General features: G+C 34.0%; 2 pseudogenes across 2 annotated transcripts; both read right to left on the reverse strand.

Moving 5' to 3' along the window:
• Window positions 1-12,041: 12,041 nt before the first annotated feature.
• Window positions 12,042-13,884, reverse strand: LOC146916415 (protein DETOXIFICATION 49 pseudogene; annotated as a pseudogene). The gene has a single exon (XR_015015028.1). The product of XR_015015028.1 is annotated as a protein DETOXIFICATION 49 pseudogene (transcript).
• A 1,084-nt stretch (window positions 13,885-14,968) lies between these two features.
• Window positions 14,969-16,654, reverse strand: LOC146916416 (thermospermine synthase ACL5-like; annotated as a pseudogene). The gene is made up of 7 exons (XR_015016639.1): window positions 16,448-16,654; window positions 15,977-16,021; window positions 15,807-15,895; window positions 15,571-15,727; window positions 15,301-15,461; window positions 15,083-15,196; window positions 14,969-15,002 (listed from the first exon to the last, which is right to left on the reverse strand). The product of XR_015016639.1 is annotated as a thermospermine synthase ACL5-like (transcript).
• Window positions 16,655-64,298: the final 47,644 nt, after the last annotated feature.

Below are 64,298 nucleotides of genomic sequence, written 5' to 3' on the forward strand. Positions count from 1 at the left end.
ATTTTCGCAAGTGTACGAAATCGTGCAAGTAGTAAAGCAAAACGGTAAGACCAAGTGTCGAACTCGAGGATCGCGTTATACTATTGAATCGTATTTGAGACTTAATTGAACAAAAAGTTACGAGGTTTGTTTTATGCAATAATGAAAATTAACTTTATAAAGAGAAAAGTGTTGGCGATGAGTTTTACTGGATGACTATTTCATGTTAACAACCTAATTATCGCTATTGAATCGACTCATCTAGTTGCTACCGAATCCTCTATAAAATTCGTGCCCTAATTGCTTAGTGACAGAAACGTTAATTCTAAAATAAACACCTAATTCCTTAGTGAATTTTAAGATTAGAATTAAGCATGAACGAACAAGGATTCTCAAATGGTTCCAAGGGTTTGCAGCTATTCCTAGATTACAAAGGTAAGGATTTCTTATCTCAAGCATTTATAAATTCCACTTCCGTATCACAATATAAACCGTAAATCAATTTAAAGGCGGCCAAGCAATAAAAGCATTAAGAACAGAGATAACAAAAGCAATTCAATGAATTTCATCAATAATTAAAATTAGGTCATATGACAATCATGTTCATCTAGGGTTACTCATCCCCAACAATGGAGGGTTTAGTTACACATAGCAATTAAACAAGAGAAAGGGATAAAAGAAAGATTACAAGAACAATTCATGAATGATTCTTGCTCAAAATCTCCTCCAATGTTGCTCTAGATCTCTCCTTATGTGTTTCTATGCCTTTTGATCTCCAAAAACGTGAACACCTTAATTCTGAAATGCACTTTTCTATATATAGACTGCCCAAAATCGGCCCCCGAAGGCAGAAAAATCGCACCCTGGAACAGCAAAATCGGCGCCCGAACCATGAAGGTCGGGGCCTGATTTTTCCAATACTCAAACTCCCAATTTTGTGCTGTAAAATCGGCGCCCGATGGTAAGCAATCGGTGCCCGATTTTGACTCGTGCTGGCAGCTGAAATCTTCATTTTTGAGTGCTTTTAGCTTCATAATCTTGATGAATTACCCTGAAAATTACATGGAAAATGGAAGGAACATGTATAATTGCTTTGTGTCTTTCTCTTCTCTCTCTCCTTTTACATTATCCGCTGCATAAGACTCTGAACCTTGTTCCAAACTCTGAACTCTACCAGACTCTGAACATTGGATTTAGTTTTAAATAGAAGAAAAAGCTAACACAATTCACCCCTCCTTCTTGTGTTTTTCTCACCTTCAGAGTCCAAATAGACTTCAAAAGACTTTTTACCTTGTTTTAGGGACACTACACCTTGGGCTTGTTAGAGTCATCCATTTTTCTATGGATATGAAAAAAATGGAAGAAGAAAGTGATAGTGGGAGTCATGTACATACTCGCACTAGAATTGGAAAACCTTCACCAAAGCCCAACTCAAAGGATGTAATTGGGAAAAATAAACTCCCAAAAGCCTCAATACAATAATTTTTAAGCCATTCAAGGAAGGGGGAATACTTGTAGCTCCCTGGACAATATATCTTACATTAGGAGGTTGCATCCCTCAAAATTGCTACAAATACTGTTGTCAACGTCCCAGTCACTAGGGGACGACCCAACGTTTGAACAGGTTGTCTCCAACCTATTATAAGCAATAAAAAGGACTTGGTCATCCAAATTTCTTCATCAACCCAACTGTGTTCCCTGGAGTTGGGTGTAAGTTCTAAGGCCACTTGCTTCTTCTTTTGTATTTCCAATTCACTCTCCAAAGAAAGATAATGAGAATTGTAAGTCTAGAACCTCACCTTTTGTCCAACCATGATATAACATTATCTTCACTAAAGGGTCACCTAAAGTGATATTATAAACCTTGGGCTTGCAAGATTAGAAACAACAACAAGATACTTCACCCTAACATCTCCAACGGAAAATCTCGCCCCTACCTGACAATTACCAACCCGGGGAGGTGAAGTCTTGTACAATGAACTAAATTTATCTCCTCAGAACGAAAAATTTGGAAAGAGTAACTGATTAACATGAAGGAAAGTTAACAACAAGGTTTCCCAAATATTTTACAAAGGCCGACAAACTCCCGCTTTATAGTGCCATTTGAAAGAAAATTTAATGGTTAGGATTCGTCAAAATGTGAAAGCGACAATCTAACGTCTCAAATTCCGCATCGATAATCTAACTTTCTTAAGTGGTCTAGACGTGTCGCCCTCCACCTTATATGCACGTTGGACACGTACAGACAATCAAAGCTGAAGATTGTCCTCATATAAAGCCTTTTTGTCTTAAAGACAATAAAAGCTTAGGGGAAGTTGTTCTCGGCTCGGATACAATCTATATCGCTGGCCCAATACATGAAGGTCCATTGATCCATAATCTTTGCACTCCCTTGGTAACAGAGAATACAAAATGTGCGACTCATCCCACCAAGAGCAATCTACATCTAACAGAGGTAGTTACAACTGAGCTCTACTATATAAGCGTGGTTTCATTCCACACTCAAGGTACAATCATATTTTTACCAATTTTCGCACACCTTTCCTTTCTTATTATCTCACTGACTTGAGTTTGAGATTGCTAACCAATTTTGTCAGTTTCTTTCGATCACACCGGAGAACCTATATTGCCACGCCTATGAATAGCTTCCGCCACATCGGAGATCTTCATTCACAAGCACTTTCATCGGTCAATCACCGTTATGGTCTACTTCAGATCATATTTTAATCTCTTAATTTTTTTTTGCTTGATTATTTTTTTATAAAGTGATTTCTGTTGTTTGATTGACAAAGCTCTATTATATCAAAAGAATAATTGACATAAAAAATCAAAGTCATAATAACCGTGCACCATTGGAATATATTCTTGTTCAATTGACCTCTATAATGAATTAATTTGTTCATATAATAATGAAAATTTATAACTACCAAAAGAAATGAGAGAAAAATATATCCAAATTTAATTTCTGTTGGTCTATGATGGTACAGAAAAAAGCGGCGAGGAATCAAACCCAAGTGATCAACATTCAAACACGTCAATTTAATTTATTGAGGGTATACACTTGTTCTTTTGCATAAGCTTTTTATTTAGAAAGAAAAGGAAAGAATATTTCTAAATTGTAGACCAATTTAAATTGATAGAGTTATTTAAAATTGTAGACCAACGTTTAAACAATAAAACATGAGTTATTTAAAAAAAATTGAGAGGGAGTTATTTAAAAAATGTATACCTCTCTTTATAAATAGTCGTAAATTTATTTATTTTTTTGACTAAAAATAAACGGGATTCATTCCTTTAAATCGATAGAGTCCATTGATACAATTTAAATTCGCTAAAAACAAAAATGATGAATCTTCAAACAAACGCACAACATCCATCTTTCTTTTTTTACAATAAAAAAACTTCATTCATTCAAAGACAAAATTAATACAATCGATTGAGAGTTGGGACATTTCCCACACCCACAAATTGAGATCAGACCTAACAATCAAGATAGTAGGATACATCCTAACGATACATATATAAAGTTCGGAAAACAAAAGGGCAACAATGCTCCAAAAACAATACGCATAAAACAGCAAAATACATAACTAAAGTGCATATAAATTAAATCAATTTAACATTACTAATTTTTACTTTTAAAATTAATAAAACGAAACATAAAATCTGCACCTAAAAATCCATTGTATTATAGTCTTTGGAATAGCATGCATTTGGATCTACAATGTTGACGCCGAAGTCATTGATTGAATATGTACTGTATCGAAGCTGATATGACAATGTAAACCGAACAAACATCTGAATAAAACGAGAAAGACAAACAATGCAGCACAAAGACTACAGACAAAATAACATCGCACTAAGAGGACAAAATCATGTAAGAATAAACTAAATCGATGTGAAAATCACTTATTTAAATAAAATAGAAGGAAAAACGATTTAGAGAAGTGATTTGAAGTCAAAAATTGATTCTAAACCATGCCTCTTTGGTAGATAAAGGAAAAGAAACTAGGGTTTTTGATGACGGCTCATAAAAAGAGAGAGACAACGCAATATTTTGTTAAAACAATTGTGAATTCCAATTTGAAATGAGATTAATATTTATGCATCAATACTGTAATTTTTTTATGATGTATATATATTCCATGATGATATTTTATAATAATCATTTTTAAAATGTCTTTACAAATATTTACCTATTGAGGTGTAATTGAGTACATGTGTGTAAGTTTTTTGAACTAAAGTGCATATAAATTAAATCAATTTAACATTACTAATTTTTACTTTTAAAATTAATAAAACGAAACATAAAATCTGCACCTAAAAATCCATTGTATTATAGTCTTTGGAATAGCATGCATTTGGATCTACAACGTTGACGCCGAAGTCATTGATTGAATATGTACTGTATCGAAGCTGATATGACAATGTGAACCGAACAAACATCTGAATAAAACGAGAAAGACAAACAATGCAGCACAAAGACTACAGACAAAATAACATCGCACTAAGTGGACAAAATCATGTAAGAATAAACTAAATCGATGTGAAAATCACTTATTTAAATAAAATAGAAGGAAAAACGATTTAGAGAGGTGATTTGAAGTCAAAAATTGATTCTAAACCATGACTCTTTGGTAGATAAAGGAAAAGAAACTAGAGTTTTTGATGACGGCTCATAAAAAGAGAGAGACAACGCAATATTTTGTTAAAACAATTCTGAATTCCAATTTGAAATGAGATTAATATTTATGCATCAATACTGTAATTTTTTTATGATGTATATATATATTCCATGATGATATTTTATAATAATCATTTTTAAAATGTCTTTACAAATATTTACCTATTGAGGTGTAATTGAGTACATGTGTATAAGTTTTTTAAACTAAAGTGCATATAAATTAAATCAATTTAACATTACTAATTTTTACTTTTAAAATTAAGTGTTAAATATGTTTTTGGTCCCTATAAATATATCAACTATTTATAGGGGCCAAAAACATATTTAACCATAAAATCAATAATCTGAAACATACAATCTGCACCTAAAAATCCATTTTATTATAGTCTATTTAAACTTTTATTGTTTTACAATTTGATTTTTTTTTTATTATTCTAGATATCCCTAAATTAATAAGTAGAACATATATACTTTTGCAATTATTCTTTTAACTTAATTCTCATTCTCATATTAAGAAAATGAGAGACTGTATAAAAGAAAAGGAACTTTGATTCCCAAATTCCTAGATTGTACGTTGATTTCCAACAAAAACAGTGCCATCCTAATTATTTCTGTCAATTAATTATGAAAGCAACAACCATTCCAAAAGATAAAATTGTTATGAAAGCAGGTGGCGTTTAAGGTGGGAAAGGGAAGTATTTTCCCACCATGGGAAAGTTGGATTTTTACCATTAGATTAAAGAGGTGTATTGATCTTATGATAGTCTACCTACACTTTATTTTTTTTCTTTCTCTTTCAAGTTTCTTCATCCTCTAGATCTGGAATTTTACAATTAAATCAGATGCAATGGATCCTGCAACGATCCAAAATTGAACTGTCAACATATGCTTTATGTACATGGTTCCAACAGATGCAATGGGTTTTATTTTCTCTGCCACCAGATCGTCTTTCTTTAGAGGAGACATAGAAAAAGATATGATTTTTATTTTCTGCAAATTGGATTGAAAATTGGTTGGATTTTTTCACAAATTTGTTTAGAGAAGTAGACTTGGAAGAAGCAGATTGTGTTTTCCAGATTTTGATTTCTTTATCTCTAGTTGCTATTGTACTTTAAGGCAAATGGAGATGTAATTATCTTTTTATTACGACTGTGTTATCATGGTTGAACATCATGAATTATCAAAATATAGAACTACTGTCCTTCTAAATTCCTGCTCTCTTGACTTGAACGCAACCATAAAACTGAAAAAATAAAATGATAACACACCAACGGCGGTGGCGGATGGAAAGGCTACGATGGTGGTCGGTTTTTGTTTTCAAAGGGGCAAGAAGGGTGAAGGGAAAGCTGGGTTTTATTTTGCTGAACATTGTTTCACGTTTTTCTTTTCTTTCCAGAAGAACAATGGATCCAATATTTCATTGAAAATGTTTGATTCTGTTCTTGAGGGTGGAGAGAGGAGGTAGAAAGAGAAATTGAAGTGGATTTGATACTGACAGACCATGGTAAATCTGTGTTCTGAGTTAGATCTAATGGTAAAAATTCAACTTTCCCATGGTGGGAAAATACTTCCCTTTCCCACCTTAAACGCCACCATGAAAGCAACAAAGGCAAGCAAAGATAGTGAAGCTTTTGTGCCCCCCTCCCAAAAACAAGTCTTACACCTGACTCCTCTTGAGAATCAGTTTCACCCATTAAATCAATTTGCAACTTGATATGCAACTTGTAACACTCTTTTTTCATTTTGAAAAAAAAATTTCAAGTTTGCATAAATTCCTCTACTTATCTGCACAAAAGTATCTCATCCCATTTTGTGCTTAACTAATGGTTTTTAATTTTTGTTGTGTATATCTTAGAATTATCTTGTTTAACAGTAAAAGAATACATCATGTCCACCAAAAGTTTCGACACTGTGTCAATATACCACGCACATATTCGTTGAAAAGGTACCATAAAAGCAAGATTGGAGTCAAATTCAGGGCATTTAAATAGTAGGCAATGGAAACCCAATTTTACATCTTCAAATGCTCCTTTAGTTGTTGTCCTACCCGTGATTTTGACTTGAATTTCAAATAGTAACAATTTTCACACTCCAAATCACAATCTTAAACCTCTCAAGGTCTAAAAAATATTTATAAAAGTGACACTTGTCATTTTAACGTCAGTTTTATAAAGATGAATTAAATCAAATATAAAAAATCGAAAGAACCAAATCCCACGTCGAATTAGGGCTGTTCACTAAATTTTCGACGTGGTAAGTTTTAAATTATTTGATGTAGAGATAAAATTTAGAGTTTATAAAAAGTGTCACATGACTAAAGTAAAACTCAAAACAACTGAATGACAAAGTCACCTATCAAACTAAACATCAAGTGCAATTGAGTTAGCCCGTTAAATGTACAAAATAGGAATATTTACTTTTTGGACAATATTGGAATATTTACTTGAATTTCAAATTTCAACCAATTTAATTCTACAAATCACCCCATATCCTATTTCTTAAAGCAAGGTGGCTCGAGTTGTTGCTTCAAACTCACCAGCATTATAGAATTTTAGTTGTTATTAGAGATGACAAAACGGATCAACTGACCCATATCAACTTTAAATGAGATACAACGAATTGACTGACGAAAGAAAGTGGTATGAGATCTTCAACGTAACTTGCTTAAGGGTTTGCTAACATGTTGGCATGCCAACAAAAAAAAAAAAAAGAACATTTTGGCCTCAATATTGATGGGTTTGTTTGCCAAAATTACAATAAAAAATAGAAAATAAAGTATTAAATTAATAAAAATTAATATGCAAAATATTCTTTTTGAAATATATAGATGAAGTGGATTGGTTCGCATCTCATCTAATAATATGTAGGTTAAGATATATTTATCTCAACAAAATGGTAAGTTGGATCGTTTGATTGAACGGACCAACCCATTCTACCATCTATATGGAGTTCTAACTAGTGTGTGTTTGTTTTGAAAGATGATGTTCAATGATAACACGACTAAAAATACTACTCCCTCCGTCCCATATTACTTGACCTATTTAGAATATTTGCACTATTCATGTAACATGTTTTGACTCTATTTTTCTACTAATATATAAAAACAAAATATAGCATATAAGATGTTGTTAGATTCGTCTCGGTTAATATTTTCAAAATATCAAATTTTCGTAATTTTTTATACTAGATTATTAAAGAAATTTAAGTTTAAAATTGTGCATTGGCATACGTGACAGAGTCAACTAGGTCAAGTAATATGGGATGGAGGGAGTAACATTTATTTATGGGAGTCCTTGAATTTTGTGTTACCAAAACCAAGTATAAACTTCGTCAATATTGTTGTTGACTTTAAAAATATCTTTCCTCAAAATTTGCTTAGGTATAAAATTATGTTGGACCGACCCTCCATGCTTAAGTAAGACAACCATGTACTTGCCAACTTCACGACAAACTTCCACCACTTGAGCATTAAAACATAGACTTTCATATATCCTTCATTTAATGTTGTCCTAGAACAAATAGAAACTCCACTTATATCAATTGTTCAAACTCTACCCCATGAGAAAGTGACCTTGTGATCTCAATTGTTATTGATTCAACGTTTGTTATGATCCCCTTCTTGTTTTGGGCAAACTAGATTCGATAGTTGAGATCTATCTTGGTACAATACCAACATGGAATGGTGCATTATTTTTTTTAAATCTCTTCTACACCTTGAGAGGGAAATATTGAAGTAACTATGCTAGTTTTTGGTCAATGTGAAGATCTAGAAATTGATAGTTTGATATTGTAATAATTAAAAAACATGTAATCTCTTATCAAAAACTAAAAATTGATTGTCACTTGGAAATTGTTAAAAGGGACTACTTTCAAATTATTACCTAATTAAATTCAGACAATAAGATAGTGTGTCAATTTGGTATATAGCTTGAAAGTGCCGTGGCTATTCAATGATAGGACCAAAGATCTTAGTTTAGTAGCAATATACTTATAACAATAGTGTGAATTGTAAGATATAAACAAAGACAGCTAGTTACTTAGTTTTGATTCATGAGGAAAAGATAATGCATTATTTTAAATCCACTAACATATATAATAAGTGACAACATATTTTTTTCCGTATTATTTAAAAAATAATAAGAAATTCCGTATGAATAAGTGACAACATTCGTATTGGCTGGCTGCCATACTTAAATTGAAGCTCCAAACTCCTAAGTCAAATTCAATACATTAATCAATTCTAAACTTTACACTGAATCTTGTTAAAGTTTATTTGTTTCCGATATTCAAAGCAAACGGTTAGTGTTTATGCTTTAGCAAAGGTTTTTTTTTTTTTTTTTTAAAGGGAAATGATAAATCTAGCGAGAGAATTTGTCCCGAGCACACAACGAAATTTTTTTATTGGTTGGTCAAACATTTGACCCAACCTGTTTTCCATGCCATGCGGATGTTAAACTTTCATGCTATATGTACAAATTGGACATGTGACCTCCTGAAATTTTCGGCAAACTTCCATCGCGATATATAGCATCACTGTTTTTTAAAATCTAATTAGCATATTCTATTTCATCTAACTTCATTCTACTTTAAACCACTATAATCCAAACACATCCATGAAATCTTAGCACGATTCCATTAAGACAAAAAAACAAGGAGTGTTACACTTCAATAAACTCATTTCATTTTAGATATTATCTTTTTTCTACGTGGAACTTGTGTTTTTTCAATAGTCAAATATTTATTATTCTCGTGTTATTTTAAAATATTACTCCCTCCGTCTTAAATTGTATGTCGCTTTAGAAAAATTGTCCCAAATTATATATTTTTTTAAAGGAAAAATTGTCCCAAATTATATGTCGTTTTACACTACCAATGAAACATTTATGTTGTTTTGTCTATTATATCATTGACTATTTATTACTCTCTTTTATTTCAATTCTTTAATTTATCTTTCTTTCTTTATTTTATTTTCTTTTATATTTCTTATAAGGTTTTTCTATCATGTGCAATTTTGCACATGTTAAGAAGTTTGAAATAGAAATTTGTAAACAACTCATAATATCTATTTTTCACATAAATTAATTTTTTCTTTGTAGAAGCTAAATTAGCCCACCCAAATTGACACCGGTGAGAATCGAACCTGAGACCTCGAGGAGGAGAACACTCTCAGGTCCCAAGCCAATGAGTAGCTAATTATATTTCTTAATACGTGTGAAATGTTGTGTGCAAGTTATTAGAGTGTAGTGAATAAACCATAGTTAGTTGATAACTAAACTATGGTTAGTTAGTTAGTTAGAGTGTTTGAGAAGCTTGGAGAGCAAGTTATCTAGATAGCTTGGAGAGCAAGCAAGTTAGTTAGGAGTTAGTTCTATAAATAAGTCCCAACTATTGTACTCTTATTATCTTTTGATCAAATAATTCTCTGTAATCTTTTTCAATTCATAATGAAATTCAGTTACAATTTTTCTTCTTTGTGAAGCTTTTCTTCTCTTAACCATGTCGTTTTCTACTTCTATGACAAGTGTGAGTTATATGCCCCACATCGGATAAAAAAGTGGAGGTTGAGCATTTTATAATTGAGAGGGTCCATAAACCCATTGCCTTTAAGGTTTTGGGTAAGAGTGTGACGTCTCTCTCGCTTGTATGATTGCTCTGGCCTGGATGGATGTGAGCGGTCCCCCTGACTCCCCTCGTGACCCAACATGAAATGCCTAAAACGTCATTCAATTTTAGACCGATGGAGTATTTTATTTGTAGCTTTTATGAATGCCCTTCGTTTGTAGGACTAGGACAAAAGAACAAATGGAAAATAGGCCAAAACGTGATTCAATTAGAGGTGGATAATCAAAGGAACTAAAAAAGTCAGAACAAAGCAGAAATAAGGAAATTATTGTCTTATTGTCTGTGTATAGCTGATAGAAACAGATAAAAGAACAGAGGGTACACACGTTGAAGAAAATACTTATTTCCTTACATAATAATCAATCGGTCTGACCATTTTATATATGTAATTAACAAAAAAATATATAAATAAAATAGATAAAATAAACAATTTTACTACATTATAGATATTATTATAGATATTAGTTATTTTCGTGGTAAATGTGAACTAAAAAAATAATTGAATTGTGTCTCTAAAGCTTAATCCAATTGACAAAGACATTCCATAATATATCTAACGGCCGGGGTTCGAATCACAAACACCACACAATTCACCTTAATGGTGTATTTAGTACTTGAAAAAAATGTTGACTTTGAAATGGTTCACGTAAACTCCCTATGGTCTTTTATATAAGAAAATTTTCAAAAAAATTGTTGGTCCTATCTATAAGAAAGGGTCATGTTAACTTGTGCCCTAAGGGCACAAGTTAAGAAGCTTAAAATAGAAAGTCAAAGCAACTTTTATATTATAAATACAACTTTTAATGCATTGAATGTACAATTTTCAAGATTTTTTTTTTCTACATTTAGCCTTTTTAACTTATGCCCCAAGGGCACAAGTTAACATTTCCCTATAAGAAAATATCACAACTTTTGATGTGTAATTATTACGTAAAAGACTTTCTACCACTTATTTAATATTTGTCTTTTTAATATTAGTGGGTGTATTTAATGTTTCACAATTTTTTACGAGGGTACATTTGTAAAAATATTCAAAAAGTTACACTAATTAATGATGTTTTTTTGGTTTTTCTTCTTATAGTACTAAGGATAGGAGGGAGTATAATTTGAAAATATTGTTTATTAAAAAAATGAAAAAATTTAGTTCATGTCACTTTGAAAATTGAAAACATTTTATTTTAGAATATGATTTTTTTTTTGGTATTTTTAAAGTGAATTATTATGAGAAGAATGAGTAATAATTACCTTTTTTTTAGCAAGAGTAAATTTTACTTGGCACAACTCCAAATCAAAATTATTTAAACACACAATAGAAAAAATCGAAAGAAATAAAATATATGATACTCCCTCCGTCCCGGAATAACTGACCCATTTTTTAAAAAAAAAGTGTCCTAAAATAACTGACCCATTTCAATTTTCAATACAACTTTCATCATTCCCAATACAATACTATAACACTAAATAATACTACTTTTATCATTTCCAATACAATATATTCCACTTTCCCCTTCATTTATACACTTTTCTTAATCTGTGTGAAAAACCAAAGTAGGTCAATTATACCGGGACGGAGGGAGTATCTCTTAATTGTTTCGTAGATAATTTTTTTCATTTATTTGTGTCCAAATAGTTTTTATTTGATTTCACAAGCAATAACACGTTTTTCTACTTTTCTCTGACATTCAATGCATCTGAATTTCACAGAAAAAGTAATCAGAAAATAGCCTTAGAATAGACATGGACCATGTAAAAAAAATTTCCAAACTCACACCTTTTGCAGTCTAAAAATTTCATAACATTTATATACTTATATAAAAATTATCATCTTGTCTCTACCTGCTACTACCCTATACAGTTAAAGACAAATTCCTTAAATGTTATTATTACTATCACTACATTTTTTTTACTAAACCAAACACAAACGTTCTTCTTCATCTTCTTCATCATCTTCATCTGAATCATCACAAAAATCAACAAATGGCAGTGAATTTTCATTGTTTTTCTCTACATCAACTTCTTTGTTCTCATTCTCAGCAACACTGTTTTCTGATCCTGTGAGTTTCCTTGCTCTTAAAGCTTCAAATTTCCAATCAGTTTTGTAAAGAACAATCAACATAGTAAGAGCACATGATCCCTGAGCAGCAAGTAAACCAAGCCAAAGACCTTGAAAATCATAACCACCATAAAATGCTAACCAAACCGAAACCGGCATTCCGACGAGATAAAAACAACCTAAGTTGATATTAGCACCAACTTTAGGCCTTGCTGTTCCTCTAAGAACACCACAGCCTGTTGTTTGAGGACAGTTACCTAGTTCACATAAACCTATGATTGGTAAAACCATTGATGTTAAAGCAATGATTTCTTTGTCCTTTGTGAACATACTAGCCCACATGTTTCTTACACAAAGAGTGAAAATAAATGCAAACACACCACAAATGAAGCTGAAAGAAAGTCCTGAAATTGCCGAAAGTTTTGCTTTTGATGGCTTTTGTGCACCTATCATGTTACCAACTCTTGTTGAAACACTATTGCTTAGTGAGTAAGGAAAAATGTACATCAATGAAGTAATTTGGATTAACACCCCCATTGATGCTACACTTGATCTTGGATTGCTTAAGTAGCCACAAAATATAGTCATGAGTTCATACCACCACCATTCCAAGCAGACAGAAACGCAGCTTGGAATGGCGAGGTTTAGAAGTGGCAACCACTCCTTAAAACTTTCTAAAGAAAATCCGGCCCACGTTTTTTTATGTGTGCCGGAATAATAAATGTAAAAAATCAATGAAGCAACAAGGTTGAAATTTGTCCACACCCCACTTAAAGCAACTCCTTTTATACCTAAATTAAGGTAAATAACAAGAAAATAATTTATTGGTATGTGAAGAAGGATTGAAAAAGTTGCACAAAGAGTAAGAGGAAGAGTAATGGATTGAGCCCTTAGGTAAATTCTCAAAGGGTGAATAAAGGATTGAGCAATAAGATCAGGAATTGAATATAGAATATAAGTTTGAGCCATTGTAGCTATTTCTTCATCTTGGTTAAAAAACAAAAGCATTTTTTTCATGTAAAGCCATGAAAAAGATATTGGTATAGAAACCAAAAGGAGCAAAATAATGGTTCTTTGAAGACAAAGACCAAGAAGAGTAAACTTTTTAGCACCAAAAGCTTGACCACAAATTGGTTCCATACCAACAGCAAGACCAGAAAGAATGGAGTAACCAGTGATGTTGGCAAAACCAATAGCAAGGGACCCACCAGCTAGTGCAAGGTCATTGAGGTGACCAAGAAAAAGCATTGATATCATGGATCTACAATAGAGAAGAAGACAAGTTAGGATCATTGGAAAAGCTATCTTTGAAATGGAATTCATTTCTTTGAAGGTGTGTGTAAGATGGTGATAAAAAGTTTGGTTTTTTTTTGGTTTTGGAATCAAAGGGTTGGTGAGGATCATGTTGGTTTGATAAGGATTTGTTTCAGTCATGGTGTTTGATTTTTGTGTGTGTCTCTCTTTAGGGAGAAAATATGGGTTTGAATAGAGTTGAAACAGAGTGAGAAAACAGAGAGATAGAGAGAGAGAGAGAGAGAGAAAGATAGAGAGAGAGAGAGGTGTGATTGGAAAGGATTGTTGTTGGGGTTTTATAGTGTGATTTTATTGAGGGGACCATAGTCTTTGAAAACTCTGACAAATGCAATTTTTTGGGATTGGTTTTTGAACATTTATGATTTATGCATATATTGAAAGGTGTTATATTAAATTTAGAGTTGAAAATATAGTGTACTTACATCGTTCATGAATCCTATGAGTTTTACTCCTTGGAAAGACTAAAAATATTAGGAAAAAAATTATTCTCTACCCGTCCCTTTTTATAGTAGTTTACAAAAGAAAAAAAAAATTAAAACATAAGTGTTGTATTGAAAAAATAAGTTTTCAATCTTTCACGACAGCACAATTTTCAAAAATAAGTTTCTACATTTGACTTATAAACTTATGCCTTAAGGGCACAAGTTAACATTTCCCTTTATTAAGAGTAATGATATTTTGACATCCATTTGATGACAACTTTGTTGACAACCTTGTTTTTCTCACTTATTATTGGTCAAAAACAATAGAGAGAGAAAAAGGAAGAGAAAGGATAACAATATCATGTGAGTATAAGAGAGAAAATTGTCAAAAAGTGGTTGTCAAAATATCATTTCTCCTTTATTAATACTCCAATTTGTCTTGGTATATGAAAAGTTAACATTAAATATTATATTTAATTAAGGGTAATCTAGTAATAGTCACACACATTTGAAACAACTTTTCTTAATACCCATGATTTTTGTAAACTACTATTAAAAGGGACAGAGGGAGTAAATAAGATTTAAGAAAACATAATCAATTTTCTCTATTTTTAAGTAGATATTATAACTTCATGGTGATTTAATGTCCTAGGAACATAAGATAGCATCATCATAAAAGTTCATTTGATATGCTTAAAGGTAAGTACCATTAGAACAACACAACATAATATAGAAGGGTACATGAAAAACCAATACTAATATTGAATTTTTTTTTTGTCTTATACTATGTTTGGCGGACAAAAGACTATTTTGGTATTTTAAACTTTACTTTAGATTTACTTTAGATAAAATATTGTGTTGTGATTTAGTCAGTGGCGGAGCCAGACAAAAATGTTTGGGGTGGCCGTCATCCCGCCATCAAAATAAACTAAAATATAACATATAAATCATTCAAAATAAACCAAAAACCGATCATTCAAAATTTAAACTACATATCTATAGACGCACTTTACGCTTTCCGACACATGTTTTTCCATCAAGATATCTATTCTCTTCAACAATCCTCTGTCTCATTCTGATATCTAATTCTTCAGCACTAAGGTCCAATGGAGAATCTGAAGCCTGTTATAGGCCAAGGAGAAAAAAAACATAGAATACTTAAACTTGGTCATAAGAACTTGTATTAAAATGAAATTTTATCATCAATAAATAATATATAAACTTACCAGGACCCATCCCCAAATATCAGCATAAGATGGGATATGAGCTGAATAAGGCACCACATCTGCAAACATGAAGAAAACATGTTAATAACAAATACTTGTCTCAAGGTGTTGTAAATACATGAGAAAACTTGTGTGTGGCTAAATATTCCAGCAGGCCCTGCCTGCATAAGAATAATAACAACAATATTACATTTTGAATTCTGTTTCTTTCACCTTATCATGTTTTTAATCATACATATTAGTGACACAAGTATATCTTCCACCACCTACCTGTGTCACAAATATTCCACCTTTCTTCAGTTTTGGCTTGAGAGAGAGTTCATAGAAGTCTTTGGTGTAAAGTTTATAGCAAGGACCTCCTTCTATTGGATCAGCTAAATCACCAACTATTACATCATACCTCTCTTCTTTGCCTTCTAGTTCAGCCCTGTAACATCAAAAGTATAAATTTTAGAAATGATCATAATCATTATAGCTGTAATATCAAATTAATCTTAGTAAGTGACCTCGCATCATTGATGACGACTTCAAGTCTCGAGTCATGAAACGCTTCCTTGTTTACAACTAAGTATGATTTGCAAAACTCAACCACCTCCTGCTTCCATCAAACATTAATACATTAAATTTTAACCACTTGAAATTGAAAGGAAAAAAATAAATATCAAAGTTAACATACCTCATCTGGTTCTGCACTCTGAAGCTTCCCATCAAGTACTAATGCCTGCAAAGGAATTAAACATGTTTTAGATTCATACCCACAATTCCAAGATCTATTTTAACAGAATCTGGAAGGAAAAAATTAACAATTCTTCACAAATTTGAACACCACAACCCAAATTCCAGAGAATGAAATCTGTATTCAAAAACACTTGAACAATAGCTAAAAAGCAAAAATCAGAGAGATAATTGAACTAAAGTAAACCAACACTTGAAAAAACCATAAATTAAACAATCAGAGGTAACTAAAATTGATTAAAACCAACAAAAATTATAGAACAAATTATCACAACTAACAGTTAACTTAAATAACATCAACAAAAAAAAAAACTATACTTTTTCAAACTATTAAGGAAAATAATCAATCAAAAACATGTAATCATCAGAGAATAATCATATTTGAAGGAAAATACATTCAATTTCACATTACCTTACAATTTACAAGAATTAGGGTTTGTGGAGAGAGATGGAGATAGCTCTTTAAACAACACAGAAGATGGAGGAGGATGTGCCGGTGATGGATGGAGAAGGATGTGAGTGGTCGCGGTGGTTGGACCGCGGCGGTGTGGTGTGGTTGTCTGGAAGTGGATCGGCGATGCTTTGTTGGTTGGGAGAAGAAGAAAACACGTTCTCTGTTTCACTTCATGAGAGAGAAAATGGCCAACCAAATGAAATTGAATTGGAAAATATTATTATTAAGCAAGGGTATAATTGTAATTTCACAGATATAATGGGGTGGCGGTGGCTCCCCCTTGCCACCCCCCAGTTCCGCCACTGGATTTAGTGAACGACAAGACTTTCAATTTTTTTATGTCCCTGAAACTGTTTTAAAATCAAACACCATATAAGTGAAGATATTCATTGAAGATATTAACTTGTGTTTGACTTCTAACTTGGTGCGCTGTATTAGATGAATAAATGAATTCTGCAGAACTTATGACACTTCCAAGTTCGGAATCCGAAACCAATACCATAAGATAAAAAAAAAAAAAAATATCATTTAAATGGGTCACTTACTTGCATAAGGGGCTTAGTTTTTTGTCTAATGTAGCATACCATGTTGGATTGTTGGTAATTCTTGATTTTGGTTTTATATTTGTTGATGTTTTAGGTTGAATATGATTTGGAAAGTTACATAATAGTGTCATAATGCATATATAGATTATCTGGTGATTTGTATTGTTTTAGGTTTTAGGTTGAATATGTACTTAGGGTTGCTTATTGGTAGAGCGGATCCGTAATAGATTATCTGGTTGAAAGTGTAAAAAATTATCTTTGAGCGGTCGGTTGATTTTGCTTAAGTCTGTTCTGTCCTTCATTTCGATTTATTTTCTTTCCTTCTTCAAAGCTCCCTCAGGTATTATTTTTTTATTCTATTTTCAGTATTTTTTTTTGGGTGTGGTGAGGATTTTAGGAAATTGTCCTGGATCAAATGAGACACCATTTGTTTACAAAGGGGGAATGGAGGTTTGGGGATGAAGAGGTTGAGGAAGTTTAATATTTCTTTACTTGGGATATGGGTTTGGAAGGTGTTGGAGGAAAAAGAGATTTTGTGGTATAAGATGCTAGGGGCGCGGTATGGGGAGGAGGAAGGTTGCGGTTTGCTGATGGGGGCGGGTCAATTTGGTTGAGTAATTTGAACCAAATTCGATCGGGGGAGGTCCTTATTGATGCTAGGTGGTTGGAGGATAATATTATTAGGAAGGTTGGGAATATGAGGTCCACTTTGTTTTGGGAGTATCCGTGGCTTAATGACATTCTGTTAGCTAGGTCTTTCATCAAGTTGTTTGAGTTAGCGGAAAAAAAGCTAGTCACGGTGGAGCATATGTTTTTGTCAGGGTGGGAAGTTGATGGTGGGGCGTGGAAGTGACGGCGTAGGTTATTTGCGTGGAAGGAAGGGTTGATTGGAGAAAGTGCGGATCGTTTGTCTTATATTATTTTGCAGGTTGGTGTGAATGATAGGTGGGTGTGGAAGCTTCATTCTTCACACAGTTACACGGTTAAATCAATTTATAATTACTTAACTGCAATTGGCATTATCCCTGATGAAGGTTTTAATCATTTGTTGTGGCTCAAGGTGGTTCTGTTGAAGGTAAACAAATTTGTTTGGTGTCTGTTTCTTAATAGATTAGCTACGAAGGACAATCTGTGTATGAGATATGCTACCTAATGCAACTCATTTTGGAAGCCTCATTGGATTTTCCAAGAATTCTAGGACGACATTTACCATTATTTGGATTTCGGTTGTCTTTGTTATATTGAAAGATCGTAACAGAAGGACTTTCCACAATAAGATGGATCAGCTTGTGTTGCTAGCAGATAAGGTTAAGCTCCAAATTTATTGGTGGATGAAAGCATTCTTTATTCTGTTCAATTTCGACTATCTTTCTTGGAGGTTAACCCTGTGTGTTGCTTGCAGGTTGTTGTGTAGTTTATTTTTTCTGTTGTTTTTTTGGCTAGTTTTGTAGCCTAACTACTGTGTAATTAATCACTTTTCAGTCTCCTTCGACACTTCTTTTGCTTGAGTTACTGCTTTGGCGTTTAATATAGTTTTCCTTAGCTTCTTAAAAAAAATATTAAATAGTCCTTAAAAAATTAAGATTTTCAACAATACATGCACCACCACATTAGCAAAAATAAGACCATAACTTACTGATTACAATAGTTTTTTGAAATTTTAAAAGTTGAGGAAGCATGTTTTCAAATTTAATAATTAGGGACCAAAAATCATGAATAAGCAAAAATAGGGTTCTCAAAAGCACATTTCAATTTTTATTGGGTTTAATATGTTTTTAGCAAAAATAGCGCTCTCAAAAGCACATTCAATTTTTATTGGGTTAAATTTGTTTTTCCTTTCTATAAATATGTCAACTTTTCTTTTTTATTTCCCTCTAAAAAATTTCTTCAACTTTTATTCCCTAATTTTTTTTTCATCTTCACTTTTTGTCACTCCTTTAAAGTAATCTCATATGTATAATTCATATTTTTGAATAAAATTTTGCAGAAAAATTCATAATATTATAAGAATCTGTCCCAAAAACATTTAATTTTTTTTTAACAAAACATGAATTTAATATGAATTTTTATATTTTTTACGATTAAAAATTCATATTTAATTTGTGTTTTGTTAAAAAATTCTAATATTTTTTGGTAAATTTTTTATAATATTCTACACATTTCTGCATAATTTCATTAAAAATATAAAAATTGGGAACAAAAGTAGCGATTGCAAATTTTATAAGGACTAAAAGTTGAAGGAAAATTTTAGAGGGACTAAAACGAAAAGTTGGTATATTTATAGGGACCAATCACTACTTTAACCCATTTTTATTTTACTAGCTAAAAGAATGATTTTACTAGAAAATATTTATAATTTGAGGTATCTTTGACTATTGTGTCCTATAAATGCATAACACCCTCCATAATGATGGGTGCTTCACCTATTGAATTTTACTCTTCTCGCTTTTAAAATTGCTCATTCTCATTCGCATTTTCCCTAAATAACCTCAACGGGAGTTAACTTACGCTGGGTACCGAGCGTGAGTTAATTTGCATTGGTACCCAGCGTATGTTAACATGTGTTGGTACCCAGCGTGAGTTAATATGCAGTGATTTTAGACAAGCTAACAAAACAACATTTCTTGACAAAGATGTTTTTTTAAACCCCTAAATGTGTATTTTTCACAATATCCATCATCGGCTACCACTACATTCATTTACCACATTCATTCATTCACAATACCTTATGTTCATTTTTTTAATTTCCAATTATTTACTACATTTTCTAAAAACATTCATTTGCTCAATGGTGAGCATATCTTAGAAAGATCAATTCATTCATTTCCAAAATAAATCCTAAGTAAAAATGTACAAGTACGCAAAATCAATTCCAAAACAATAGAATACGACAAATTTATTTTGTTTTATTTCATCTCCGTTCAAATCAGGCAATAAACGAAGAGTTGCGTTACATTACATTCTTTCTAAGGATGTTGTATCATTATGATGCTGGATTAAAATTATATATATTCATGGTTGTTTGCTCAAAATGTTGGCATTAAAGTGTCTTACTTATTGTAAAAATTTGCAAGTCTCTTTGAAAACTCAAAAGAATGAAGAGAACATATTTTGTATTATATTGAATCAACTATATAGGTTCTCACATCGAATTCCCTCGTATAAGATGAGCAGTGACAAACACCTCATTTGAACTTAATTCTACTGTCATGTTAACTGACAAGTTTCAATTGATAGAGTAACACGATCAAGTTCAAAACAACATCTCAGAAATGCATTTCCGTTTGTCACATTCATCTTATACGAAGGAATTCGATGTGAGAACCTATATAGGTGATTCCTTAGAATAAAACATGTGTTATCTCAATTCTTTCGAGTTCTCAAAGAGACTTGCAAACCTTTATACTAAGTATAATACACTTCAATGCAAATATCTTCAGTAAACTAACAAGAATTAAAATAAAATCTAACTAAATAATGACACAACATAATAATACAACCTAATCTTCATTTGGTCGAATCAAATTCTTGAGAATATATTCAGAAGATCTCAGCAATGTAACATCAGACTTGATCGTCGAGAACATGATGCTGACCAAATATCGAGAACACGCTCATCATGTCGTCGTCGTTCGTGAGCATCATCTAGCTGAACGACAATCTCCCGACTGAGTCAATTGATGGACGTCGATACCTAACACCGTCCACCCTCCTTGTGTCTCTGTGGTTGAGTCGTTGGTTGATTTGATCCAGTTGATTCTTCAGATATACTAACGTGACATCGACCCGAACCCTGAACAGATTGGGATTTCCACGATTGAAGCAGACTGTAGCTAACATCAGTTTTTGGATCTATTGGATAAATGTCCATTGGTTCATATCTACACCATAAGAAATTAAAAGCGATCAATGAAAAACTCATTCAAACATTTCATCTATCACTTGGAGTGCAAAATATACATAAACCCTAAAACCAAAAACAAAAATACAAACATGTAAACATCTAAACATTTAATCAACTTAAATCTTGTCTAACAAAGATTCATAACATTTGCATGTAAACATTTAAGCATTTCCTACCAAAAAAATTAAAATTTACATAAACCCTAAAACTAAAATATTTTTAATATAAGAATAAAAATGTAACATATAAACATAAAATGTCAATGATAATGAATTATGAAAGCTTACTTGTTATTGCACTAGTGGATGATTTGAATTTGAGGAAATTTGGAGTTGGATGATTTGAGAGAGTTTTAGAGATTGAATTTTGTGATATTTGTGAAGTGGAAGAAATGAGTTGTTGTCTCTCCTATATAATAACATAGCAGCAGTTAATTCACGGTAGGTACCGGTGCAAGTTAACCCACGCTGGGTATCGAGCGTGAGTTAACTTTCGGTGAGGTTCTTTAAGGAAAATCGTGGTAGGAATGAGCAAAATTGAAACAGAGAAGAGTAAAATTCTTACCTATTTAGCACTATGCTAAATAGACACATTCATTTTGGAGCAAAGATATATATGTTGCTATTAAAGAAGGGCAGCTATGTAAGCTCTCTATCCCTCTCTTTAATAAGATTGATACAAAAAAGAGAAGGGAGACAAAACCTAAACCCTATCAAAAGGAAGAGAATATAATTCTAAAGAAACATAATTATAGAAAACAAAGGTGTTTAAAGCTAAACAACACATTTATTTCCTTCTCTATATATGTGTGAAACAATGAAATTCCTTGATCCGTTTCTTACTTCCCAAGGCACCAAACATTTGAAAGCATGAAGAACCATCATGGAAGCAGTTTCTAACCAATTCCTCCAATTCTTTTCTCTAGCAATCTCAATAGCTCTCATTGCACCAGACAACTCAACAATGACATAGCTTGAGATGCCTAGACCTTTTGCAAAACAACCAATGAAATGAGCCTAAGGGCAATCGCTATTTTAAACTTGCAAACTGGGCAAGTTGCAGCCTGTCTCTTTTAACTTATCATCAGCAGAAATTTTGTAATGCATTAATCTCCAAACTAGCAATGACTTTGAAGAAGGTATGTCTAGGCACCAAATTAACTAGCAATGGGATTTGAAGATAAACGCATCTTTGAAGGACAAAGTTCCAGAAAAGGTGTGCTTACAAATTAATTCATCTGACTTTTGCTCTTTTGGGATTGTTTCTTGCAACAAAACTTTTGTCAGATTAGGAAAAGCTTGAGCCATTTCATTAGGAAAATAGCAGTTACCATCAAATATGAATTCATTTACTTTGGCTTGTAAGTTCACTCACACTCTAGCTTATCATTGTTCTCATCATATTGACCAACATTATTTACCTCTTCGCTGAACTTCGCATTACCAATGCCTATTTCTCCCGAGAATCGGAGGATTACGATCAGAAAAATAATAATGTAATTGTATAAAATCAAAAGTGCGATGGAATTCCTCCCCTTACGTAAGGAAATTAGTTGCTTGTGTATTTAATGTATGAGTTTTCTGTGTTCATGTGAAAAGTGTAAAATGTAGCATTAAGTGCCTATTTGAAATGAAATAAATTTTCTCATTTCATTGACATTGAGGGTGGTGGCGGTGGTTAGGGTGCCACACTATCAAATTTCATCCATGTTATTTACAAGCAAGAAACATATTATCAATAAAAAAATAGAAAATATTCTGAAAAACCTTGAGCAAGATTCATCAATTTTATCCTTTTCTTTGGAATATTATCTTGTAATTTTTTGTCCTTAAATCTTTAATCTTCTCATGTTGAGAGTTTATCTTTATCGTAATAAAGAGTAGTGCTAGCAACACTCTCTTTTCAATACTCTCTAAAATACTCATTTTATTATTGGTTTAAATTAAGGAGGGTTAAAGTTGTGAGACTTACATTAATTTCATCCAATAAGAGAATTAGTGTTATATACAGTGTTGAAAAAAGAATGTCATTAACATTCCTACTTGAATTGTCAAAAATTTGACTACTAAGGGTGTGTTTGGTAAAAAGAAGCTATAAGCTAACTGATAGCTGATAAGTTATAGCTGAAAAGTTAGCTTATTAAAATAAAAAGTGTTTGGTAAAATTAGTTGTTCAAGTTGTTGGAACAAAATGTGTTTAACAATGAACCTTAAAAAGTTTTGATGATAACAAGGTATTAAAAATTGTAAATTGGACTAGCTAATATTTGTTCAAGTGTACAGGACCACAGTTAAAAAAGTTACATCATTGATTGGTTCTGAATGAGCAAATAAAGAGCAAAAGAAAATGAAGCTTAGATGATTCTGAAGGCAATACGCTCCTGAAAGTAAAAGCGCTCCTGAAGTCAAGCTGCTCCTGAAGAAATAGCGCTCCTGAAGTAAAGCTGCTCCTGAAGAATAGTGCTCCTGAAGACAAGAGGTCCAGAAGCCACATTATCAGAAGCTGCATCATCAGAAGCTGCAAAAGCTGCTTCATAAGAAGCTGCATCATCAGAAGCTACCTCATCAGAAGTCATTTCACCAGAAGCTGAAGATCAACTGGATTTGCAAAAGATTCAAAGATTGAAGAATCTACATTGCAAAAGCTGTCTATTGATTCGAAAACACAGCAAAAAATTAGTGGAACATTGCAACGGTCATTTCAAAGGTGTTTGAAGGCATGTGCTTGCAATTTGGACGAAAGCGTTGACATTGTACTATTGTACGAACTGTACAACCACGTTCTCCACTACTCTGTTTTGTGTCCACGCTACAAGACAAGAAAATAGCTCCAGAATACGGTCTCGCCTGCATATATGTTCCTTTGGATAAGGAATGGATTTCAAATTGGTTCTTCATAGGACAACAACCAAATCAGGCAAAAGATCATTGGTGAAAGATCAAGCTTCAACAACGACTCTTTGGTGTGCTGGCAATTTCACAACGTCTCTTTCACACCTCTATATAAAGGAGTGAAGACTTAGAGTTTTGGCAATGCAAGAACGCTGAACGAAAGACTCACAACATTTTTACAAGTGCCAAACCTCTGCTGAAATTGTTCTGCATTCACTTAGAATTTCTGTGTCTCAAAGTCATATCTTAGAAATTCTTAAGTCCATTGAGTCTGTATCTGATTTGTATTGTGAGCACCTCTGATTGTATATCAAGTGTTCAACCTTAAACAATTTTCTGTGTAATTTTGTTTAGTTAGGAAGTCTCTTGCAGTTGTGCTTGAGCAGGAAGTCTCTTGATTGTGTTCTTGAGCAAAGGAAGTCTCTAGCTTGTGTGCTTGAGCAAAGGAAGTCTCTTGCTTGTGTGCTTGAGCAATTGTAATCAGATATTACTCTTAGTGAAATCTCCTTGGAAGTGCAAGGGGGACTGGACTACTTCCGGATTGTGGAAGGAACCAGTATAATTGCTTTGTGTTGTTCTTCTTCTCTCTCTCTGTTTTATTCCGCTGCATTTAGATTCTGATCATCACTTCAGAAGCTGTCTCACTTAGCTTCTGATCAGTGTGTTCAGTTTTTAGGAGAAACGAAGAATTTTTCAAAACACAATTCAACCCCCCTTCTTGTGTTTTTCTCACCTTCAATTGGTATCTAGAGCCTTGGTATGTTGTGTAACACTTAACCGTGCAACAGTCAAAGATCTGAGAAAAACATGTCTATTCCTCCTCCTACTGGTTCTGGTGATACTAGCTATAAAAATGTCTCACATGATTATAGTGATAGTAAGAAATCCAGTGTTGGAAAAGTTTCAAAGTTCAATGGAGATGCTGAAGAGTTCTCTTGGTGGAAGACCAACTTTTACAGTTACATCATGAGCCTAGATGAAGAATTATGGGATATTCTGGAAGATGGTGTTGGTGATTTAGTCCTTGATGAAGAAGGAGCTGCTGTGGATAGAAAGAAACATACTCCAGAACTGAGGAAACTCTACAAGAAGCATCATATTATCAGAGGAGCCCTTGTCACTGCCATACCCAAAGCAGAATACATGAAGATGAGTGACAAATCCACTGCTAAAGCTATGTTTGCTTCTCTCTGTTCAAATTATGAAGGGAGCAAGCAGGTCAAAGAAGCAAAGGCTCTCCTGCTTGTACATCAGTATGAGTTATTCAAGATGAAGGATGATGAAACTATTGAGGAGATGTACTCAAGGTTTCAAACCTTAGTTTCTGGGCTACAGATTATAAAGAAGAGCTATGTTGCTTCTGATCATGTAAGCAAGATACTCAAAAGCTTACCTGCCAGATGGAGACCAAAAGTGACTGCCATTGAGGAAGCTAAAGATTTAAACACTTTAAGTGTCGAAGATCTTGTTAGTTCTCTCAAAGTTCATGAGTTAAGTCTTAATGAACATGAGTCTACTAAGAAGAGTAAATCAATAGCTCTTCCATCCAAAGGCAAGTCATCAAAAGCTCTCAAAGTGGTTGAATCTGAAGAGGAAGAACAGTCAAGTTCAGATTCTGAACCAGATGCTGCTGAAATGGCCATGCTCTCAAACAGACTTCAATATCTGGCCAAGAAGAACAGGAAGTTTCTCGCCAAAAGGGGTAACTCCAAAAGCTCAAGGAAAGAAGATCAGAAGGGATGCTTCAACTGTAAGAAGCCGGGACACTTCATTGCTGAATGCCCTGATCTTCAAAGAGAAAAGTCAAAGGACAAGTCAAAGAGGTCTACATTCAAACCAAGCAAATTCAAGAAGCAGATTAAGCAGAGTTTAATGGCAACCTGGGATGATTTGGGTAGTGAATCTGGATCTGATAAAGAGGAAGCTGATGAAGATGCAAAGGTAGCAGTTGGGTTGGTAGCAACAGCAACTTCAGAAGCTGGATCAGATTCAGACTCAGAAGATGAAAACGAGGTATATTCCAAAATTCCCAGAGATGAACTTGTTGAGTCACTTAAAGAACTTCTTAGACATTTTGAAGTAAGAACCAATGAGTTGAAGGATTTAAAAGAAAAATATGCTGATTTGGTACAACAGCAAAAATCAACTCTATTGGATCTGAAAGCTTCTGAACAAGGACTTAGGGGCTTTGACTTCATGTGTAAAACATATGAAGATCAGCTCAGGTTCTTATGTCAGAAGCTACAAGAAAAGTGTAATGAAAAATCTTTACGTAATCATGAAATTGCTCTTGAAGATTTTATTATATCTGGCATTGACAGAAGCAGAGTAGCTTCTATGATTTATAGCATTTACAAGAACAATGGCAGAGGAATTGGTTTTCCAGAAGTGAAACTTGAGAAAACCAATCTAAAATCTTGTTGTGAATGCATCAAGGAAGGTCTGAAAACCTTCTTTGTACCAGAAGGGGCTGAGTTGGAAACTGTTGTTCAATCAGAACCTGAAGCTTCTAGTTCTAAGGCTAAGATTACTTCAAAGCCAAAGAACTCTAAGTCAAAGGCTATGATCAAATCTGATTCCAAGATTTCAAAGGTTAGGATCCTGAAAAGATCAGAACCTATTCCTCAGAGTCTGGTGAAACCAAAATCTGGGGTTCTGAAGTCTAAATTTCAGAAGAAGTCAGTTACTGCTTCTGAAGTACCAAAACCTACAGTGATGGTTAATCAGAAGCAACCCAACTTACAGCACAAGGTACAAGAAGTGAAGAGTAAAGCCTTAAGTACTAACCTTCCAGGACCCATAGGACAATGGGTACCTAAATCTAAAAATGTCAATGATGCAGGTATGTCTAAGAGCAGTGCCAAAGCAAAGATCATGGTACCTAGACAGCGGTTGCTCAAGACACATGACAGGAGACAAGTCCATGTTCCTCAGCCTAACAATGAAAGAGGGAGGAAATGTGAAGTTTGGAGGAAACCAGACAGGCAAGATCATAGGTATAGGAACTATTGGTAATTCCTCTACCTCAATTAATAATGTATGGTTGGTAGATGGTCTTGAACATAACCTTTTGAGCATTAGTCAATTTTGTGATAATGGTTATGATGTGCTTTTTGAGAAAACCAACTGTACAGTAATCAACAAGGAAGACAAATCCATTGTGTTCAAGGGAAAGAGAGTTGACAATGTCTATAAAATCAATTTTTCTGAACTGGTTGATCAGAAGGTGATTTGCCTTCTATCAGTGAATGATAAGAAATGGATGTGGCACAGAAGGTTGGGACATGCTAACTGGAGGTTAATCTCTAAGCTTAGTAAGTTACAACTTGTGAAAGGGCTACCAGACATTGACTATCATTCAGATGCACTCTGTGGTGCATGTCAGAGAGGGAAAATTGTGAAATCATCTTTTAAAACCAAAGACATTGTTTCAACCTCAAGACCTTTAGAATTACTCCATATTGATTTATTTGGACCAGTGAGTACTGCATCCTTATATGGAAGTAAATATGGATTAGTCATTGTTGATGATTACAGCAGATGGACTTGGGTGAAATTCATAAAGAGTAAAGATGTTGCGTGTGATGTATTCAGTAGCTTCTGCACTCAAATTCAATCTGAAAAAGAATCAAAAATTTTGAAAGTCAGAAGTGATCATGGTGGAGAATTTGAAAATAAGCCATTTGAAGCTTTTTGTGAAAAACATGGAATTTTCCATGAATTCTCTTCTCCTAGAACACCACAACAAAATGGGGTTGTAGAGAGAAAGAATAGAACTTTACAAGAAATGGCCAGAACCATGATTCATGAAAACAATTTACCAAAACATTTTTGGGCAGAAGCAGTGAATACAGCATGCTATGTTCAAAACAGGATCTATATCAGACCTATTTTGGAGAAAACAGCATATGAACTCTTTAAAGGAAGAAAACCCAATATCTCTTACTTTCATCAATTTGGATGTACATGTTACATTCTGAACAACAAGCTCTACCTAAAGAAATTTGATGCCAAGGCCCATAGAGGAATCTTCTTAGGTTACTCTGAAAGGTCAAAGGCATACAGAGTGTATAATTCAGAAACACTCTGTGTTGAAGAATCTATGCACGTTAGATTTGATGACAAAGAGCTTGAAGATAAAACTTCAAAGCAAGGTGAAAGTTTTGCAGAGATACAGGTTCCTGAAGTTACTCCAGAACCTGATCAGATAGCTAAGTCTGAAGATAGTCCAGAAGCTGAACCCACATCAGAAGCGCAAGATGAAGCTGCTTCTGATGAAGCACAAGATGGCTCACATCAAGCAGAGCCTCCCAGAAACACATTCAAGCACAAGTCTTCACATCCTGAGGAGCTAATCATTGGAAACAAAGATAGTCCAAGAAGAACAAGATCACATTTCAGACAAGTAGAGTCAATGATTGGACTAATCTCAATGATTGAACCTACAACAGTTGATGAAGCAATTTCAGATGATGGATGGATCTTAGCTATGCAAGAAGAGTTGAATCAATTTCAAAGAAATGATGTGTGGGATCTGGTATCCAAACCTCAACACAAGAACATTATTGGAACAAAATGGGTATTCAGAAACAAGCTGAATGAGCAAGGTGAAGTAACAAGAAACAAAGCCAGGCTTGTTGCACAAGGGTATAGTCAACAAGAAGGCATTAATTACACTGAAACGTTTGCTCCAGTTGCAAGATTGGAAGCAATCAGGTTACTTCTTTCCTATGCAGTTAATCATGGCATAATATTATATCAAATGGATGTCAAGAGTGCATTTCTAAATGGTGTCATAGAAGAAGAAGTGTATGTCAAGCAACCTCCTGGATTTGAGGATATTAAATATCCTGACCATGTTTTTAAACTGAAGAAATCACTATATGGCTTGAAACAAGCTCCCAGAGCTTGGTATGATAGACTAAGTAATTTCTTAATCAAGAATGATTTTAAAAGAGGACAGGTTGATACTACACTCTTCAGAAGGACCCTTGGGAAAGATATTCTTGTTGTGCAAATATATGTTGATGATATAATATTTGGTTCTACTAATGCATCTCTTTGCAAGGAATTTTCTGAGTTAATGCAGGATCAATTTGAAATGAGCATGATGGGAGAGCTGAAGTTCTTCCTTGGCATTCAAATCAATCAATGCAAAGATGGAGTCTATGTTCATCAATCAAAGTACACAAAGGAGCTTCTGAAGAAGTTCAAACTTGATGATTGTAAAGTGATGAACACTCCAATGCACCCTACGTGCACCTTAAGCAAAGAAGATGAAGGAGCTAAAGTAGATCAGAAGCTGTATAGAGGTATGATTGGTTCTTTGTTATACCTCACTGCATCTAGGCCAGATATTTTATTCAGTGTATGCTTATGTGCAAGATTCCAATCAGATCCTAGAGAATCTCATATGACTGCTGTCAAGAGAATCTTCAGGTATTTGAAAGGAACAACTAATCTTGGACTCCTTTATAGGAAATCCTTAGATTATAAGCTAATTGGATTCTGTGATGCTGATTATGCTGGTGATAGGATTGAAAGAAAGTCAACCAGTGGCAATTGTCAATTTCTAGGTGATAATCTTATATCCTGGGCTAGCAAAAGACAAACAACTATTGCTATGTCTACAGCAGAAGCAAAATACATTTCGGCTGCAAGTTGTTGTACACAACTACTTTGGATGAAACATCAGTTGGAAGATTATCAGATAACTGCTAACAGTATTCCCATTTACTGTGATAATACTGCTGCTATTTGTTTGTCTAAAAATCCAATTTTGCATTCAAGAGCTAAGCACATTGAAATCAAACACCATTTTATCAGAGATTATGTTCAAAAAGGAATTTTAGATATACAATTCATTGATACTGAAAATCAATGGGCTGATATATTTACTAAGCCTTTAACTGTTGAAAGATTTGATTTTATAAAGAAAAATTTGAACATGCACTACGTGTCTGATTAGATGTTTGCTTGCTCCTGAATAGGATTTTAGGTTCTGAAGTTAGTTCAGAAGCAGTAGTCCATCAGAAGCTCATTATTGAGGTTCTGAGGAAAACTCGCTTATGATGATAACGTCAGCATCTGAAGTCCAGAAGCTGGATTTATTGCTTCTGAATAGTTGAATTAGTGGAAACGTTGGGAGTTACTTTTTAAAAGTAACTTCTGGCCCACTAACTTGGTAGTTACTCTGTGAACTTCTTACGTGGCCTGTATGTGTTGGTGTATAACAAAAAGGGCAATGATGATTTAATAGCTTTGAAAGTACTTTTCACGCGCCCCCAATTTTGTCATTAATGTTTGTTTGTTTGTCTCTTTTGAATTGCAATCGTTTTACTTTTAACACTTTGTCAATTCGCACACTACTCACTCACAACAAACACATTTTGCTCTCAAACCTCTTGCGAAGTAAGCGCAAAAACCTTAGAACCCTAAATTCTCTAAATCTTCTTCAATCATTATCAAATGGCATCATCAAGCTCTAAAGTTTCAGAATCTACTTCAAGCAAGCAAGGCGCAACAGAATCTGGGTCAGTCTACAAAGAAAAGACTATGGATATTCCATGGAAATCCTTAATCGTCCAAGTAGAATCGCCAGTGGACTTCACTTCACTTAAGAAGTACGAAGTGGACATGGAAGGTTATGTAGAAACTCAGAAGCTGTCCGGATACTTCAAGATGCTAAATGGGCCAACGTATGTGAACTTGGTCAAATATTTCTGGTTAAGGGCTGAAATCGTCAATGGAAAGCCTGTGAAGGTAGCAGGTAAACAAGCTGGGTCGAAGAAAGGAAAGATGGAGATAGAGTTGAATCCCACTTCCTTCAGTAGCCTTGAGATAAGGTCTGAAGTGATGGGTATTCCCGTAACCATCACAGAGGAGATAATTGCTAAAGCTTGTAGAATGAATGCAGAAGGAAGGTTTCAAGAAATAGTTAAGAAGGATGATGTCCTGCAGCAAAACTACTACAACACTCTTCTGGGTGGTAACAAAGATGCTAAGCCTTCTGAAATGGAGATTCACAACAGAATGTTTGTGAAATTCAGTAACGATTGCTTCTTTCAAAGAGCAGGTGGGTCTAATCAACCCAACAACCAACAGAAGCTAGCAATTTACTTCATGACCAATCTGGAAAAGATAAACTTCCCAAGATATGTAATGGATCATCTCTGCTGGACTATTAAGGAAGGCACAGTCAAAGGAAGGAAACAAGTGCCCTATGGAAGATTGCTCTCTGAGATCTTTTATCAAGGGAGAGTGCTGGATTTATTGAGAAAGACAAGGGATGCTTCTGATAAATGCTTCGAAGTTTCTACTGCAGAGAAGACTATCAGTAGCAAGACATTGCATTCTATGCACATATTCAAGACAACCCCTAAAGATGAGAAGTGGTTAGAGATGACAACTGCTGAAACTGAGATAATCAGGGACTTTCCTCCCATCTTTAAGGAAAGTGACTCTGATTTCCTAGTTCAATCAGTTGCTAAGTATGTCTTGGAGGAAGATGCAAGCTCTCAGGAAGTAACTACTCCTATTAAGACCAAAGGGAAGAAAGTTAAAGGAGTTACTGCGTCAGAAGCCACTGATAATAAGCCCAAGCAAAAGAAGGATGCTAAGAGAAAGAGAGGGAAAGCTGAAACAGTTTACTACAAGGAAAAACTGGATGAAGCTTTGGATGAGATAGAGAAAGAAGAGGCAGAGCCTAAGCTAAAAAGAAAGAAGGCTCCACTTGACAAGAAAAGCTCCATGGTTCAAGTGACTCCAGCCATGAAGAGAATGGCTAAGGAACATTCTGATGACTTCTTAGAAAATAGGCGAGAAGTGAAAGCCATGAAAGAACTTGAAAGAGAAGAGGAAGGAGAAAGGATGCTAATCATGGATGAAGCTGATGCTGACAATGTAGAGCAAGTTCAGAATCTTGGAACTTCAGAAGCAGTAGATAACTCAGCTATGTTATCTAAGGTACCTCAAGTTTCTCACACATCTTGTACCGCATCCTCTATTCCTTCTGAAGACACTTCTTTTTTAGAACACCTAGAAAGTCATTATCTAGGTGAACTACCCCAATCTGGCTTTACCTCAACCTCAGAGAAAGCCTCTGAGACAACTCCAGAAGCATCCGCTTCTGATAAAGTTGTTTCAGAAGACCCCCCACAACAAAAACCTTCACCAAATAAAGCCTTTTCACCCCCTCAATCTTCACCCCCTACAACTTCATCACCCCCAATCATTCCTGAACCATCTGTTCCTGAACAACCAACTCCTCAAAAGACCGTTCCTGAACATTCTGTTCCTGAACAACCAGTTACTAAACCCACTCCTGAACCTGAACCTGAAACTGCCGCTCCTGAACACATTGTTCCTGAGCTAACCTCTGCTTCCATATCTTCTTCACCAGTTCAAGTCATCAAGATCATCCACCATACTGGTGTATGTGATATGGACACAGACTCTGAGGATGATCAATATGATCATGCCTCTGATATGGTAGTTGACCCCACTCCTGACCAACCATCAACCAGCCAATCATCAACTACAAATGACCAATCATCATCAAACCTACCAATTGTTCCCCTAGCCCCTCCAAAACCCTCTAAACAACCTTCACCTCCCACCATTTACCTGGATTCTCAAGTACTAAAAGATGTGTGGGAAGATATTGCTTCTGAAGTTCTCAGACTGATAGCAGGTAGAAATGACTTGGGTCATACAATAAGCTATCAGAAGCAATGGAGAAGGATCAAGGAAAGGGTCATCAACCTGATTTCAGCTCTGCATGATTCCTGCATTGAGGCTCAAGAGCAAGCCAAGCAGAAGCTGGAAGAGTGGTTGAATGGAATTGAAGAGAATGCTGGAGATGTAGAAATTCTTGGTACTTGGGTGAAGAATCCACTCAGTATCAGAGGCAGAGAACCTGATGAGTTCCTGCCTAAGGAGCTGCATCTGATCATTCCTTCTGAGATTCTGGAAAAGATTGATGCACCTAACCTGGCTCTAGCTCAGGAGAACAAGGTGCTCAAAGAAGAAAATGAAAGGCTTGAAACAGAGCTACTAGAGCAGAAGCTGAAGATATCAAAATTGGAAGCTGACATGCAAGAAGCCAAGATCAGAGAAGACAACTACAGAAAAGATATGGACAAGAAGTATGCTGATGTTCAAGAGCTTCTGAAGAAGATTTTAGAGAAATAAGCCAAACCCATAGTTGCACACTTTTAGCTTATTTTTCTGTCTTTTTAGGCTTTTGATATTCTTTGTTCATTTCTGCTTCTGAATTAGTTCTTTTTGCTTCTGATATTATAAGCTTCTGAATTCTTCCTGCTTCTGAAAATCTTTAACTGTTTATACCTTGTATGTCATTATTTGCTTTGATAATAATGCTTTCTATGACTGTTTATTTAATCTTTGAAGATGGTTAAAATGCTTTTAATTTATTTGAATTATGATCTGAACCTTTAATCTTACGTTTTTCTCATCTCTTCTTTTTGTTTATGTCTTTTTGCTAATGACAAAAGGGGGAGTATATGTGATAGTATTTAAAGGCTCTGAGCCCCATTAATTAATGTTTGAAAATTTTGAAAATTTCTATCCTTTTTATCGGTGTATCAAAAAGGGGGAGTATCAAATTTCAAATAACAATTAATTGAACCATTCTTCTTATCTATAAGTCAATTCTTTCAATTTTTTTAGCTCTGATATTATTGTGCGAAAAATGAATTTAATTAACCTGGATAGAACTTAGGGGGAGCTTACAAACCTCACCTTAAAGACTATCAGACTCAGGGGGAGTTAGAGCTTACAAACCTCAGACTCTGAGCTTACAAACCTCAGAACCCCAAGGTCAACTTGTTAATTAGATTAACAACAATTGATCAATTTTTAAATACTATTGTTTGTCATCATCAAAAAGGGGGAGATTGTTGGAACAAAATGTGTTTAACAATGAACCTTAAAAAGTTTTGATGATAACAAGGTATTAAAAATTGTAAATTGGACTAGCTAATATTTGTTCAAGTGTACAGGACCACAGTTAAAAAAGTTACATCATTGATTGGTTCTGAATGAGCAAATAAAGAGCAAAAGAAAATGAAGCTTAGATGATTCTGAAGGCAATACGCTCCTGAAAGTAAAAGCGCTCCTGAAGTCAAGCTGCTCCTGAAGAAATAGCGCTCCTGAAGTAAAGCTGCTCCTGAAGACAAGAGGTCCAGAAGCCACATTATCAGAAGCTGCATCATCAGAAGCTGCAAAAGCTGCTTCATCAGAAGCTGCCTCATCAGAAGTCATTTCACCAGAAGCTGAAGATCAACTGGATTTGCAAAAGATTCAAAGATTGAAGAATCTATATTGCAAAAGCTGTCTATTGATTCGAAAACACAGCAGAAAATTAGTGGAACATTGCAACGGTCATTTCAAAGGTGTTTGAAGGCATGTGCTTGCAATTTGGACGAAAGCGTTGACATTGTACTATTGTACGAACTGTACAACCACGTTCTCCACTACTCTGTTTTGTGTCCACGCTACAAGACAAGAAAACAGCTCCAGAATACGGTCTCGCCTACATATATGTTCCTTTGGATAAGGAATGGATTTCAAATTGGTTCTTCATAGGACAACAACCAAATCAGGCAAAAGATCATTGGTGAAAGATCAAGCTTCAATAACTACTCTTTGGTGTGCTGGCAATTTCACAACGTCTCTTTCACACCTCTATATAAAGGAGTGAAGACTTAGAGTTTTAGCAATGCAAGAACGCTGAACGAAAGACTCACAACATTTTTACAAGTGCCAAACCTCTGCTGAAATTGTTCTGCATTCACTTAGAATTTCTGTGTCTCAAAGTCATATCTTAGAAATTCTTAAGTCCATTGAGTCTGTATCTGATTTGTATTGTGAGCACCTCTGATTGTATATCAAGTGTTCAACCTTAAACAATTTTCTGTGTAATTTTGTTTAGTTAGGAAGTCTCTTGCAGTTGTGCTTGAGCAGGAAGTCTCTTGATTGTGTTCTTGAGCAAAGGAAGTCTCTAGCTTGTGTGCTTGAGCAAAGGAAGTCTCTTGCTTGTGTGCTTGAGCAATTGTAATCAGATATTACTCTTAGTGAAATCTCCTTGGAAGTGCAAGGGGGACTGGACTACTTCCGGATTGTGGAAGGAACCAGTATAATTGCTTTGTGTTGTTCTTCTTCTCTCTCTCTCTCTCTGTTTTATTCCGCTGCATTTAGATTCTGATCATCACTTCAGAAGCTGTCTCACTTAGCTTCTGATCAGTGTGTTCAGTTTTTAGGAGAAACGAAGAATTTTTCAAAACACAATTCAACCCCACTTCTTGTGTTTTTCTCACCTTCACAAGTGGCTGATAAATATAAAATGACGTAAAAGGACAATTTTTTTTTTATAAATCATATACATAATTTTTATTAATTAATGTATTTCTTTTTAAATGTTTAAATTTATTTCAAAATATTTTCATCTCCCAAATGATAAATATTTATGAATTCAATTGACATTTTTTATTCAACAAAACTTTCTTTTAATGAATTTTACTCAACTAAACTTTTATTGTAAATTTTATATAAAATTATTTATTATTGAATTAAGAGTATGTAAAAAAGAAAGTGAACAAGAAAATTTGAAAAAGATTGCGGGTAGTTTTTTTTTAAACGTGGGCAATTGAATAAGAATGTGGGTAGTTTTTTTAATTAAAATTAAATTAAACTATATTAATAAAAGGTTAAAATTGGAAGAAAATATAAAAAGCTACCAGCTATAAGCTCAAAAGCTACTTGAAATAGCTTCTCAAAAAACGCTATAAGCTCATGAGAAAAGCTTGTTACCAAACACATCACATTTTCATCCAACAAGCTTATAAGCTAACCCAAGAAGCTATAAGCTAGCTTTTTTGTGTTACCAAACACAGCCTTAAGTCGAATTTGGGAACATTAAAGTATGGTTAGTGTAACAGCCCAATTTTTCGATAGATTTATTTTATTATTTATTTATGTGTGTTATATATGCTCGTATGTGATGTTGTTGTTGATGAATTGTGATGAATTCATGATTGGTTGTTGTTGTTGATGTTGTGAGGTGTTGTTTTTGATGAATGGAACCTTGGGTTATCATTATCTTGAGCTTGTGATGATTGTGTTGTTATTTTTGAAGTTTTATGGAAATGGGTCAAATGGTGAATTTTGTTGGGAGAATGTTTCGGGTCAAATTTTATATCAATTTAAGTGTCTTTTCATGTTTGGAAATGTTTGGACAAACCTTGGGATCAAATTTGGGCATTGGGAAGTCAAAATCGGGGTTTTGGGGTGAAATGGAGGTTTTCCCAAGACTGAACTGTCACAACTCGCCACCGCGCCCGCGAGGCGAGTTGGACGCGAGCAGCAGGGCTCCCTGGAGCTTACTCGCCTCGCGAGTAAAGTTATTCGCAACGGCGAATTGCACAGGGCAGTACCCCCTGTTTCGCGTTCTTGCATCTTTTTCCCTCGTCTCTGTTTTGATTTGGTTTTTGGTGTAAACATGAAAGTTTTAGATAATTTTGTTATCTTTCCAATGGCGTTAGTTTGACTTGAAAATGATTCTTGGATTTTAAGTTATGAGGAAAACACTCTAAGGATGTCTTAGAGAAATTTTACGAAAACTCCGAATAACCACTTTTAAGTCGACCCAAACCTTATGGATAGTTTCCTACTTTCAACTTGGATTCTATAAGTGTTAAACTCAGGGACTATGATAAACTCAGAGAAATTAGGGTCAAAACTGTGATCCCTTTTTGTGGACTGTTTTCATTTAAATAGTGCTGATACAATTGTAACTGTTATCTACATCTAAGCTATTCAATAAATACATAATTACACAATTATAATTGTACAATAATATAGAATATGTTAGTTTGACTTGCAATCAAGTATGTGCAAATCTGCTGGTTTAATGACCAACAAATCAGCACCAAATCAGCACTAATGAATAATTCTGCTATCAATTCTATTGACATCCCCCCTCAAATTGATGATGTTGAGTCTACAAGCATCAATTTGCTGATTAAGAAATTATGGCGTTGACGTGTCGTGGATTTTGTGAGTATGTCAGCAAGTTGAACTGATGTAGACACGTGAGGCAGAGTGATAATTTTGCTATCATAGGCTTCCCTGATTGAATGACAATCAACCTCTATGTGCTTCGTTCTCTCATGGTATACAGGATTTGCAGCAATCTGCATGGCACATGTATTATCAGCATGCAGCGGAGTTGGATGTGGTTGTGAATAACCAAGTTCTGAAAGAAGACCTCGCAACCAAATAATCTCAGAGCATGCTACGGACATGGAGCGATATTCTGCTTCAGTTGAAGATTTAGAGACCGATTCTTGTTTCTTGCATTTCCATGAGATAAGAGCATCTCCTAAAAACATACACCATCCAGTCGTAGACTTCCTTGTGTCTGGACATCCAACCCAATCAAAATCGCTGTATGCTTGAAGTTGTATCGCTGCACCTGTCGGAAAGAAAAGACCCCGCTTGGAAGTGGCTAGCAAGTATTTAATGATTCGTTGCACCGCAGAAAGATGCAAGTGTCTCGGATTTTGCATTAATTTACTGACTATGTGGACAAAAAAAGAGATATCGGGTCTTGTGATGGTTAGGTAGATAAGACTTCCAACCAATTTTCGATAAAAAGTTGGGTCTTGTAGGAGTTCACCCTCATCTCGTCGTAGCTTTACATTAACCTCAATGGGAGTGTCAACAGGAGCTGCATTGGTGAGACCAGCCATATGAATAAGATCCCGAGTATATTTGTGCTGAGTGACAAAGATGCCTTTATGTTGGAATTGCACTTCTAATCCCAAGAAATAAGTGAGTTGTCCAAGATCTTTCATGTGGAAAGTTGTATGCAACAATTGTTTGATTGTCGTAACAGCTTGTTGATCTGAGCCAGTGATGACAATGTCGTCCACATAAACAAGAAGTATCACAATTCCTTTTGACGTTCTTTGTAGAAAGAGAGATGGATCATAGCTGCTTTGGAGAAAGGAAAAGCCAAGTAGTGTTGTTCTAAACTTTTCAAACCACAATCTTGGTGCCTGTTTTAATCCATACAAAGAACGCTTGAGTTTGCAAACAGTATTAGGTAATGAGGGCATACCAGTAGGAAGTTTAATGTAAACTTCTTCTTTGAGGTCACCATGAAGAAAGGCATTTTTCACATCTAGCTGGTGAATTTTCCAAGATTCAGATGCAGCAATAGCAAGAATAGTTTTGACAGTAGTTATTTTGGCCACAGGTGCAAAGGTCTCCTCATAGTCTAGACCAAATTCTTGCTTATTCCCAAGAACAACCAATCTAGCCTTGTGGCGCTCTATTGATCCATCTGAACGAATCTTTATATTGAACACAAATTTACTACCAAGAGGCTTAACGGACGGAGGACATGGCAAAATGTCCCATGTCTGATTTTCCTATAGTGCCAGAAGTTCAGCTTCTATAGCTTTCTGCCAACATTTATTCTCCATAGCCTGTTTATATGATGAAGGAATAGGAACATGTGCTAAAGTTGCTGTCAAAGATAAAGGTTTAGAATAACCATACTTCTCTGGGGGTTTACGATCGCGAGTACTGCGACGTAAGGGTGCTGGTTCTGGTTGAAATGTCGGATCAACATCCAGAGATTGATCGAGAGGGAGTGGTGGAACAGTTGGACGTCTTTGATAGACCAAGAGAGGTTGACGCGTTTGTTCACCTTCAGAACTATTAGGAAATAATGGCAAAACAGATTTTGATATAGAAGGATGATTATCTTGGTTAGTAGCAAAAAAATATGCATTTTCATGAAAGATGACATTTCTTGAAAGACGAATCCTATGAGAGATGAGAGAAAACGAGAGAATCTGAGAGTTAGAGAGAGAAAGGAGTGGAACAAATGAGGCCTAGACCGGCCTCTTAGGTTATATAGAGAGAGTGAACCAGACCGGTTCACCTGAACCAGTCTGGTTCGCTCTTGAACCGTGCATCTGACCGTTTGATCTAGGGTTACACCGTTTGGATCAATCCAACGGTCCCTGAACTCCCTGGGGACCCAAGATCCATGTCTGTGTAGGTTTGGGCCTTTTGTTATACTGGACTTCATTTTTTTTGCTATTTTGATACTGCTTCTTGCTGTTTACACCTCTATGTGTTCAAAAGCTTTGATAAAAATCCTAGAAAAATTCCTATATGTTCTTGATCATTTTCTTGATATTTTTGTGATGTTATCATGTGTTAAGTCTTGATTAAAAATGTGTGGTATTTTCTTGTCAATTGTTACTATTTTTGTTAAAAATTGTGAAGTTTCTATATGTTTTTGTGTCTAAAAATTCTTTAAAAATTCTAAAAATTTCCATACACACTTCTTGATAGTTTTGTGGTATTTTTGTGATGATTTTTGCATATCAAAACTTGGAAAAAATAATGTGTTGATTTTCTTGCTATTTTGTGATGTTTTGCATTAAAAAGATTGTGAAAATTGCTTGATTTTAGTTCCAATCTCTTAATAAATGTTTGGATCCATTACCACATGATTTTGTGAAGTTTTAGCTACTGTTTGTATGTGTTTTTGCTATATGTGTGTGCCTTGTGTTTAGTTGCTTGTTTTGTAAGTTAGATTTATGAATAAAATGCCAAAAATGCATAAAATGCATCATGATTCTTGACTTGAATATGTTCTTGTCCTTCTCATATCATTGAATGTGATAAATTTTTTTAGCTAATTGGCATGATATGGGGATTATAGGGCATATACTTGGCTTGATACCATGGTAAATTTTAGATGCATCTTGCTACTTCTAGGTTAAAATTCCATTACTTTTTGTCAATTTCTTTAGTATTTTCTCTTGCTTCTAGTTCCTATTCTATCATGCCTTATTCTACTAATCCTTTTGTTTCATGTCTCATGCATCCCATAAGCATCTCATCTTCCCTCCCACATTCTTGGCTTTTATTTTCCTACACTTTAACTTTCATGCAAAAACTAGAATGTAAAACTTAGGAACTTTGTAATATTTTTACTTTATGCCTTTCAATTCCTTGCAAGACCATAGAATGTATCTAGGCCAATGATGTAATATGGACAATGGACTCTAATGATGTACACCGACACAAGCACCGACACACGCACACACATCACATAGATATCTTTAGATATATGCTTAGGTTATGCATGTTTAGATGTATGTTTAGGATTGTATGTTTAGATGAATGCTTAGGATTTACACTTAGAAAAACCTCTTTTCAAAAAATATATGAACAAACTTCACTCAAACCATTTTCTTAATAAACCTTGGGATCAAAATCCCATTGAATTTCCCTTTTCTTTTCTTAATCAAACTTTAATGAATCTTAACCATACTTAGACCACATTTTGCAAAATAACTAATTCCACCTCACCTTTTTCCAGTCTTATGCCCTTGAGGCCTCCTTCTATTCTTCAAAATTCCAATTTTCAAACTTAAAATCAACCAACAAAAACAAAAACATCTTTTGAGAGAGAACTACGGTGGATTTGATCCCTTGAACGGGTACGTAGGCAAGGAATCAAAATTCCTTCAATTCAAATAAAATAAAAATTCAAACACATTCTTCTCCCTCCAATTCTTCACTTAGAAAACTCTTAGGCTTAATATCATTTTCCAAAATAGCATTTAAAAATAAAGCGTGCGCGTAGAAAGTAAAGACGGTTCCTATAGGATACTATAGTCGTTATGGGTGCCTAACACCTTCCCATAGCGAAATCAACTCCCGGACCTCGATTCTCAAAGGGTTTTGCTTACTTTTTTCCCTTCCCAAGAAAAAATAAGATATCACCGGTTAAAAAGGTCCAAACGTAATTAATGTTTGACACCCGAAAACCAAGATAAAACATGGCCTTCTTGTTTGCAGTAGTTACAAACCTTTTTAGGACAATGGGAAGCAAAATGTCAAAGACCTTTGCAGCAGAAACATTGGACATTACTCATGTCATGCCCTCTAGGTCTTCCTTGCGCTGCATACGCCACCGGAAGGAAAGCAGATTTCTTTTGATCCATGGTTGTCTGAGTGAGGAGACGTTGTTCTTCACGAAGCAATTCATTAAGACATTCATCCAAGGAGGGGACAGTAGCTCTGTACATGAGATTAGTCTGAATGCCCTCAAAATCAGATCTCAATTTCATAAGAAATTGGTCTCGTTTTATGGTCTCATGAACTGTTTGGACTACAGTTTGTCCCTCAGCTGACAAATCTTTATAAACAATGCCAGTATATTCAGCCCAAATATTCATAAAATGAGAATATAATTCAGAGATCGAAAGACTTTCCTGTTGATAAACTGAAATTTCATGTTCAAGTTGGAACCTGTGAGCACTATTGTTTTGGCTATAAATTTTTTTTAGATATTCCCACATCTTAGCTACTGTAGCGAAGGGTCTGAGATTGAGGACAATATTAGGATCAATAGATCCTATGATCCATGCCATAACTTGTGCATCTTTGACCTCCCATTTGGCATGCGCCTCCTTTTGAGTTGTTTTGTTAGGAGCGAGGTCGGTACCGTCAACATGACCCCAAAGCTCCTTGCCTTTGACAAAGATCTCTAACTGGAATGCCCATGTGGAATAGTTCTTTCCATTTAGGCGAGGAACATCAAACTTATCAAACTTTTCTGTAGACATGGTGCTGGAAAAACAAACAAGACACTAGAGAAGTTGCTATGAGACTTGGCAGGAAATTGAGAGACTGAGAGAACAAGAAAACTTAGAGAAAGACACTAAACTGGGAACAAAAAGAAAAATCTGTGTTGGATCGAAACCTAGATTGATACCATGTTAAACTCAGGGACTATGATAAACTCAAAGAAATTAGGGTCAAAACTGTGATCCCTTTTTCTGGACTGTTTTCATTTAAATAGTGCTGATACAATTGTATCTGTTATCTACAGCTAAGCTATTCAATAAATACATAATTACACAATTATAACTGTACAATAATATAGAATATGTTGGTTTAACTTGCAATCAAGTCTGTGCAAATCTGTTGGTTTAATGACCAACAAATCAGCACCAAATCAGCACTAATGAATAATTCTGCTATCAATTCTATTGACAATAAGTTCAATTATGGTTTTCAAACTGTGATGTGTTGGGTCTAACTTGTTTTGCTTAGAAAATGGGGAATTCTTTAAAAAATGATAAGAGAGACGAACTTTGGGTTTTTCATGATTTTGTCGCATTTGGCCAGTGAAACGCCAAAGTATCCTCTAATGCACCCATATGTGGCCTAGAGGTATACTTAGTTGAGGCATTGAATCTTGTTTTACTTGGTTTGGTTCAATAATTTCAATTATTTTGAAAAATGAGATAAGATAGACGAATTTTGTTGAAAACGGTTCCTTTGGACCAATTGCCTTGTGAACCTCTTGTGAATGATTTTATATGATCAATTGAGGGTGTATGATTGGTTGTTGAAGGTTGAATATGATGTTTGTCATAAATGATGTATTTTTTCCACTCTGCTTGGTTATGAGAAGTATGTGGATTTGTTGTGAGATATTGTGTAGTTGATGATGAATTATGTGATGATGCCTCATATGTGAATTGTGATTTATTGAATGTGTGTGGACATGAATACTTGATAATGCTAATGTTGTTGAGCTAGTCAATGTAATTGGAGGTATACATTTACATTTTCGTTGGTAGTTGTATGTTGAAGTTGTGCATTATCGGGTCATTGTTGTATGTCCATGCATCATATCATATGAAGTTAGTTGTTAAATGTAAAAGGAGAGGTGTACTTTTACATAGTAAGAGGAGGTGTACTCTTACTTAGATGTGCAGTTGGTATCTAATGTTGTTGTATGGTACCACATGCATGTATGTGTCAAGTATAGGCGCATTGCACATTGAAATGAAGTCTTGATTTGATACGTGAATGTTGTTTGTCGGTGGCAAGTAGATGTTTGCTTGAAATATTTGAGTTGGTTGAATGAATGTTTATATGGAAGTTAATTGTTTATGCAACTATTGAAGATTAATTTGACTCCTTTATATCCAATTATTATTTCTTAATTATGATTAATGTGAAGCTAACCTTCAGTGGTTTTTGCCGCCTACCTGTCTGTATGGATGGGTAGATGCCGTGCAGGATTACCTGCCTTGGTGAGTTGAAGCTTGGATAGCGGGAGTTGTCTCGTTGTTGAGTCTAGATCTTAGGCTCTGATTAGGGTGTAGTGTCCTTCTGTTCTGTTGATTTCTGTTATGTTGTTAGAATTTGTCCGGTGTCGGACTTGGAGGATTATTTTTCGTATGTTAATGTTTTGTTGACCATAGCATGTTGTGTTGGAGATATTATATTGTATCCGCTGCTACTGTTGAGATATTATTTCATATGCATGTCGTATTTGGATTTTGGTTAGACGTAGCGTCTATTTCTTGAATATTTGTCATATTCGCGTGTTTTATCGCTTTAATAGAAATAGGGTGTTACAGTTAGTTGATAGTAGTATACTCCGGTGGTTGTTATACTGGAAAATCCTTTAAAGTATAGGGAAATGTTAACGAGTGATCCCGGGGCACTCTTTAAGCACTTTAATTAGTAAGTTCTTTATGAAAAGTTATGTATTGAGTGCATTGGAAATTATAATCGTTGACTTTTTAAAAGAATAATTGCTAAATTTGGTATGTTTAAAGAGTGCCCCGGGGGCGCTCGTTAACAAGACCCTAAAGTATAATAGCCTAATGTTGCTAGCAGGTGGTGGTGAATTAATATAGCTTTTTTTTTTTTTTTTATAATTTCTCTATCTCTTAATCTTTTAAGGAAAATGCTAACGAATATCTTAAGGACATTCTTTAAGGACTTTAGATAATAAGTTTTTACAAAAACCTGTGTCATTCAACGCATCGAAAATTGAAACATGTACATTCATAAAATCTTACTATTTTAAACTTTTAAAGGGTGCTCTTAAAGTACTCTAACATTTTCAAGTAAATATTACTCAGAATTATTATCAACCGAAGAGATTAAGGAGGCAACCACCTCATAAATTAGCATATAAATTTTTTGGCATTCATTGGTTTGGTTGAGTTTAGAAATGTCAACTGAATATATGCATTGTACTTGAAAGGTGGTGAAATAAATAGAGAAGTACCTGGTTCTTTATGACGAAAATCTTGAGGTATGTGATGCCAAACAGCCAAGAGACATATTTTGCCATTATTAGGTATAAATGAAAGCAAGACTGAAGTTGGATTTTGAACATGAAGTGGTTATGTGGTGAGTGACGTAGTGAACTTCATTTGAAGGACACGGGTTTTGGACCTTTCGCCATATTACATACTTCCTCCGGTCACTATTATAAACAAAAATCAACTTTTTAGGTTCATTTCTTAAATGATGTATTTAGTCAATAATATAGACTAAATATATCATTTAATGAACGAACCTAAAAAATTGATTTTTACTTATAATAGTGACTGGAGGGAGTACCACTTCTGTGCTTAGAGGAGAGTTTCAAAGACCAAAGAGAATATCTTTATTAAATTAAGTGTAGTTAACCAATTTTATCAATGAGACTGGGACAATTCACCTTAATTTAGTCAAAATTATGAACGGTAGATTAATTCCACTAATCAGAAAGCTCCATGTTCATGAATAGAAAACCTCTTGTTTGGCTGTCCCTAATTATTAGACTATTTATAAAAAAAATATTGTCCTTAGATATAAACATCACTACAAATTATTAGACGCATTTATTATTCTTTTTTCAAATATACTCCTCCGTCCTAAATTATAAGGAAAAAAAACTCATTTTCTTTGTCCCAAATTATAAGCAAAAAAGACAAACTTTTATCATATTTAATTATGTTTTTTCAAAAAATTATTTTTTTCAAAGGAAAATTAAATGCAAAGTGAACTCAATTTGCTCTCTTTTTCATTTTCTCTATAATCAACTATCAATGAAAATTGTTTTTACATCTTCCTATAAAACTTATTTCAAAGATAAGACAAAAAACTATGTTACAAACCACTATATTTTAGTTTTCTTAATAAGTGTGATATTTTTTTTTTTTTGCTTATAATATGGGACAGAGGGAGTACCTCTTATTAAATTTATCAATTTATCTTGGAATATCAAAAGTAACTTTGAATGCATTTATATATAAAATGTAATTTAGTAATAATCACACACATGTCAGACAAATTTATTACTTCAAGAACTTTTTTAAATACCTATGATTTTTTGTGAAGTGTTCTTGTAAAAAGGGAAGAAGGGAGTATCATTTTGGCGTCCACACACATAAAAAAAAAGAAGATGAACTAATTAAAATAACTGTTTTTATTAAACTAAAATGATGTGTATCTTATTTTGTAAAGACCGGGTTTCCTATTCACAGAATCTATTTAGAATTGTAAAGGAAGAGGTTGAACCGGACTATATACATAGACTATATTTATTCATGCACAAGTCATAAATACTTAAGTTTATATATGACTTCTTTATTTCTCTTATACTCTTGTAATCTTGTGTTAGAGTGTTGTGAGGGATATTTTAGATATTTTTTTTTTTGGAGAGTGTGGGTGTATTAGGGTTGTGGGATGGTTAAGGCTAGTCTATGTATTGTGACAAGTTTCAATAGGGAATTGATATTTGAACAACCATTTTGTGACAACTTTTGTGACAAATTTATCTCATACTCACATTGTGTTTTTACCTTTTCTCTCTATTGCTATCGTTTTTGTGTCAATACTCATATTTCTTTGTATATTTTGGTTGTCCCACAAGTTGTCAACAAAAATGGTTGTTCAAATAACACTCCTCTTTTCAATAGTGTTATTCTCTGGTTGTTATTAACCAGCCTTCCTAGTTTTTTCTCCACTTTGGAGTTTTCACGTTATATTCTTGTGTTAATATGGTGTTCTTTTATTTTTCTCCATGTCTTTTTCCCCAACAATTGGTATCAGTAGCTTTGGTTCCATGAGGTATAAAACTCTTAGTATGCTCATTGGTTGCAACATTTATGATGTTCCACATCATAAAAGTGTTTTTATACTGTAGAAGTGTTGTTTGGAAAAAGCTATGGCTTGCTACAATGTCAAACTTTTCATGTGTTGTTAGCGTGTGTCTTACTATCTCACAGGTGATTGAAACAAAGAAGAAGAAGAAGAAGAAGAATTCCTAAATTGTCATCTAAAGGCTCTCCTTAATCCATGAATCCTATAAGTACATCAATATACCCTAACTTACCTTAATAGCTCTACATTTCGGCAGTCATATGTCGTCTACATTACCTAGGTGAAAAGGGTATAGTTACCATGCAACGTTCTGGATAAGATTTCAGCCTATTTCTAAGTTCAGACATCTTCTCTTGGAATGTCACCTCAGTAGTTTGATGATAGCATTAATACCTTTGCATAATAAAATTAAACAGGACACATAAAATAACTCAATAAAAGACTTAGTTAAAATAGAGGTTCATCTTAGTACCCTACCCAATTAGGGTTTAGCTACTCATGATAACTAAAGACAAATTACAATAGAAATAAAACATACCTAGAGACTAAGGTTGTGGAGAGAGACTCATCCCTTAAAAGCTTCTAGAGTTTGCCTTCTTCTTGAACCGCTTCGTTGTGAATTAATATTTGTGAATGAGATAAGTTATATTTATAGGTTTATTTCCAAGTGGGTTTAGGCTGAAAAACTGGGTCTTTTCCACACGTAGGAGAAAATCAGGAAAAAGTTGTTTCCTCTTGCATTTGCACACGCACCGCGTGTGGCTGGACACTCAGGAGTGCGCTAGTGCATTTTTTCACACCAGTGGCACGCAACAACACACATAGGGCGCGCCCCCACAACCCGACAATGCGTTTTCGCCTTTTTTCTGTCTTTTTTAGTGTTTTCTTCCATGAAACTTGTCTTGGGTCTAGGAATATAATTTTATCCTCTTTGTAATGTCTTCAAAGGCCTCTTAAATCTTCATTCACAGTCTTCCAAAATCCTCTTGAGATGCTTTGTTTTGCCGATTTGCATGATTGTGGAATGAATTACATCAAAAATGCCTAAGAATTGTTTGGTTTTAGAAAAACTAGAATTACATGACTCTAAATGAAAACATTACAAAATGTCCCGAAAATCATAGGCAATTGTTCTAAAACTCCTCAGAATTGGATCAAATAATCTAAAAATCATAGAATTGTTCTACAAATCATAGGTGGATATTGCATCATGAAGAAAATACAATTACTTAGCTTAGTTTACACAAATAATCTGTGTAGCAAGTTATCGGGTCGTTTAGTTAGTTCATATGTTAGTTAGTTACTTCATATCACTTCATATAGTTTATACCTCATGATAATTGTCATGAGGAGCCTTATTAAAAATATGTATGAATTATTCATATGAAACTAATGGAGAATTCTTCTTTCATTCACTATTGTAAATCTCATAATACAAAGGTCTATTGGATTGTGCACGTGGTGGGTGTTCGTTTGTTTCAGATTAATGTTTATTACTTGTTTAGGTTGGTTGTATTCGACATTATTTATTATCTTTTAGTGTTGGTTTCCCTTTTGTGTTTGACAGTTGACACTGCATGTAAGGTCCATTAGGGTTATCTAACACTTTTTGTGTAGATTTTCTAGAACAGGTCCTATGCACCACCATTCTTTGTATTTTTTTAATCTATTATTTTTTTCGCTTTAAAAGATTATTTCGAAAATGACCAGAAGATGATTCTTTGAAAGTTCTAGATGCGGTTTCGTATTTTCCATTTTCATAGTGTGAAAAATTTAGAATAAACCAAAACTGAAATGTCTAAAAATATTCAAACATATAAAAAATTGTCATTGCGAAATGAATGAGGGTCACACTTCAATACCATTAGTTGGTCTTGTCTAACAAGCACAGGTAAATAACTCTTACACACCATGCACAAGTCTAATTTCTATTATTGAATCAATAAATCACATCAATTTCATGTTTATTGATTTATTTATTTTTTTGGTGGCCAGGGTTCAAACCGACCTTGCATATTTTATGCATTATCCATACCAACTGAGTTAAACTCACGAGTACTTATTGATCTAATAATCGAAACAAATATGTGTAAGCTGCAAATGCAAAAACCCCATTTTTTGGATACGGATTGCTCTTTTTTAGGCTAAATGGTATGAACATGAAAAAGTAAGGGCGTGCACACTGAAAGGAACCTTTCTTATTATTGACCGTATGTACTCATAATTCGGCCGCAACAAAATAAAAATGAGATCTTCATTACGTGTATAGTTGTATATTATATACACTATCAGTCAAGAAATCAAATTGCCTTAATATTAAAAAATTTTATTTTTAAAATTCATATATTAGTTTATGAAATAGATAATCGTCAATTCTTATTTGAGGAATCGTCATTTTACTCTTTGAAAATTAAAGAAATCTATCAATGATAAGAAAAATGATATTTATACAACTATTTTATGATAACTTTTAAGATAATTATCTTTTTCTTATACTTTCATGGTGTTCTTACTCACTCTTTACTAGTTTGATTTCGTATTAATACCTTTTTTGTTTATAAGTTGTCCGAAAAATATATTTTCAAATAATACATCTAAGGATAATTTAATGGTTGTTAGGAGTCCATGTTGATCGTCAATCTAAAAAAATGCTCATTATTGTATTTAAGCCATGTGCTTAAACTCAACCCAATATATATATCAGGGCATTACGTGATAGAGCTTTATGACTTAAGTACATTGTTAGACCATAAGCATTTGATGAGAGTTAAACACAAAAGACTAGTCAATTAGGTGAGAGAGTCTCATGATTTAAATATCACATTAAGCATTTTCATCTATCCAATGTGGGACTCCTAATCTTGTCAAACCATTTAAGAGCCGACGTTCACCGCGACTTTCACTCTGTCGACACTAATCCTATGGTAACCCTTCTCTGTTGGCGGTCTTACTCACCTATCAATATTTGGTGAAGCACCTTCATCCGGTCTAAATATAACCCTTTTTGTTACCTGCTCTCAATGAAAGTACAAATTATTAGGACTTAAGCACATGAAAAAAGGACCGACTTAAATGATTAATCATCATATGGAAGAGTCTCAATTAAGTACTACATTGAACGTTTTTGTCTACTCAATTCGAGACTTCTAACAATCGTTTTGTCAATAAAATCAATCAATTCAATAAACAAATTTAAAGGAAATATGCTTATATCATTTCATTAATAATAAGAGTGTTAATACAATTGGGTATATCAAAATAAGCAGAGGGACTAGCTGAAAATGTGGTCTCTCCTATGAGAACATGAACTACTTCATTTGTGTATCGTCTGTGGAACTCAACCCAATAGTTTGAAAAAGATTGGTAAAAAGAGTCTTACAAGTTGTGATAACATGGCCAAATTATGTGACATCAATTCGATTATTGTGGAAAGCATCCGTTGTTGTTTTCGGATTCGTCACAAAATCCACATTGTCAAACTGCATGTCATTCTTTAATTTTAAAGCATGAAAAGACTCAGCATTTCCCACCGAGACGGAGCACAAGGGGAACAAGCTCATTGTTTTCACCAAAACAAATTAAAAGCTCGATCGTCGTCTCTTAAACATATTTCAATGCATGTATATACAAGACAACTCGGTCGAAAAAAAGACGCATCAACATTACATTTAAGTCACATCCAAGTGGTCTGTGGCAACAAATTTGTGCTGCTGTACCTGAAGTAAACGCAGTCCCTGTCAAGTGAGACGTGGGCTGAGCATGCGTGCGTGTTAGAGTGGGCAGGTGTACGCTCACTTTGATTTTGGTCCTTACATTTTTCTTCCCAACAATTTTAACCCATCATGTTTTTATCCCTACGTGACTTGGTAGTTCTTTTTCCATTTTCCTCCAAATATACGTTGTGGTATTTAAAAGGATCAAAAGTATAATTAATTGTTTTACTCAACAATTTTCCTCCATTTTTTCTCCAAAACCACGTGAAAGTAAAAATTTATAGTTTTTATACAATGGTGATACTTTTTTTTTTATTGGGTACATACAATGGTGATACTCAAAGAGTCAAAAGTATAATTAAGTCTATTTTTATAAACATTTTCCGTGAAAAATATTTTTAAGAATCCGCTAATTTTTATGAGTTTATTTTTAAATATAATTTACTAAATTTTTTGAATATGTGTAAAACTAGTAGTTAATAGGTGTAATAATTTTTTTTTTAAATTTACACATTTTTATTTTTGATCTAAGTTTACTCATAATTTAATAGGTGTATAACAATAGTACCCACAAAATCGTTAATTTTTAAAAAAAAAAAAAAAAAAACTCGGCATCGGCCAATGACCAAAATGGTTAGATATATATATATATTTTTTTGACAAATAGATATATATATTTTTTTGAACAACAAATGGTTTGATATTATTTTCACAAAAAGTTACATTGCCCGTAAAAACAAAACATTTATGTATATACCTTACTTAAACTGACTAAAAATTTGAGTTTCCAAGCTGCTTTTATTGAATAAAACACATACCCATGATTATACTATTGTCTCTATCCTCTTGGCAGTTACTAAAATATGTTCCTATATTTGTCCCCTTTCTTTGATCATTGTAAAATTTGTCATCAGACTGATTTGCAAAAGGTGCTTTCGGTGCTACCCCTTTTGAAGATTTGGAAAATTTATCACTAATTTTTCGAAGAGACAAAGGCCTTAACTAGGACTTTAGCCCCAAAGTTTGAACAACACTGCCCTCAATTGAGGATCAAGAAAAAGTGATTGTGAACTGATAGAGATAGGGATGAATAAGGATGAAACATAAAAGATACTTCTCCCTCGGTTTCTAATTATAAAATCTATTTGAAGCATTTGTTTGTTCTTTATTATAAACACCTTGCAAATTTTTGGATGCTTTTATTACTTTATTTAAAATATATCCTTATTAATATTTAATGCTACAAATTTGTCTTGAAATAGAAAAAATGAATATCTATTTTTTTTTTTAAATCGTGAAGGGAGATATTTAAATCTGGAGGAGGAAAACATGCATGTTAGAATTTGATTGGGGTTTCACCACTTGTGGGATTGGCAACTGAGACTTTTATGGTAGGATAAACAACCCTCAAAGTCGCGTCAAGCAAAGTGGTCAAACATGAGAATACGAGTTCTGACAATCAACATGCTTCTATACCATTTGTATTTGATACTCTTGGCTTCCTAGCACCAAGTGTTGTTGACCTTCTACATTGATTTAAAAGGGTCACACATAGCAATAATATTACGTCTCTTAGGTCCATGAATAGTCTATGAAAAAAATATGAATGTATGTATGTATGTATGTATGTATGTATGTATGTATATTACATTGGAGGATTTCTTGATATATTCGTTGTTTTACAAACCGTTTCAAAATTGACGCAATAGAATTTGAATTAATGATCATTTTACAATCTTCTTTAAGAGGTATTTTCTATCTTTGATGTTATAAGACTAAACTCAAGTGTGAAAAAAATATGAATGAACATTTTCCCTGGACACTTGAACTGTGAAATAACATATAAAGTATATAAAATTAGGAAATGATCAACTTTTTAACTATGAAACATGAATGAACGTTTGTGTATTAATTTTAGCAATAGAGTTCTTTACAAAGTTTTGTCCAAAGATTTGAAGCACGCCACTTTTCTATGGTAGTATTGCCTACTTTTCTTATGTGAGATCTCACAAGTCACAATCTTTAGTTAAAACGTGCATCAGCGATATTAGGAGAACGGTTTAGTCTCGATTTTCAAAGAATATTGCACGTTTTCCATTGTATCTATCTCAAGTTCCTACCTAGTGTCAATGTTCCTATCTCAAATAGGATAACAATAGTTTCGAGTCAAGATAGGGGGTTTAAGGGTAAGCTAAACAATGTGTCAATGTTCCTATCCCAAGTTCATTGCAAAACATTCTAAATTTTCACTTTTAAAAAAAAGTATTTTAATGAACACACTTGTGGTACTTGAGCATTGAAAAAAATAATAATAAACTCTTAAATTAGATTTAGGCTTTAGTTTATACAATTTATAAAATCTCTAACTATAATTAAATTCAAAAAAACATCAATCTATACTTGATATATAGCAACAATTACATATATATTATCTAAAATAAAAGTGAATTGAGGTCTCTCAAATTAGATTTAGGTTTCAGTTTTTACAATTTATAAAATCTTTAACTGTAATAAAAAAAAAAAATAGATTCATGGTATGCTGGTTGTGGTAGACAAAGAATTAAAATAGGCTTAAAAATGCAAAATATCTAGGTAAATATGGTCACTTTGATTTTAGCCCATGTAAAAAGTTTTTCTTTTAACTAGACTCCAACGCGTGTGATATACGAGTTTTTCATAGTTTCATATATAAATATTAAACCGGTAATATTATTACTTGTCAACATCCTTAAATAAAATATAGACTATAAAGATACTATTGAGGAAATGAAATTAGAATCAATTTCAATATCATAAATCAAGTTACATTTATTTTGAGAAATGAGTAAATAACTAACTATTAAACATTTTAAAATACTTTTTTTTTTGGCTTTTGCACCGGTTTTCGATCCATCAAAGGTGAACGACTAATCCGGCTCATGTGTAGAGGCATGTGCACTGGCCAAGTGTTGTTCCCCCTGGGAATCGAACCCGTTTTAAAATACTTCTTTGTAAACTATATTTCATGTGTCATTTATCTTCACCTTCTTCATCGTATGTTATTGATTTTAAGTATAGTGAAATGGTTGTTTGTTTAAAAAATGATCCAGACATTTAAAAAGGAAAACCGAAACAAAGAGATACTATTGTTGGGATTAAGCTTCGTTAACTAATCATCTAGTGCTCTTTCTTGGTTGTTTATATACTCCTCCTATTTCAATTATACCTTCACCTACCTCCCTTTATACATGTTGATGTCTCGCAGATAACATAAGATTCATTCTATCCTCTAACTTCCGATGTCTCGCTCAGATAGATTGACATTACATTTTGATAGTGTGTGTGACTGCAAACCTAGCCTGAAGTGTCGCAATTACCATTTACAAATGCCTCTACCTATGTCCCTTACGAAAGAAGACTATATCTCACTTATTGAATCCTCGCTCAACAATTTTGGTAGGATTTAAGCTTGATATTCTTGATTGCTTCCAAAACTACACAAAAAAATGTGTTGGGAAAAGGTAATAATAAAACAAAGTTTATACTTGACCTAGATTTCTTACATTTACATGAAATGGGCGTTTTTCATCAGGTTTATTGCAAAATAAGTTAATAAATACCCTAAAATGTATAACATCATTTTGACACTTATCACCGGACCACGTTCTTATAAAGGCGTGTAAATTTCCGACAAAACCATAATGACAACTTTCCTGGTATGAATATCTCAAAATATAAAGTTGCAAATCCATTTATCAATATTATTTCCAACTATTTCAATATATAAAGTTGGAACTTTTGCATATTTAAACCTAAAAACGTCTTAACATAAATGTCATGTTAATGGATCGGTTCATGAGTTCGCAAGTTCAAAATCTCAATCTCATGGCTAAAACCAAAAACTTTTAAATTGGTTGAGTCTGAAGTCTATCGAGCTGAGTTAAAATGCATATTGAATTGGTTGGGGTAATCGAATTAATGGATTAACCTGTACCTCTGATCACTACTAGGAAACGCAAAATTAGGGAGGGAAATTAGTGGCGGAAAAAATAAAATCCCTCACAAATTCCTTGGTCGCAAAATTTAGTGACGGAATTAGAGAGGGATTTCATGTTTTCCTCATTAATTTTGGTTTTTCTGTAGTGTCGATCAACACCCCTACCTTTGAGTATTATGTGACTCCTTCAATTTGTCTTTTACTTAAAAGTGTTTCCGTTGTTGGAATAGCAAGTTTGTCAAAGTCAATTATGCAATGTAGGAATTTTGTTGTATACCGAAAAACAAGTAAATTCAGATTAAAATATGAAAACGAGATACCATGCAATAGAAGCATGACTCCTTCAAAAAAAAGCATGACGCTGCATGCACGACATGCTATGGCACACTTACAAAATTATTAAGATACAGAAAGTATCATGCGCTAACTGTAAAAAATAAAATTCATCGTTGAAAGAGTAGAAACAAACAAATTGGATGCATGCATCACGAACCTTCTAATGCATGAATATGTTGTACAATTAATATGTACATGCATGCATTCACACAAAAATATTAGGGCAATACGTAGAGCCAACTCTACTTGTGTTGTTTTTGCTGATCTTCTTTTTTGGTGGTCGGGGTTTAAAAAAAGTGTAAGAAAACTGTCTGGAAAATATTATTACTTTCAAAATTTTGCTAGTGATGTGTATTAAGAAAAGCAATTAAGCGGTGTATTTTTTTTTTTTTGACAAGATTAAGTGTGTATTTATTATGTTCAATATTTAGTGATTAGTGCAGGGTGATAGAGATCCAAGTCTACTATCCCTCAAAAAAAAAATCCAAGTCTACTAAATCGTCGTCAATAATAATTTTAAAGCTCGTATTTATAAAAACTGTTTCAATTGTTACTTATACATTTGATCATACGTTTAGGCTGTTGTGATGTCTCCTCCGATAAACCAGAACTTGAGTGGTGGTCGAAGCTGTACGTTTGAAGCATTATCACTATCGGGTGCCTAATTGATCATTGTTGGCGGTGTTGGTCCTTTGAGGAGCTATTGTTAGGGGTTTCAGCATTTTTAGGGTGCTGGTGGTTTTTCTTTGGAGGATTTTTGGTGTTTTATTTTCTTTTCTTGGTGTAATACTTGAGATTTAATCCCCTTATATATAATATATTTTGCCATTCCAAAAAAATAAATAAAAACATTTGATCGTACAAGGTTATAAAATTTGGGGGCATGCATTGTATATATTTGAATTATACTGATAATAAATTACTTTGATAAAAATACTCAAGATGTAAAAATGATTTGGACTTACAAATTCGTCATTTCTCGTTACTAGTAATTAGGGGTGTACATGTGTTAGGTTAACCTGGAAATCGGGTCAAACCCACCTAAAAAAAATTCAAAAAGTGAGTTGGATTGGATAATTGGATGAGCATGGTTTTAAAAATGAAAAACTCATAAAAATAGCGGATTTAGGGTAAATCAAAACCAAAACTCAATAAACAAACTAACCCAATAATGCCAACATTTTTATTTTTATTTTCAATCGGAAGAAGTAGAATACAAAAGATTTTTGTCATAAATCAAGTCTAATTTTCAAAATTGACAAAATATATTCTATATTGAAAATCAAAACATGCTAAAGTTACAAATTCAGATGTTGCACTTTTTTGTTGTTTTGATAGTAATGCAATTTTATAGCATGCAACTTTAGTTTGTTACAAGTATTTTATGATGAAATTCATTATTTGATATTATCATTTATTATTATTTTATGCTAAAATATAGTGAAAATATGTTATAGAACTTTTTTTTAGAAAATAAAAAAGTTGAGTATTTTTTTTTTTTTTTTATGAAAAAAATATGAGGATTCATCATTTAGTCATTTCATATTAACAAAGAAAGATAAAAAATAATTTGGGTAACCTACTACACACAACTCAAACTGAAAATTAGTGGGTTTGTCCAAACTAGCCCAATAGTGTAACGGTGGTTATTTTACCTCACCCGAATCGGAGTGCCCTATATGATTCGGGTCTAAGGTTTGGTCAAACCCAACCCAAACCGACCCACGTACACCCATATTAATTAGCAATTGCATCTAGTTACTACAACTGCTTGCCTAATATTATGATGAATTAACAAAATAGTTAACATCAATGTCTTGTCTCAATATTTTTCTTTGATCATCACAACATTATCTTAGGTGAGTTTGTGATCATCGAATTTTTGATTGAACAATTATCTTTGATTGAATTTCAAAAATTAGTTCTATCAATCATTTAATACTTATAATCAATCATGTTTCGGACCAGCTAAAAGCCCAATAAGCCAAGGCCCAAGGCATACAAGACCGGATATTGTGGAGGAACAAAGGAAGCCATGTGCGGATTACCGTACAGGAGCACGCCTTAGCCTCATCTCCACCGTCCATGTCATATCCAACGGCTCCCTAAAAGGATCACTCCTTGTTTCACGGAGGAATTTAGCGTTCTCTGAGCCTATATAAGGGTGACTCTGCGTCACCCTCACGGTAGACTGCACTTTTCAAAACTTTTCCCAAATAACCACCTCTTTCAGATAATGACTTGAGCGTTGGAGTGACAACGTGTCTGCAAAAACCTTTCTCTTCCACTATCCATACACAACCTTTGCCACATCGGAGCATCGTGGACCACTGTTCTTCATCTTCGATCTTCACCTAACATATCATTTATCCCTAGAAGGAGGGGGAATCGTTCACTGATTTCCGTCTATTCAAACTCTCCAAGATCGTTCAGTGCCAATTCTCGAACAAGTGGATAAAGACAGGAAAAACACCAAAGCTTCTCCAAAGATGCCTCCACGTTTAGGACCACTGCTGTAACGCTCTCCTTGTTATTTATTTATTTTTATTGAGTTTAGAGTCTTTTTATAATTTAATTAATTTATTTGATGAGTGATATTTTGTTGTGTGTTTATATTTATTAGTAACCCCTATTTTATATTTAGTGGGAGAATATATTTAGTGGAAGAATATATTTAGTGGAGAAATATAATAAATATTAGAATAAGTAGATTTGGGGGCTGAAATAGAAAGAAGAGAGTTATTGGGCCTAATTAGATTTAAGAAGAATAATTAGTAATATAAATAGAGGAGAGATTAGGTTGAAAGATTATTATGTGCAAAAACAAGGATTTGGAAAAAAAAACAAGGTTTAGAGAGAAGAGAAGAGAAGAGAAGACAAAGAGAAGGAGAAGTCTGTAGAACCTTTCTGTCAATCAATATAAGAGAAGTTAGGTTAGAAAGACATAGAACGCGTACGATCAGTTTTTGGTGAAAAAGGGAAAAAAATTCAAGAGAAGAGGAGAATACCTAGAAGTGTTGCGATTTCTACTTTCTAAGGTAAGGGTGAGACTAACATTCAGTATTATTAAATCTGTAATTCTGATAATTAGATTTAACATATTGTAGGTTGAGTTTGTGAGAATTTGAGAATTAGGGTTTGAAGTCGTTATAGGTTGTTAGTTGAATAGAAGTCTATCAAATTCATGCCCAGTTGGTGTTCAGTTCATAGAATAATCATAGGTAGAGTTTTTTTTTATCAATTTTGGAATTTGAGTTGATGAAAATTGGGATTTAAGAGTGATTCTTAAGTGAAAAACGCATTGTTAAACTAATTTTTGAACTGCTGAGAAGCCTAAAATCGGCCACCGAATTGTCAAAATCGGCCACCAATTTCTAATCTGAATTTCCAGTTTTAGTTCTGCAAAAATCGGCCACCGATTTTCTGTCAGGCCAATCTAGAAAACATTCACATTTTTCACCCTTTTCCGTTTTGAATTTGCCTTCGGTGTAAACATGAAAGTTGTAGATAATTGTGTTAGCTTTCTAATGGTCTTGGTTTGGCTCAAAAATGATTTTAGATTTTGAGTTATGATGAAAATACTCCAAGTGGGTCTTTGTAAAACTTTATGAAAATTCAGCATAACTATTTCTAAGTTAAACCAAAACTTATGGATTGTCTCCAAACTTCAAAGCTTGTGTACTATGAGTTCAATTAAGGTGTTTAAGAGTATTTAACCTATGCTGTGATGAGTCTAACTAGTGGTAGGCTGCCTTGAATTGTTGCCTTGCGAACCTTTTGCATGTGTAGTCATGAGATGACCTTGGGGTAGGAAATGAAAGTTATTGATGATGTTAGAAGCTGTCCAGAAGACCTGAATTAAGATGATTAATATTAATAGTAATGTGATGTTGTTAAATATGCACCTTAAGTATTACTTATGATGATCATGTTGATGCGATTCATTCTTTAATGATTATATGATATATAAGAACTGTTATACGCTGCCTATGTTGCTGTTCTGCTGTTGTTGACTATTAATATCATAAAGTTGTAAATGTCGGTCTAAGTTGTAAAGTTGTAAGATGTCGTCCAAATTATTGGAGTCATATAAGATGTTCATGATGTTCAAGATGTTTAAGATGTAAGATGTTGAGTCCATGCATACTCATTCAAAGTTGAGGGCTTGATGCCCTGGAGCCTTTTTACGCTCAAATATGTTGGGGGCTTGATGCCCTGGAGCTTTTGCTCAAATATGTTGGGGGCTTGATGCCCTGGAGCCTTTTTACGCTCAAATATGTTGGGGGTTTGATGCCCTGATTGGTACCACATGCATTTGCATTGTCAAGATGATTTAAGAAGTTAAGAGTTGCATAGTCGAGTTGAAGTTGCATAGTCGAGTAAAAGTCGTCAAGTTGTTAAAGATTAATTTACGAAGTTGATTATGAAGTTGATGTTGATGATTGATTATGAAGTTGATGTTGATGATTTATTATGAAGTTGATGATTGATTATGAAGATGATGTCGATGATTAATATGAAGTTGTTTATGATGATGATATGATGTTACATGATTATTATTATGATATGTTGATGATGTTTATGTTGTTAAATGTAATTGATGAATTATATGCTTAATATTGTTGTTTGTGAAATCTCACCCCTTCTGCTTGAAAATGTTGCTCTTCGTATGGGTAACTTGCAGGTAAGCAAGACTAGTTGCGGTCGTGAGTGGACTCCTCACAAGTGTGTGTCTTAGGTGCTCTGATACGTAACGGGATGAGAATTTGGTCATTGTTTTCTGTTCCTTACGTATTACCTTATGAATTTTCCAAGAGCTATTGTTGAACCAAGATATTATGAGATTTTTTGTTGAGGCCCTTGTGCCAAAGATTATGTTTAAGTTGTTGAAACTATTCCGCTGCGAAGTTTAAAATAATTATGTTGTTGGATTTGAAGGATAAATATTTATTTATTTAGTTTCTGATTTTAGGAAAAGAATGTGACATTCCGTTATGATTGAGAAACTCTGATTTTTATTATGAAATTTTTATGTTGGGAAAACGGGGTGTTACAACTGCTGCTCATTCCAACCGAAAATCGTGCTTAGGTGCCAAGACAAAATCTTCCACCACCAGCTCTATATGCGAACGAACTCTTGACGAGCCTTATGAATCTCATCCAACATCAAAATGAAAGACTCAAGCGAGTTGAGGAAAATCAAGAGTTCCCCGTGAGATTGCAACATAACATGAAGTTGCGCGGGACAACCAACACAACGCCACTCTTGTGGTGGTAGCAGACGCTGTTTCCGTTTCGTCGATGTCGCGTCGAGGAAGAGGCAAACCTCGTGGGAATTCCGACGAAGGAAGTAGCAGTCGTTCTCCAAAAACGCCGGTAAACATCGGTCACCACGTTTTATATAACCTGAAGAAATAGGCAGCTTCTCAAGAGGGCATTAGTTTTAGGTTTATGTGTTTTTTAGTATTATGGTTGTACATGGATAATTTTGGTTTAGTTTGCATATTTTATGACATCATCATTAGTATGTAAATTAATGACATTATCATTTATTTGAATGAATTGCTTTTTTGTTAAAGAATGAATTATTAGTTTTATAATGTATTTAAGAATGATTGAATGAATGTCTCAATGTATCAAAAAAGGCTAGATAAAGATGAGATACATTAATTATTCAATGTATCGAAAAAGGGAATTTTTACTTATATAGTGACCAGAGAGAGTACACCTTTTTTAATATGCGTGAAATGAACAAAAGACTCATCTACTTTGAGACGGAGGGAGTATATCTATACTATATATAATGAAAACAATCCCTTTCAACTCTTTTGGGCTGAATTTTTCTTTCCAAAAATGTCCTCAACTTTGAATACAAATAAGACATGTAACAAATAGATCTAGCTTTATATAAAGAAAACAACTCCTTTCAACTCTTTTGGGCTGGATTTTTCTTTCCAAAAATGCCCTCAATTTAGAATACAAATAAGACATGTAACAAACACGATATATATTTCTATTTTTTTTCTTTATTATTTAAAAAGTGTAACAAACTAGATGAGTATATTTATACCTACTTTTTCATTATCCCAATTATACCATTAAACAACTTTTTCTATAATAAAGATGGTTGTTGGTTTAATTAAAAAAAATTAGATTATATTTTTTTTGTTATATTGTTGGTGTCATTGAAATAAATAATCATGATTAGTTTGGTTTGTTATAACTTAAAAGCAACAAACATTTATATTTTTAGATTTAATCCAACTTAAAATTTCAAACAAAAACACGGTTAATAATTTTCAAACGTCGGCGCAATAAAAGAGCGGAAAGATGGGCACATTACTGCCCGTCTTTTCGCTAGTGATTTTAAATTAAATATGGTAAAAAGAAAAACAGTATAAAACTAAAGAAAATATCACTAAATATGTTTTTTTTTTATGAGAATCTTAATGACAGCAACTTAAGCCGTCATCTCTTTTAAAAATGCTAATTGAAGATTTCCAACTACCCATTAGGGACATGCTCTTGTTAATTCTTGAGTTATTAGTTGGTATATGTGTGATGTGTCAACCTAATTATCCAAACTTTCGTAAAATAAAAATATATACTTATCCAACTAGTTTCAAGACTTGACTTTAACTTTGTCTCACGAATGCATGGAAAGTGGAGAACCATTTCTAAGAAGTAAAAAAAACAATAATTCACCTTATAACATTATCTCTTACAAAATTAACTAAGCTTGCCGGTACATAAACTGTTGTTAAACAAGAGAAAAAGTTATACAAATTAAAAGAGATATATATCCAGGGAACTATCTTAAATCATGAGATAAGCTTCATAAACTACTTGATCGTTTGAAAATTGGTTTACTTTAATTTTTCAGAAGGAAAAGGATTCAAACATGGTTTTGCTTTATCAATTTTGTGTCACAAATTCATTGGTCAATAAAAACCAAAAGATGTAATCTTCTTAAACTTTCCGTGATTTTGCCATGTTTTACATCTTATGTACAATTTTTGCTGTTAGCGATCACTACTGGATAACAAGACGATAAATCCGAACCACTTTGTTGACTATTTGCTACTTCGTTAGTCATTTCTCATGCCACTTTGTCGTCATTAAAGTCATTAGAATAGGATTAAGATTAGATTAGGATGTTAATAAAAGAAATTCATCATGCGGTGAAGAGTAATGTTAACATCAATCACTCTTACATTCTCCTACTAAAGTCCTAATGCTAGGCCCATCAACAAAAGTTTATTTTTGATTAGTTTTTTATAAACAAAAATGATCTCACACATATAGAAGAAAAAAAAAAACGAGTACACCACTAAATTTGTCTTTATCTTTGTAAGTCATTTCTAAATTAGTCTCTGACTCTATTAATATTTTAAACTAATTTCTTTCTTCATGAAAAAATTCTCAATTAGGCCCCTCATCATATGAAAGAGAGATAGAGAGTTATTTCAAGATATCTACTTTAGATGCACTTACATAATTTTTTTATGTTTTTGAGGCTTAAAAATTAATATTTAATTTATGTTTCGTTATCACATAACTCCCAAAACCATTTTTATAATTTTTAACTATAGATAATTAAAAATATCAATGGTCAAAGTTGTATCTTAGTGTGTGTGAAGTGATTGAATGTGTCATATATTTTGAAACAGAAGAGTACTAGATTGTCAATTTTTTTTGGTTACATACTAGATTGTCAATTATGTATAAATACATTCAATGTTAATTTTTCATAGGGATGACTTTAAATAATAACTGAAAAACTTTCTCTATCTAAAAGTATTGTGCTCTGATCCATCTCTAACTTTCCTATATGCGCAGCCCTTCAAATCCAATCTCTTTCTGTTCCCGATGTAATAGGTGGTGGCTGGTGGTGCGAAGATGGATCATCCATCCGCATCACCTCTGTTCCCTGTTCTCTCGGCGGTGATTTCGCCGGAAGGTTGGGTTCATGGTGTGTTCTGTGTTTTCCGGTGGTTGCGCCGACGACTTCGATTTTTCCAGATTGTAGCCGTCGCGACGTGGTTCTCTGTAGATCTGTATCCCCTTTGCTGTTGTGGTGGTTTTTAAGGCAGTTGGCGGTGGTGTTTCCTTCCGACGTGGTGGTGGTCTGGATTTGTCCTTTGCTCCGATCTGAAAGCTCCCAAGTCTATTGATGGTAAAGAGATGGTGGTGTGGTTTTGGTGGTCTTGGTACCGCACGGCTATTCTCACCAGATCCGAACTCTTCATCGGAATTCGCTACTCCGTCTCCCCCGCTATGCTACATCCCGGTTCAGCCGCATCCGGTCCGTCACCATCAAAGGCAAACCGCAGGCATGGTGGTGGACGTGTTGTTTGGTTTGGAGGTGTTTTTTAGAGGTGGTGGTGTTGTTTTTTCGTGGTATGGTGGTGAGGTGGTCGTGAGGTGGTGGTGGTTTGCGGTGATGCCGTGGTCGTGGTGTGTGATGGTGATGGTGCTTTTTCCTCGTCATCGACGGTCGCCTTTATATGTTTGGGTTGTGTTTCCATTTCAAACCGGCGTCGCTGCCCGAATTTGTTAATGGTTTTCATCTTCTCTAGATATGTGTTTGTGTGGCCGTCTTTTGATGAGGAGGAGTGGTGGTATGTTTTTGAGGTGGTGGTGGCGGCGACGATGATGGTGTTTGTGGTGGTGTTTCAGTTTGCGTGGGTGTACGTGGGGTTGTCTTAGTGTGGTTTGGATTGGTGGTTACAGATCTGGTGCCGAATCGCTTTGCGAATAGGAGCTTTTTCAGGGGGTGTGAAGTGTGGTCGGGTGATGTTGTGTGGTGGTGGTTGGTGTTTTAAGTGAGGAGGCGGGTGCTTATTGGGGTGATTTCCTTTAGAAGCAACCTATCTTACACGGGTCCATGTTCGTCGTCTCTAGCTCTCATTTGTGCTTTTTGGGTGGTTTAGGTGTTTACGGAGTTTGGAGGGTGGGTGTCATGTTGTGTTGAGCCTTTTCCTTTTGTTTTGCTTGTTGTTTAAACTTCGCATGCCATGTCTTTCGTCTTACATATTGTGTGCTGGTTTTCGGTGGGCCGGTTCATTTGGCTTCGAGATCGGGACTCGGGGTCTAGCTGCAATCTTTGTTTGACTTGGTTTGGTTTTTCTCTGGTGTACCGGGGGCGAGGGGTGCCCTGCTAATTTGGTTCTATAGTCTGGTGGGCCGATCACTTTTGATTCGAGATCGGGAGCCAAATCTTTGTCTTAAGTTGGTTTTTGGGCTTTGTGTTGTGCTCTTTCGGTGGATCGGAGGTTGCGAGGTTTGTGATAGCTGCATGATCCTTTGGTTAGGTGCTCTTCGATATATGGCTCAGCTTTGGTGTTGGGGTCTGCGAGTTTTTTTAGGGTGTTCTTTGTGGGTGAGTAGTGACGATGAGCGGTGGTGGATACCGTGTTTATAGTGCTTATTTTTTTGGGAGTCTGTTTTAGGTGGTGATGTGTTTTGGTGGGTTTATCTCCAGGGGTGTTTTTAGGTGGTTATGGTGTACCGTCTATATGCGGCACCATTTGTATCTTGCTTCGTCCATACCTTGCGTCTTGCGGGGATGGCGTATAATAATATTTGCCGATTCAAAAAAAAAATGTTAATTTTTCATATTCCAAAGACAATTGATAATATTAATAAAGAGTATATATAGTTGAAAAAATAGTAATAAGTGCATCTAAATATTTGAAGATAGTTTTTTTTTACAAGTATTTGAAGATAGTTTTATATTTAGAAACATACATTTTTTTTATAAAAGAAATGCAATGTTAATTTGTTAAGAAATTTAAAATAGAAACTTTATCTTGAAACTTGTGAATTCAACACATCAAAACAACCAAAAGTAACTTTAACAAATGCCTTAAGAGCATTTGTTAGCACGACCTTTTTTTATAAATGGTCTTATAACTAAAGACGGGTAGTAGTCTAGAGGTGTTCAAAACCGAACCAACTCAATAGAAAAATTGCAAATCGAGGCAACCCTAACCAAAACCATAAAAACTGCATTCGGTTTGGATGAATTCGGATCATTTTTTTTATTCAACTGATGGTTTGGTTGGTTTGCGGTTTTTATTTTACCAATCGAACCAAACCAAACCAAACCGCAACATAGAAAAAACATTAATTAAATCTATGTCACATAGACCAATATTCATAAAAACTCAATGGAAAAATTTATGAAATAACATATTTTTCCTTTTGTTAAGTTTTTTCTTTGTTTTTTATTTCAAAAATGTATTTATATGCTACTTGAACTTTTAGAGAATGATAAAATTTTTGTCTTTTGTATTTCATACATAATATGATTACTTTTACCCATGTTTTCAACTTGGTCTATGTTGTTGGAATAATTGTTGGATGAAAATGAAATTGTAATATTAGATGAAATTTTAAACATTGTTGAAAATGTGTTGTGTTTT

The sequence above is a fragment of the Medicago sativa genome, chromosome 6 (assembly GCF_051527215.1).
Source record: "Medicago sativa cultivar Bolivia chromosome 6, Bolivia_mono, whole genome shotgun sequence".
Lineage (NCBI taxonomy): Eukaryota > Viridiplantae > Streptophyta > Magnoliopsida > Fabales > Fabaceae > Medicago > Medicago sativa.